Source organism: Oncorhynchus nerka, linkage group LG2, assembly GCF_034236695.1.
Source record: "Oncorhynchus nerka isolate Pitt River linkage group LG2, Oner_Uvic_2.0, whole genome shotgun sequence".
Classification (NCBI taxonomy): Eukaryota; Metazoa; Chordata; class Actinopteri; order Salmoniformes; family Salmonidae; genus Oncorhynchus; species Oncorhynchus nerka.
Window position 1 is genome coordinate 5882075 of NC_088397.1, and position 72089 is coordinate 5954163.

Sequence of the window (72089 nt, forward strand, 5' to 3'; positions counted from 1 at the left end):
CCGGATAAAGCACTAAATAAACTTCAGTTGGTGCTAAATACGGCTGCTAGAATCCTGACTAGAACCAAAAAAATTGATCATATTACTCCAGTGCTAGCCTCTCTACACTGGCTTCCTGTCAAAGCAAGGGCTGATTTCAAGGTTTTACTGCTAACCTACAAAGCATTACATGGGCTTGCTCCTAACAATCTCTCTGATTTGGTCCTGCCGTACATACCTACACGTACGCTACGGTCACAAGACGCAGGCCTCCTAATTGTCCCTAGAATTTCTAAGCAAACAGCTGGAGGCAGGGCTTTCTCCTATAGAGCTCCATTGTTATGGAACGGTCTGCCTACCCATGTCAGAGACGCAAACTCGGTCTCAACCTTTAAGTCTTTACTGAAGACTTATCTCTTCAGTGGTTCATATGATTGAGTGTAGTCTGGCCAGGAGTGGGAAGGTGAACGGAAAGGCTCTGGAGCAACGAACCGCCCTTGCTGTCTCTGCCTGGCCGGTTTCCCTCTTTCCACTGGGATTCTCTGCCTCTAACCCTATTACAGGGGCTGAGTCACTGGCTTTACTGGGGCTCTCTCATGCCGTCCCTGGAAGGGGTGCGTCACCTGAGTGGGTTGATTCACTGTTGTGGTCATCCTGTCTGGGTTGGCGCCCCCCCTTGGGTTGTGCCATGGCGGAGATCTTTGTGGGCTATACTCGGCCATGTCTCAGGATGGTAAGTTGGTGGTTGAAGATATCCCTCTAGTGGTGTGGGGGCTGTACTTTGGCAGATTGGGTGGGGTTATATCCTTCCTGTTTGGCCCTGTCCGGGGGTGTCCTCGGATGGGGCCACAGTGTCTCCTGACCCCTCCTGTCTCAGCCTCCAGTATTTATGCTGCAGTAGTTTATGTGTCGGGGGGCTAGGGTCAGTTTGTTATATCTGGAGTACCTCTCCTGTCCTATTCGGTGTCCTGTGTGAATCTAAGTGTGCGTTCTCTAATTCTCTCTTTCTCTCTCTCGGAGGACCTGAGCCCTAGGACCATGCCCCAGGACTACCTGACATGATGACTCCTTGCTGTCCCCAGTCCACCTGGCCGTGCTGCTGCTCCAGTTTCAACTGTTCTGCCTTATTATTATTTGACCATGCTGGTCATTTATGAACATTTGAACATCTTGGCCATGCTCTGTTATAATCTCCACCCGGCACAGCCAGAAGAGGACTGGCCACCCCACATATGCTCTCTCTAATTCTCTCTTTCTTTCTCTCTCTCGGAGGACCTGAGCCCTAGTAACATGCCCCAGGACTACCTGACATGATGACTCCTTGCTGTCCCCAGTCCACCTGACTGTGCTGCTGCTCCAGTTTCAACTGTTCTGCCTTATTATTATATGACCATGCTGGTCATTTATGAACATTTGAACATCTTGGCCATGTTCTGTTATAATCTCCACCCGGCACAGCCAGAAGAGGACTGGCCACCCCACATAGCCTGGTTCCTCTCTAGGTTTCTTCCTAGGTTTTGGCCTTTCTAGGGAGTTTTTCCTAGCCACCGTGCTTCTACACCTGCATTGCTTGCTGTTTGGGTTTTAGGCTGGGTTTCTGTACAGCACTTTGAGGTATCAGCTGATGTACGAAGGGCTATATAAATACATTTGATTTGATTTGATAGGGTTCGCTCCTGCTGAGGATGTCCTGGATGAAGGAGGGCTTGGAGAACAGCCCCGAGATACCACATTTTGTGATAACATTTTACCTCTCATTCTGGGAGGAGGGAGAGAAGGAGGTAGTTAGAGCGGTAGGGAGGGAGGTAGAGAACACCTCTGTGTTTGGAGACATTGGATCAGCATTCTTGTCGGGTCTCCTGTTAGCACATTTTATGTAGGGAAGCTAATGATCCAAAATGTTTTGACATTTCTGGGAGTGTGTAAAACTTGTATTTTTTTATTAGCTTAGCATTTTTTAATGTTTTATATTCTTGAAAATGTATCAATTTACCAATTCAACCACTTGGAGGCCACTTGGGTACATTTGGGCAAATTGTGAAGGACACCTGGGTGACTTCATAGTACTTTTCATAGGGTTAGCGTGGTATTATAGTTACCACGTACGTGACTTTGAGCGTGGTATGATAGTTACCAGGTACGTAACTTTGAGCGTGGTATGATAGTTACCACGTACGTGACTTTGAGCGTGGTATGATAGTTACCACGTACGTAACTTTGAGCGTGGTATGATAGTTACCAGGTACGTGACTTTGAGCGTGGTATGATAGTTACCAGGTACGTGACTTTGAGCGTGGTATGATAGTTACCAGGTACGTGACTTTTAGCGTGGTATGATAGTTACCAGGTACGTAACTTTGAGCGTGGTATGATAGTTACCAGGTACGTGACTTTTAGCGTGGTATGATAGTTACCAGGTACGTAACTTTGAGCGTGGTATGATAGTTACCAGGTACGTGACTTTGAGCGTGGTATGATAGTTACCACGTACGTGACTTTGAGCGTGGTATGATAGTTACCAGGTACGTGACTTTGAGCGTGGTATGATAGTTACCAGGTACGTGACTTTGAGCGTGGTATGATAGTTACCAGGTACGTGACTTTGAGCGTGGTATGATAGTTACCAGGTACGTGACTTTGAGCGTGGTATGATAGTTACCAGGTACGTGACTTTGAGCGTGGTATGATAGTTACCAGGTACGTGACTTTGAGCGTGGTATGATAGTTACCAGGTACGTGACTTTGAGCGTGGTATGATAGTTACCAGGTATGTGACATTGAGCGTGGTATGATAGTTGCCAGGTACGTGACTTTAAGCGTGGTATGATAGTTACCAGGTACATGACTTTGAGCGTGGTATGATAGTTACCAGGTAAGCTGGATCCAGTATCTCAGAAACAGACACCCTCCTGGCTTTTCTCACAACAGTGTCTAGGGTTTACAGAGAATGGTGCGACCAAACATCCAGTCAGCAGCAGTCCTGTGGGGGTCGAACACAGCTTGTTGATGAAAGACGTTGAAGGAGAATGGCAAGAGTTGTGCACGCTAACAGGCAGGCCACAAACAGACAAATAACCCCACAGCACAACAAGAGTCGTGCACGCTAACAGGCAGGCCACAAACAGACAAATAACCCCACAGCACAACAAGTGTCGTGCAGAATGACATCTCGGAATGCTGCAATTTGTCAATCCTTGTCATGGATGGTTCTATTGCAGCAGACAACCACACCGGGTTCCACTCCTATCAGCTAAAAACAAGGAAGAAGTGGCTCCAGTGGGCACACAATCATCAACCCTGGACAATTGAGTGCAAAAACATTGCCTGGTCTGACAAACCCCAGATCCTGTTGCATCATGCTGATGGCAGAGGCAGGGTTTGGCATAAGCATCATGAGTCTATGGACCCATCCTGCCTGGTGTCAACGGTACAAGCTGGTGGCGGTGGTGTTCCGAGGTCCAATCAGCAGCAACTCTGCTACACAGCTGATGCCTGCTGGACTGTTCATTAACACGGTACTTCATTTTGTTTATCTGTCGGCCCCAGCCTCAAACTCAGGCCCTGTGTGTAGCTAACGGACCCTCTCTGCCCATTCATCACCATTTACCCGTTGTTGTCTGAGCTGTTTACCTGTTGTTGTCTTAGCTCTCCCAATCAACACCTGTGATTGCTTTATGCCTTTCTCTAATGCCAATATTCATTTTATCTTTATTTAACTAGGCTAGTCAGTTAAGAACAAATTCTTATTTTCAATGACGGCCTAGGAACAGTGGGTTAACTGCCTGTTCAGGCTGTTCTGCAGGCAAAATTGGTGTAACTGATAAACAGTCCGGCGAGTGGTAAATGAGCAAGGCATACTGGGATATCAGTTTATCCTTGCTGTTAACCAAAACAGCCACAAAACCCTTGAACAGGCTCTCAACTTAGCATATTTAACAGGCTGCTGATGAGCCACCAACTGCTCCCCATTGTATTTACACTGGTTGGGTGGGTTAGGCCCACAGAACAATCACACTTGCCCCAATAGCCAATCAGCAAGAAGTTGTCTGGACTTCACAAAGCTGTGGAAAGTCCACACAGTCACAATTGTTATTTATTCAAACTGATATATAGACATCAGTTTGACAAATTACAGTTCAACTCATATTGATAAACTGTAGATTTTCCATATCAGTGGCCATTACTAAAACAATGTAGTCTGATGGTTGACTGGATGGCACTGCTTCCCTCTGCAGTTCTCTGTGGGAATGAGTTTGTAGACACAACATGTATCAGATAGAGATGGTGTGATGATCCGTTTTTAATACTAAACAACTATTTGACGATACACAATCTTAGAAATGACTTAATGTATTTATTAAATTGGTATTTTAGTCATTGATGAGAAAAGTGTTTTGGATGAATGCATTGAACTGAATTGATCTGCCAATAAAGTTTGTACATTTTTGCTGGTCAAACTCTTATTTTTTGTATAATTACATCGGGCCATGTCTCTCACCTGAAATCTGCTCCTGCATTTATCCCAGTCATCAGCAACAGAGCATTGGGGTAGGTCCATGTCTGACAATGTGTGCGCAATTACAATAATAATTTAACATGTTCAATTTAAAAAAAAGATGCATAACAAACATACTGTTGACACACAGGCTATGGTGTAATGGAATGTTTTGCCATGTGTGGCTGGTTTTGTGAATTTTGACACTTATGTAGATGTCATAACCAGTCATAAAATAATGCAATATGTCTAAACAGGTCATGACAGTGTTATGACAAGTTATATTAGCTGTTATTGACATGGTTATGACAGTGTCATACAGTGTTATGACGCTGGGTGTAAAGTAGTGTTAGTTAGTACAAATATAATAGTGGGCTCTTTGAATACAGTGTTTGACATGACAAATTAAAATGCCAGGGAGCAGTTATTGTGACAACACGTTGGTTCCTACTCTTTCTCTTAGCTACTTCATGTAGCTAACATTCTTGCTTCACATATTCCTTTTTGATTTTTAAGATACTGTTGCCCAAACATGCTGATTCAGGTCTACAGCATCACTGGTATTATCAGGCTGCATAGCTAATTACGTTTGCTCTGACTCAGTACATTTATTAGATTGCTAGTTAGGGATTAGCGGCTAACAAAATTTAGGCCCAACTTGCTAAGAAAACACGAACTAGTAGTGTAATTTTAGAACGCTAGTGGTTTATATTAAGAAGTAAAGAGAAAACAGCATCGTTGTCATCAACATTGTTGCATGTGCTGCATTGACCCTGCAGACGGAACACAAGTGTCTCATGGTCGAGGAACAACAAATGCCTCCTCGAGTGACAGGGGGCGGGGCTAGGTCTGTGTGGAAAGCGGCATGAAGAGAAGCGAAGTAAAATAGAAAAAAATGGATGTTACACAGGGCGTATCCCATTTAACAAATCAAACATTAGACTACCGTTATAGGAAAAATAAAAACCCAAACGGGTCCGTGCAACAATAACAGTACGTCGTAAAATACGGTATACCGCCCAGCCCTACTTACAAAAATGTATCATCTTTATCCCACTGGAAGGGTGGGTTCAAAGAGGTGAAAGGCACTACAACTAAGAACTGAGGTGTATTCCTTACGCCTTGCAACGGTAACCGTTTACCATTTAAAAAGCAAATGGAGCGAAATTGGGAGGGACCTACCTGAATTTGTCCAATAGAAACTCTCCTTGTCCTTGCAAAAAAAAAAAAAAAAAAATTGGGAGTAAACGGTTTCTGATGCAAAACGTTTTCCAACAGAATCGGCGTAATGAATCCACCCATTAGGAGGTTGAAAAAAAACATATCTGAAAATCCTAAGGTTCATCATGTTACATTATAGGTATGTGGTAGGGTGTTACATTGACAATTACAGGCTCTATTATTCATTCATCGGTTTCTCTCAATAGTTACTATTGGGGAATGGAACCTTGTGTTACCTTCCTCACACCACTACAGTATTCATTTCAACAGATCTTTTCCATGGTCCATTGTTACAGCTCAGTAAATGCCCAAGACTATATTGAGGGTCAAACTGTTGAAATGTCCATTATGTAAATAGTCTTGTAGAACTCTGGTGTGGGGAAGGGGAAATGCATTTAACCAAAATGTGTCTTCCACATTTAAACCAACCCATCTGAATCAGAGAGGTGTGTGTGGGTGGGGCTGTGTGGGTAGGCTGCCTTAATTGAAGTCATCGGCACCCGGGGAGCAGTTGTTAGGGGGTTAACTGCCTTTCTCATACTGTCAGATCTAATATGGAAGATCTGAATACAACCATAAGAACCATTCATACTGTCAGATCTAATATGAAGAACTGAATACAACCATAAGAACCATTCATACTGTCAGATCTAATAGGAAGAACTGAATACAACCATAAGAACCATTCATACTGGCAGGTCTAATATGAAGAACTGAATACAACCATAAGAACCATTCATACTGTCAGATCTAATATGAACAACTGAATACTAAAGAGAAGAAGAGGTTGACCAGTACATATTCATGTAACTTTATTTTCATTGGCAGATCAATAAAGTTTGCTTCAATGCAGTTATCCAAACACATTCATGATCAGTAACTAAAATAACTCATCTAGTTTTAAAGACAATTAATAAACATGTATTCATTTCATAATCTGTGTATTATTAAATTAAGTAGTAAAATAATCCCCCCCAAACTATTGGTGAAAAGTGATCATCACACCATCTCTAGCTGATACATGTTGTCCACTAACTCATTCCCACAGAGAACTGAGGGAGACAATCTGGTCTCAGAGCAAAACGTATTATATGTTACAAAAATTTGTGCTACTCCATTTAGTATATGTTATGTTGGCCTACCAATGTAATAGTGGTCGTACAATATAATATAAATTATAGGACATATGGTATGTTAAATGACAATTCATATGTTATGCATTGCTATTCATACAATATGTTACTAATTTGTAATATATTACAAATTCCAATTTGTTGTTGCTAAAGTTAGCCAGGTTAGGGAAGAGTTAGCTAACATGCTAAATAGTTACATGCTAAGCTAACATGGTAAGAAGTAGTAAGTAGTTGCAAAGTTGCTAAATACTTCAAATGCATACATGGTGTTTTCATGCAATCCTGCCAGTTATTCAATATGGTGACACCATTTACCAGAATACAGCAGCAACTACTCTTAAACCACTGGATGCCGTCTACCATAGCACCCTTTGCTTTATTACAGGTGACAGTTTTAATACTCATCATTGCATCCTGTATCAGAAGGTCAGGAGGTCACTTCCTCATGGAAGTCCCATAGATCCCTTCATTACTCCCTTCTCATTTACAAAGCTTCCATCTCCACAAGCTTCCAACATACCTCACTTCCCTCTTGAAATATAAAAAGATGAGATACCAGACCCGTTCGCAGGGTTGGTCCCCGCTCGTCTTCAAAGTTTGGTATATCCACCTTTAGTTAACGCATCACAGTTATAGAATACCTTACAAAACAAATTCCAGCTGGATTCCCTGGTGCAGATAGGGCAGTTTACAACTCTGTTGTTAAATGAGTTCACTGAAGTGTGCAATTGTTTCAAATGACTATTATAACTTATTGTAATAACCTGATGTTATGTATTTATAGCGGTCTTGTAGCAAAAAAAAAATATATATATTTTTGTTTTGGTTGTATTGATGGAATGTTTGTCTTCAGGGCACCATAGCAACTAAGACCTGAATAAAAACAAGTAAAAACAGTAAAACTATAGAGAAACTCTCCCAACAGACAGAATCAGACCAGGCTGAGAGGGAAGCAGTAACACCCAGTCAACTGGCAGACTATAGCTGTGTTCGAATACCCATACTAACATACTGTATACTAAATGAGTATATACTACATACTATAAGTTCATTTTAGTATACTGTAAACGAACGGTATAGTTTCAGTCGAGCGTACGAGAGCTTTGCCCGTCTTCCGGATGCTGTTGCTATGCAACCTCTTGCTAGCATAACAAATAACTAGCTAAACATTAAGATTTCGGGTGTGTTTGTAAATTCAATCTGGAGTGCCAGAGTGCGCTCTGGGCGTTCATAAATTCAGAGCGTTTCGCTCTCGGAGCGTTCAGAGCGCACACTGGACGCTCTGGCTGAGGAGTAGAGTAGATCCGAGCGTTCAACGGCAGTCAAGCACCGAAGCTACTTCCAGACACAAATGAGAGAACACCTCACTGACCATTTTACATGCCATAGCAGAACTGGTTAGACTGTTTTCATGTAATCCAGAGCGTTGGTGACTGCTAGCAATCATTTATTAGGCTTTCTTTTGCCGATGTTTACTGACACCGGCTATATTCAACGAGTGTTGAGCTTTCGTAAATTCATCAGTCATTCTGCGCAAGAGTGCTCTGAAATCGGAGTAGATAGCCAGAATTAACAATGTCCATTGAAACGCACAATGACTACAGTATAGAATGATGTGAATAATCAAGTCAATAAATGTTGGTTAGTTAGTTAATATACTGCCTGGCAAGTTCCATGTAACAATATTACTATCCAACTCACGTTAGCGAACATACCAGTACATACTGCTGTAATGCTATGCAGTTCCTAAGGATAGCGTAGCTAACATACCAGTACATACTGCTGTAATGCTATGCAGTTCGTAAGGATAGCGTAGCTAACATACCAGTACATACTGCTGTAATGCTATGCCGTTCGTAAGGATAGCGTAGCTAACATACCAGTACATACTGTTGTAATGCGATGCAGTTCCTAAGGATAGCGTAGCTAACATACCAGAACATACTGCTGTAATGCTATGCCGTTCGTAAGGATAGCGTAGCTAACATACCAGTACATACTGCTGTAATGCTATGCCGTTCGTAAGGATAGCGTAGCTAACATACCAGTACATACTGCTGTAATGCTATGCAGTTCCTAAGAACAGTGTATAACATAAAGTGTAACGTAACTTATTAGAAAAGTAATTACTTAATTACATTGCTCAACATTTTCTTAACATTTGTCATAATTAGTTAAAGAAATTATTTGTATTCGCTCTCATCGGACTTTGGCTGCATATTTTCCCCCATTTTCTTCAAATCTGAACACGTGAAGCGACACCCCCTTTTTTTTTAAAGAATTGCATTATGGGCCCTAAAAGTACAGAAAGTGTCCTTTGTGTGTATACTTCGTATTTTGGCAAATTGCATGCTAACTATATCCATACTATGACCAATAAGCATACTATATACTCCACGTCACAAATAGTGTGGTTAGCATGAGTATTCAAACACAGCCTGTGTTTGTTTTTAAAATGAGAAGCCTCACAGAGGGTATTCAACACTATGGGAAAATCCAAGGTCATCTCAATATGTTTACAGTAGAATCTAACAAAGCACACCAAACTAAAGGAGCACACTAATCAGTAAAGTAAAGAGGCTAACATTCTAGAACTCTTCCTTTCCACTGGACAGTTCTCTCACAGTGAGAAACAATAAGATTACAATAGTGTTCTAAGCTTCATTCAACATTACCATTTCCTTTGAGATGAGAATGAAGTGATGGAGTGACTTTAATCATAGCTGGTCTGAGAGAACTGATGTGGTTTTTCTCCTTAATGTATACGTTGGTGAGTTTTTAAGTTGCACTGGTGAGAAAAACTCTTTCCACAGTCAGAGCAGGAATAAGGCTTCTCTCCTGTGTGTGTTCTCTGATGAACTTTTAGATCAGTTGATGTTGTGAAGCATTTTCCACAGTCAGAGCAGACGTAAGGCTTCTCTCCTGTATGTGTTCTTTGATGAACTTTTAGCTCATTTGATGTTTTAAAACGTTTTCCACAGTCAGGGCAGTAATAAGGCTTCTCCCCTGTATGTATACGTTCATGTGTTTTTAAGTGGGAAAGTTGAGAGAAACTAGTTCCACAGTCAGGGCAGAAGAAAGGCCTCTCTCCTGTGTGTGTTCTCTGATGAACCTTTAGCTGAGTTGATGTTTTAAAACGTTTTCCACAGTCAGGGCAGAAGAAAGGCTTCTCTCCTGTGTGTGTTCTCTGATGAAGTTTTAGCACCGTTGATGTTTTGAAGCATTTTCCACAGTCAGAGCAGAAGTAAGGCTTCTCTCCTGTGTGTATTTTTAGGTGTATTTTTAGCTTTGATAGAAATGGGAAAATCTCTTCACAATGTGGGCAGTGGTGAGACCTCGTAGCCCTGTGATCTTCCTGCTGTTGCTCTCTGGATGTAGAGAATGTCTCAACATGGTCTCCTGTGTGAACATCAGAAGAACCAGTCAGTTGGTGTGATATACATGTCAAAAGTATTTTATTTAGATCTTTTTACATCAGTAGTTTTCACAAAGTGCTTAACAGAAACCCAGCCTAAAATCCCCAAAGAGCAAGCAATGCAGATGTAAAAGCACAGTGGCCACAAAAGAAATCCCTAGAAAGCAGGAACCTAGGAAGAAACCTAGTGAGGAACCAGGCTCAGAGTGTTGACCAGTCCTCTTCTGGCTATACCGAGTGACAGGTAGCCTAGTGGTTAGAGCAACCGAAAGGTTGCAAGATCGAATCCCCCAGCAGACAAGGTAAAAATCTGTAGTTCTGCCTCTGAACATGGCAGTTAATGCTATTTCTGACTTTTGTGAGCCCTCTACTTGGCTGGAAAATGGATGTATAGGTTTCTGTGGCTAGGTGCTGACCTAACATAATCGCAAAATGTAAATTTCTGTAATTTGATGTGGCTCTCTTTACTTTCACCGGATGTTTGTTTGAGACAATGCATTTCTGAACAAAACGCGCCAATATAAACTGAGATTTTTGGATATAAATATGAACTTTATCGAACAAAACATACATGTATTGTGTAACATGAAGTCCTACGAGTGCCATCTGATGAAGATCATCAAAGGTTAGCGATTCATTTTAATGCCATTTCTGACTTTTGTGAGCCCTCTCCTTGGCTGGAAAATGGCTGTCTTGTTTTCTGTGACTAGGTGCTGACCGAAAATAATAATTTGGTGTGCTTTCGCCGTAAAGCCTATTTGAAATCAGATACTGTGGCTGGATTTACAATAAGTTTCTTTAAAATGGTGTATAATAGTTCTATGTTTGAGGAATTTTAATTATAGGATTTCTGTTTTGAATTTGGCGCCCTGCAATTTCACTGGCTGTTGTCGAGGTGGGACGCTACAGTCTCACTTGTACCAGAGAGGTTAAGTGACCACAAACTTTTGAATTGAGCTCAGGTGCATCCTGTTTCAGTTGATCATCCTTGAGATGTTTTTACAACTAGATAAATATAAAAATAGTAAATATATATGTATCCGATAGAAATCATCAGGATGTGGTAGTCTACTGGTTATGTTCAACACTTCTCCAATCGTTGTTGAGATCTGATATTCTGTGCAGCGCAAAACGAGACGTAGGCCTAGATCCTATTTCTCAAATCCTTTTCATGCTAAATTCAGCTGAACATGGAGAGGACAGTATTGTCTTACTACACTGAAAAATATATATAACTGCAACATGTAAAGTGTTGATCCTATGTTTCATGAGCTGAAATAAAAAAAGCTCACATTTTCCAATACAAGAAAAGCTTATTTCTCTAAAATTGTGTGCACAAATATGTTTATATCCCTGTTAGTGAGCATTTCCACTCTACCAAGATAATCCATCGACCTGACAGGTGTGGCATATCAAGAAGATGATTAAATGGCATCATTACACAGTTGCACCTTGTGCTGGGGACAATAAAAGGACACTTTAAAATGTACAGTTTTGTCACACTCCATAGTTGTCTCAAGATGAGGGAGCGTGCAAATGGCATGCTGACTGCAGGAATGTCGACCAGAGCTGTTGCCAGAGAATTGAATGTTCATTTCTCTACCATAAGCTGCCTCCAACGTCCTATTAGAGTATTTGGCAGTACGTGCAACCGGCCTCACAATCGTAGACCACGTGTAACAACGTCAGCCCAGGACCTGAGGTGGGTCTGGCTGCCAAGTGGGTGGGTCTATGCCTTCCAAGGCCCACCCATGGCTGCACCCCTGCAGAGTCATGTGAAATCTACAGGTTAGGGCCTAATTCATTTCAATTGACTGATGTCCATATATATATATTTTTTTAATTATTTTTTATTTATTACATTTAACCTTTATTTAATTAAAACTAGGCAAGTCATTTAAGAACCAATTATTATTTACAATGACGGCCTACACCGGCCAAACCCGGACGACACTTGGCCAATTGTGCGCCGCCCTATGGGACTCCCAATCACGGCCTGTTGTGATACAGCCTGGAATCTAACCAGGGTGTCTGTAGTGACGCCTCTAGCACTGAGATGCAGTGCCTTAGACTGCTGCACCACTCGGGAGCTCATAAGTTTGATGAAATTCCATCATCTTTCAGTCTAATAGGGATATTTACTTCATTTTGTAGCTCTTCTCCAGCTTCTTGTATGTTTATTGTACATAAATATAAGGCAACAATTTTTCTGAGTTACAGTTCATATAAGTGGCAGCAGGTAGCCTAGTGGTTAGAGCGTTGGGCCAGTAACCGAAAGGTTGCTGGATCGAATCCCTGAGCTGACAAGGTAAAAATATGTCGTTCTGCCCCTGAACAAGGCAGTTAACCCACTGTTACCCGGAAGGCAGTCATTGTAAATAAGAATTGTTCTTAACTGACTTGCCTAGTTAATCATTAGGTGATCGTCCAAGACATTGATCTAACTTTACTAAACAAACACCATTGTGGCGGCTCTTCGCTCGAGGCACTACACCGCTGCAGTCTGCTGCACCGAACTAGTGATTGATGCTTTCCTAGTCTACTCTTTTGCCCTGCGCAACATTTGGGTGACGCAGAAACGAGAGAACATGTTTGGCTGTTTTTATGAAAATCTGGGAATATTTGGCCAAGGAAACATTTCTGGTTGGTCTCAAGGAATGTCACACAGGGAGACTTTTTAAAACAGGATTGAGTAAAGTAGCAGCTAATGCAATTATTATTATGAACCTTTATTTAATTAGTAGTCCACATAGCCAAATATTATAGCATAACATTATAGTTACAAAAACACCTAATTTCTTAGGAGATTTTAGGATGGTTTGCTGAATCGTCCCAAACTCAACAGCACCATGAGGCAGAATGTGTTTTGATTAAAACAAAATACAGGAAGTCTATTTAATTTAACACCATCTGCTCTAATTGGCTCACCAAACAGTAATTCAAGAAGATTTAAATGCATATTTTCAGGAAATTGATTGAGATCAAACGATTGGCATGCAGACGCAGCTTGGTCATTTCACTGGTAAAACGTGAAGATTTATAATTCAATATTGACAGTGATGATGCCATGGCCTATTTTGAAATGAGGTATGCCTAACTTGGTGATTGAGGGTATTAAACATTTTCAACGTTCTTGAGACAATGTGTGGGCAAAGGCAGGCGTTACAAGTTTTTTAAAACATTGCTTCGCTGTGAAGTCTTGAGTTATTCAGGGATGTGTGATGTCAGAATTACAGAATTCAACCTAGCAATAGACTGGTCATAACTTATGGATAAAACCAGCTCTTACCATGACTAACAGTTGTCCTAAACTTCTCCTCCTCTTTAATGTTGACATTCAGCTCCAGTGTTTGACTGCAGTCTTCCAGTTTCACTGATGCCATCTCTGGATCCTGCAGTGCAAACTGGGCTCCACTGTCACAATCAGGACCCAGTGACTGTAGGTTTTCACTCGGTGTGGACGGAGAGAGGCAGCCTGGGTTTGTCCTCACTGTTGATGTTACCGGCCTCAGACTTAATCTGAGTCGGTCTGTAGTAATAAGGAGAACCGGACATAAAAAAGTAAGTCCTGACAGTTTCGGCACTTTATTCTCTAAAAATCTATAATATTAATGATCTAATTTCAATAGATCAGGTAGCTAAGCATTGACAAAACATTACATAATTTCACATTAGACAAATTGCACACTTTAAATTACACAACGTTAGTGCACTTAACCTATAGATTTCCGGAATTAAAATAAATTAACCATTAAAAAAAACCATTTAGTACAAGGTTGCAGTATGTTTCAGGCAGCACTATGTACTATTTTCCTGAATAACCTTGTCTTCACTGTATTATTTCAATCAGAAACCAATTGTATTTCCCGTCCACACCACAGCAACATTTATAGCTAAAGATAAATACAACTGAATGTGTCTGAATATTAGTACACATGTAGACAACTGATACATTCAGCGCCAAGTCAAGTCTGGGACCAAAAGGCTCCTGAACAGCTTCAACTCCCAAGACATCAGACTGCTGAAGAGTTAATCAAATGGCTACCCAGACAACTTGTATTGACCCCGTTAATTACTTATCTGTTTGAACAGGCTATATGGACACTCACATATTCTACACTGACACTCCAACACACACACACACACACACACACACACACACACACATTTACATTACATTTACATTTAAGTCATTTAGCAGACGCTCTTATCCAGAGCGACTTACAAATTGGTGCGTTCACCTTAAGACATCCAGTGGAACAGCCACTTTACAATAGTGCATCTAAATCTTTTAAGGGGGGGGTGAGAAGGATTACTTTATCCTATCCTAGGTATTCCTTAAAGAGGTGGGGTTTCAGGTGTCTCCGGAAGGTGGTGATTGACTCCGCTGTCCTGGCGTCGTGAGGGAGTTTGTTCCACCATTGGGGGGCCAGAGCAGCGAACAGTTTTGACTGGGCTGCGCGGGAACTGTACTTCCTCAGTGGTAGGGAGGCGAGCAGGCCAGAGGTGGATGAACGCAGTGCCCTTGTTTGGGTGTAGGGCCTGATCAGAGCCTGGAGGTACTGAGGTGCCGTTCCCCTCACAGCTCCGTAGGCAAGCACCATGGTCTTGTAGCGGATGCGAGCTTCAACTGGAAGCCAGTGGAGAGAGCGGAGGAGCGGGGTGACGTGAGAGAACTTGGGAAGGTTGAACACCAGACGGGCTGCGGCGTTCTGGATGAGTTGTAGGGGTTTATTGGCACAGGCAGGGAGCCCAGCCAACAGCGAGTTGCAGTAATCCAGACGGGAGATGACAAGTGCCTGGATTAGGACCTGCGTCGTACTCTGCGGATGTTGTAGAGCATGAACCTACAGGAACGGGCCACCGCCTTGATGTTAGTTGAGAACGACAGGGTGTTGTCCAGGATCACGCCAAGGTTCTTAGCGCTCTGGGAGGAGGACACAATGGAGTTGTCAACCGTGATGGCGAGATCATGGAACGGGCAGTCCTTCCCCGGGAGGAAGAGCAGCTCCGTCTTGCCGAGGTTCAGCTTGAGGTGGTGATCCGTCATCCACACTGATATGTCTGCCAGACATGCAGAGATGCGATTCGCCACCTGGTCATCAGAAGGGGGAAAGGAGAAGATTAATTGTGTGTCGTCTGCATAGCAATGATAGGAGAGACCATGTGAGGTTATGACAGAGCCAAGTGACTTGGTGTATAGCGAGAATAGGAGAGGGCCTAGAACAGAGCCCTGGGGGACGCCAGTGGTGAGAGCGCGTGGTGAGGAGACAGATTCTCGCCACACCACCTGGTAGGAGCGACCTGTCAGGTAGGACGCAATCCAAGCGTGGGCCGCGCCGGAGATGCCCAACTCGGAGAGGGTGGAGAGGAGGATCTGATGGTTCACAGTATCGAAGGCAGCCGATAGGTCTAGAAGGATGAGAGCAGAGGAGAGAGAGTTAGCTTTAGCAGTGCGGAGCGCCTCCGTGATACAGAGAAGAGCAGTCTCAGTTGAATGACTAGTCTTGAAACCCGACTGATTTGGATCAAGAAGGTCATTCTGAGAGAGATAGCGGGAGAGCTGGCCAAGGACGGCACGTTCAAGAGTTTTGGAGAGAAAAGAAAGAAGGGTTACTGGTCTGTAGTTGTTGACATCGGAGGGATCGAGTGTAGGTTTTTTCAGAAGGGGTGCAACTCTCGCTCTCTTGAAGACGGAAGGGACGTAGCCAGCGGTCAGGGATGAGTTGATGAGCGAGGTGAGGTAAGGGAGAAGGTCTCCGGAAATGGTCTGGAGAAGAGAGGAGGGGATAGGGTCAAGCGGGCAGGTTGTTGGGCGGCCGGCCGTCACAAGACGCAAGATTTCATCTGGAGAGAGAGGGGACCTTCTTTTCAAAATGGTTGACGAAGTCATCTGCAGAGAGGGAGGAGGGGGGGGATTCAGGAGGGAGGAGAAGGTGGCAAAGAGCTTCCTAGGGTTAGAGGCAGATGCTTGGAATTTAGAGTGGTAGAAAGTGGCTTTAGCAGCAGAGACAGAAGAGGAAAATGTAGAGACGAGGGAGTGAAAGGATGCCAGGTCCGCAGGGAGGCGAGTTTTCCTCCATTTCCGCTCGGCTGCCCGGAGCCCTGTTCTGTGAGCTCGCAATGAGTCGTCGAGCCACGGAGCGGGAGGGGAGGACCGAGCCGGCCTGGAGGATAGGGGACATAGAGAGTCAAAGGATGCAGAAGGGAGGGAGGAGGGTTGAGGAGGCAGAATCAGGAGATAGGTTGGAGAAGGTTTGAGCAGAGGGAAGAGATGATAGGATGGAAGAGGAGAGAGTAGCGGGGGAGAGAGAGCGAAGGTTGGGACGGCGCGATACCATCCGAGTAGGGGCAGTGTTGGATGAGAGCGAGAGGGAAAAGGATACAAGGTAGTGGTCGGAGACTTGGAGGGGAGTTGCAGTGAGGTTAGTGGAAGAACAGCATCTAGTGGAAGAACACACACACAGTAGCGCAACAGTGAAACTCTCCCTCGCTCATGCACCGCACTGCTTGCACTGAAGTCCGTTGACGCAATGACGTGTATACAAAACCAATAACACGTCAAACGACATGATCTTGACGAGATCTCGTACATTCACTCAGACAACCCCAAAGTATCTAGCTAACTTATGTGACTTGTAAAATAGTTTTAGCACATTCTTCACTCACTCGGTTTGACCATTCCATTCCAGAAAAGCAGGGAAAATAGACAAACTAAAATAGACAAACTACAAAAATAGATACAATAGATATAACTATCCCACTCCTTATGTCACAGTCCAATCCAAATCACATTCCTACACAGTCTCAGGGTCTGGGAGTGGGGAACGTCTTCAGTCAGGATTCCCTGCAATGCTTCGGCTGTTAATTTCAAAAACCTTTCAGCCGCACATACAATTACAACAACAACAAACAAGACGTTTCTTAAACGTATTGTCCGTTTGGGCAGTACAATTAATCACCTGCGCAATAAATGCCACAAAATCCACATTCGTTACAAATCAGTGTATCAGTATCCCTCAACTGGTGAAAGACATTCTGAATCTCTACAGGCTGCGGGGCATCCACTGCCATAGCTTCCACAGCTCCCGTCGCTCCTTCAACTACTTCCCGTCCTGTAGGAGACCTGCTGTACAGCCCAGATCCTTGCTACTTCAAAGTCCTTCACCCTAGCAGGGCACTCTGGGAATTCTACCTCAATTGCTACACCGTACATCATCAGATTCTTCAATTACATATTGATTCAATCGGCACACACTTCGCCATACATGACCATGCTTTTACCAAGGTCTTCACAGCACCGGCTTATTCACACCAGCTTCACATGAGTAGCAGTAGCGAGCGTTACGTGTGGGTCAAATCACTGAAAAGTATATTACAACCTATGTTAGACATAATGATGATAAATCATACCAGATGACAAAATAATGATTCCAATTTGACCAGCACTATACTTTCTAGAGGTATAGTTAGGTAGGCGATTAAATGTATTAGGAGAGAAATGGCGATGTAAACGGCTTTATGCGCAAATATTGCTATAATAACCATCATATGGAAGCAAACTTGGGAGTCACGCGATGATACGGTGTGTGGTCCTCCCACTACCGCTCCGAAAACCACGCAGTTTATTACAGATTAAATAACATGATTCAATTCACAGCTTGATGAAAGTGCAAGGTTATCTTGATACTCCGTTCCAATAAATATCGAGGGTCTTAATCTGGTGATCGATGCTCGACTGTCGTTTGGTTTGACAAATAAAAATGTTATCTTGTCCATAATAAGCAAACAAAAACATAATTACTTTCACGAAACGTGTTTGTGCCGTCATGGGACTTGCGTTACTAACGCACAACTTAAAGTGCATTCGGAAAGTATTCAGACCCCTTTACTTTTTCCACACGTTACAGCCTTATTTTTTAAATAGATTAAATACAAAAAAAATACTCACACAGAATACCCCATAATGTCAAAGCGAAAACAGGTTTAGAAAATGTTTGCAAATTTATTAAATATAAAAAACAGAAATACCTTATGTAAGTATTCAGACCCTTTGCTATGAGACTCAAAATTGGGCTCAGGTGCATTCTGTTTCCATTGATCATCCTTGAGCTGTTTCTACAACTTAATTGGAGTCCACTTATGGTAAATTAAATTGATTGGACATGATTTGGAAAGGCTCACACCAGTCTATATAAAGGTTCAACAGTTGACAGTACATGTGTAGTGGCCAATCAGTTCAAAAACATGACACGACCAGAGAACTTTTGAATTCAATGATAGACTTTTAATACACCCTCGTATCAGAAAGCCGGAGAGCTCCGCAGGACCCAAAGGGACCCACAGAACACACCCTTTTTTCCAGAGCCCTGGCCCCAGTATTTATCCACATATGAGCCCATCCCATATGTAAATTACGTTACATTCCAATCTGTGCGCCCTGCTTGTTCAGCTCAATAATGCTCATACCTGCTTTCCGTCAGATTATAAATGATGACAAGACCTTTGCTTTGTTCCTGCACTTAACTAAATGCATTCTTTTGTTTGTGTATTATCTAAGATCAGCAGACTATGTGTCTCCTCAGTTTCTAGCGTGTCCAGCTATACTAAAAATACTATACATTCCTCTTATTTTACAACCCTATGCTTTGGCTCTGTAATTAACTCTATGTGTCCCTCTGCATGTGTGTCTTTACCTCAGAGCAACAGACTATGTGTCTTCTCTGTCATTCCTTCTGCATCTCTACGTCCTAAAAATATGCAAACTATGTCTATTGGTCATCAGTCCTTTGTTATATCCCTCTGGCCTTGGTATGTCCAGCTATCCTGGCAGCTATGTCACCTTTCCTTCATGTAGTCTGTTTTTAGTGTTCAACTATTCCATATATCTTATGCATTTGTCTATGTGTTACATCTGCAACCACACATGTTAGAGCAAAAACCAAGCCATGAGGTTCAAGGAATTTTCCGTAGAGCCCCGAGACAGGATTGTGTCAAGCCACAGATCTGGGGATGGGTACCAAAACATTTCTGCAACGTTGAAGGTCCCCAAGAACACAGTGGCTTCCATCACTCTTAAATATAATTAGTTTTGAAACACCAAGACTCTTCCTAGAGCTGGCCACCCAGCCAAACTGAGCAACTGGGAGAGAAGGGCCTTGGTCAGGGAGGTGACGAAGAAGCTGATGTTCACTCTGACAGAGCTCCAGAGTTCCTCTGGGGAGTTGGAAGAACCTTCAAAAAGGACAACAATCTCTGCAGCACTCCATCAGTCAGGGCTTTATGGTAGAGTGGCCAGACGGAAGCCACTCCTCAGTAAAAGACACATGACAGCCCGCTTGGAGTTTGCCAAAAGGCACCTAAAAGATGAAGACCATGAGAAAGAAGATTCTCTGGTCTGATTAAACCAAGTTTAAACTCTTTGACCTGAATGCCAAGCATCACATCTGGAGGAAACCAGGCACCGCTCATCACCTGGCCAATACCACCCCTATGGTAAAGCATGGTGGTGGCAGGGACTGGGAGGCTAGTCAGGATTGAGGGCAAGATGATCGGAGCAAAGAACATTGAGATCCTTGATATAAAACCGGTTCCAGAGTGCTTGGGACCTCAGACTGGGGTGAAGTTCCACCTTCCAACAGGACAACGACCCTAAGCACATAGCCAAGACAATGCAGGAGTGGCTTCGGGACAAGTATCTGAATGTCCTTGAGGGGCCCAGCCAGAGGCCGGACTTGAACCCAATCGAACATCTCTGGAGAGACCTTAAAATAGCTGTGCAGTGACACTCCCCATCCAACCTGACAAAGAATGGGAGGAACTCCCCAAATACAGGTGTGCCAAGCTTGTAGCGTCATACCCAAAAAGAGGCTGTAATCTCTGCTAAAGGGGCTTTAACATTACATTTGCAAACATTTCGAAAAACCTGTTTTTGCTTTGGAATTATGGGGCATTGTGTAGATTGATGAAAACTACAATTTAATCAATTTCAGAATAAGACTAACATATCAAATTGTGGAAAAAGTCAAGGGGTCTGAAAATTTCTGAATGCACTGTAGATAGAACTTGCTCTTACCATGACTAACAGATGTACCAATCTCCTCCTCCTCTTCTTCATCTTTAATGTTGACATTCAGCTCCAGTGTTTGACTGCAGTCTTCCAGCTTCACTGATGCCATCTTTGGATCCTGCAGTGCAAACTGGGCTCCACTTTCACAATCAGGACCCAGTGACTGTAGGTTTGTCCTCACTGTTTATGTTAACGGCCTCAGACTTAATCTGAGTCGGTCTGTAGTAATAAAGACAAATGGACACAAAAGTAATTTTCTTGACAGTTCTGGCACTTTATTCTGTAATAATATACTTATCGTTTGTTCTCCTCTTTTTTCTTGTTAAATTATCTAATTTCAGTAGATCAGGTAGCTAATCCTTGACAAAACATTCATTCACATTAGATAAAGTACACATTTTAAATTGCACAACAAATGCATAAATGACTCAAAAACCATTTAGTACAAGATTGCAGTATGATCTAGGCAGTACTATGTACAATTTTTATGAATAACCTTGTCTTTCCTGTATTATTTCACTCACAAAAAAACAATTTTATTTCCCGTTCACACCATAGTAAGAATGATCAGTGTCACTGATAATCAATACACTTTGCTTCAAAACTGTAGAGCAACTGAAATGTTCTCTCTCTGATGAGGCACTACCTGCACTGAAGTCCGTTGATGCAGACCTCCTATGGTATCATGGAGGTCCACAAACAAACGTTTAAGGTCCATGTCTGTCTAATTCAGCACTAAAAAAATAAACCAAGAAATCCCTATTAACTTCTACCACACCCTCCCCTTCCCCCAAAAAACCCTCCCACACCCCCCAATAAACTATATCAATGGATCCCTTTCTGTGGTGCAAACATTGGGGTTTATATCATGCTGAGACAATCCACCCCCAGGTTATCCAGATGATCAAAAACCATGCCAACAGTAACATCTGTTATCCCCAACAACTCTGCAGTTGTTATCCCCAACAACTCTGTTATCCCCAACAACGCTGCAGTTTACAAGACAACTTTAAACCTGGTATTTCTGCTTTACACAATCCAGGTTGTTGATAACCTTACCAATGAAAGCTATGAAGTACATTTTATTCAATATTAAAGTATCCTTTGTCACAGCACATTTATGGGCACAAGATTTCTGAACAGACCACGAAACCATGTCAGGACTATTAGAAAGACCAGTTCTAACAGTAGGTCCTCTTACTACAGGACCAACCATGGAAGCTCCATCAGTCTGACAGTAGGTCCTCTTACTACGGGACCAACCATGGAAGCTCCATCAGTCTGACAGTAGGTCCTCTTACTACGGGACCAGCCATGGAAGCTCCATCAGTCTGCACTGTAGTTCCACCAGTCTGTCTTACAGCCTCTACATATGATACATCATGACGGATTCTGTATCTCTGAGCATCTCTCTGCACCTGGCATCCACCAAATGCTGCTCTGTGTCCTCCACACAATTGCAACACTTCACCGTCACATTGCTCCAACATTCACTGTAATCATGTTCCCCACCACACTTGGCACATCTTTTCACTCAACAGCTACATGTCCCATTCTTTGGCATTTAAAAACACTGATGATTCACCGTTGCTGCTCCAGTTTCAACTGTTCTGCTATGGAACCCTGACCTGTTCACCAGACGTGCTACCTGTCCCAGACCTGCTGTTTCCAACTCTCTAGAGACAGCAGGAGTGGTAGAGATACTCTCAATGATCGGCTATGAAAAGCCAACTGACATGAACTCCTGAGGTGCTGACCTGTTGCAACCTTATGGCCATGTTCTGTTATAATCTCCACCCAGCACAGCCAGAAGAAGATTGGCCACCCCTCATAGCCTGGTTCCTCTCAAGGTTTCTTCCTAGGTTCTGGCCTTTCTAGGGAGTTTTTCCTAGCCACTGTGCTTCTACACCTGCATTGCTTGCTGTTTGGGGTTTTATGCTGGGTTTCTATACAGCACTTTGTGACATCAGCTGATGTAAGAAGGGCTTTATAAATACATTTGATTGGTTGATTGATGAGGCTGGGTCAAAAATCACTGACATTGAAACAAAGGAATCCTATTCTGTACTTTTCAAGACAAAACCTTCTAACACCTCAACAGCACTGATAAACTTTCACTTCTTTAACCCTCTTTCCTACTGATCAACCTTTAGGCTTCAACCACTCTGTCTCCCTTCACATGTTCTTTAACAATATCATCCATGGACATAGATATTGGGACCTCAGAGATTATTAGTCCCTTCAATTTAGATGGCTTCTGAGTTTCGTCCCATTATGATTTTCCAAATAAAGAATCTTCCCTTGCTGAAAATGACTAGCACAAGATACTAACAATCGAACATTTTCCATTTTTATTTAACCAGGTAGGCTAGTTGAGAACACATTCTCATTTACATGGATGCGGCCCAGTTTAACTTCACCTCTCTTTTTATGGCCTTGGTTAATCAGATAGGGTGTAAATGAGGCCCTGTGGTCTCCTCAAACACCATCCCAACTTTCCAGTGACACATTATTACTCTAGCTCCCTACCGTGGGCCTCTTTAGAGTTACTACACTACACGCACCACTGCTTCCCGTATCATTATCTCTGTTCTTCCTATGTCTTTCCACTACAGACCATTCACATACTAGGCCCTCATCCTCCCGCTCCATATCATCAGAACTGTCCCCCACATTGATCGCATTCCAGCACAGCTGTTGGTTCTCGAACTCTCTCATTTTCCATTGTTTCAGGGGTGTCAAACTCATTCCATTGAGGGCCAAGTCTCCGCAAGTTTGAATTTGTTCCTTTCAATTAAAACCTAGATAATCAGTTGAGGGGAGTTCCTCACTAATTAGTGACCTTAATTCATTAGTCAAGTACAAGGGTGGGGGCGAAAACCCGCAAACATTTGATCCCCCATGGAATGAGTTTGACACGTGCTCCCATTCATCCGCATTAATCGAAGCCATTCCATGCAGTCTCTCCAAATTGTGAAGGATGACTTCAGTTAGCTTCCCTCTATTTTGACACTCAATCACGTCGCCATTTCACCACCAGAAAACTCCAAGAAAGACAACCGAAACCGTTGAAGGCGCCATTTGACTCGCCTCGTCCGAACCATCCTGATCTCGCGAGCTTACATTAACGAAACAGTGTTTGTAAACTCGCGAGAGGACGGTTCGGACGAGGCTATTTACCAGCTCATAAACAACATTTTACACAAAACCAAGAACATGTAAAAACGAACTCAAATAAGTGGAATCTTTATGAAATTACTTTGACGAAATTATGTACATACACTCAGACAAACCCAAAGTCTAGCTATGTGACTTGTAAAATCGATTAATCGATTTAATCACGTTCTGCACTCACTCGGTTTGACCCCAAAACAACACATACCATTACAACCTTTACCAAACGTGATACTACCTTGACGGATTTGTTACCTAGCATATGATATATTCTTTCGACATTAGAAAGTTTAAACGTGCTATTACTTACCTGCAACAATACATTTGAAACGGACACAACCCCTATCGCCATAAAAGCACAGTTCGGTCGTTTTCTACCCGGAACTTCCTGTTCCCCACTACAACAGTGCCTCAGCGTCATCTTCTTCTCTGGTATACTGACATGTACACAAATATAACGTGTCTGTCGCCACCTACTGTACGGTTAGTAAACTGTAGAAACAAATACATGGAAAAGGGGGGGTAAAACAACGACATCAAACAAAATACCAAAATAGATAAATAAAAACATCCCACTCCTTCAGTCACAGTCCTATTCAAATCACACCCCTACATAGTCTCATGGGCCTCGTAGGGAGGAACATCTTCAGTCAAAGTCCTATTCAAATCACATCCCTACACAGTCTCGTGGGCCTCGAAGGGAGGAATATCTCCAGTCAAAGTCCTATTCAAATCACATCCCTACACAGTCTCATGGGCCTCGAAGGGAAGAACGTCTTCAGTCAGTATTCCCTGCAATCAGGGGTGTAAAGTACTCAAGTACAAGTCTTTTAAGTGCTACATCAGTAGTTTTTGGGGGTATCTGTACTTTACTTTTGATATTTTTTGACAACTTCTACTTTTACTCCACTACATTCCTAAAGAAAATACATGTACTTTCTACTCCATACATTTTCCCTGACACCCAAAGTACTCGTTACATTTTGAATGATTAGCAGGACAGGAAAATTGTTCAATTCACGCATCCCTACTGTATCTGATCTGGCGGCCTCACTAAACACAAATGCTTTGTTTGTAAATTATGGGTGTGATGTTAAATTCAATCTGGAGTGCCAGAGTGCGCTTGGTCGTTCGTAAATTCCGAGCGTTGTCAGATTGTCAGTTCGTATCGCTCTCGGAGCGTTCAGAGCCACACTGGACGCTCTGGCGGAGGAGGAGGGTTGATTCAAGCGTTCTGACCTCACAACGGCAGTCAAGCATCCAAGCTAACTGGTTAGCATTGGCTATCTTGCTAGCTACTTCCAGTACAAATCAGAGAACCCTGACCATTTTACTCGCCTTAACAGAGCTGGTTATGCTGTGTTCATGTTATCCAGAACATTGGTGCCTTTAAATGTGCTACAGGCAACAATTTAATTACGCTTTTTTTGCCGACGTTTACTGACTGTTTTAATGTGGGTAATACAGAGATAATACTAATACCGAGAGAACCACTGCTTTACCTAGGTGTTTTAATGTGGGTAATACAGAGATGATACTAATACCGAGATAACCACTGCTCTACCTAGGTGTTTTAATGTGGGTAATACAGAGATAATACTAATACCGAGATAACCACTGCTCTACCTAGGTGTTTTAATGTGGATAATACTAATACAGAGATAACCATTGTACATGCATTTTCCATTATGCCATTGTGTTTATCACTTCAGTTACTTAAATGTGTAGTTTGAAGCATATACAGGGCATTATACTTTACAGCCTTTTTCGAAAATTGATTAAATGCATTTTTTTTACCCCTCATCAATATACACACAATAACCCATAATGACAAAGCACATTTTTAAGCAAATGTATTAAAATGAATACCTTATTTGCATAAGTATTCAGACCCTTTGCCCTGAGAAAATTGATGCCAAATCATCCTGTTTCCATTGATCATTCTTGAGATGTTTCTACAACTTGACTGGATTTACCACCTGTGGTAAATTCAAATGATTGGACATGATTGGAAAAGGAACACACCTGTCTATATAAAGTCCCACAGTTGACAGTGCATGTCAGAGCAAAAACCAGGCAATGAGGTCAAAGAAATTGTCCGTCGAGGTCCGAGACAGGTTTGTGGCGAGGCACAGATCTGGGGAAGAATACCAAAACATTTCTCAAATCTCTGTTGGCTGGGCTCCCCGCTTGTGCTGTCAAACTCCTGCCCCACGTTGGACGCAAACCTTTTAAGGGCCCCCGGGTGGCGCAGCTGTCTAAGAAACTGCATCTCAGTGCAAGAGATATCACTACAGTCCCTGGTTCGAATTCAGGCTGAATCACATCAGGCCGTGATTGTGAGTTCCATAGGGAAGTGCACTATTGGCCCAGCATCGTCCGGGTTTAGCTGTCATCGTAAATAAGAATTTGTTCTTAACTGACTTGACTAGTTAAATAATGATTCAATTTAAAACATTAAAGTGGGATGCATGCCAGCAAAGCCACTACACAACACAATACTAAACAATACATTAATTGCACAATAACGGTGCCCACAAACTGTTAGGGCCTACATAAAGCTGACCCAACAGCATAGTCCCAAAAACTTACCACTGCTACACCTGGCTATCAGCGGAGCCTTGTCTTGCAACAAAACAGTTCATTAGGCCTCATTTACTGCCTTTCAAAAAAAAACATGGCTGACTTGCTTAAACAAATGTGGTTTCTACTGACAATTGAGATGGACAAACTATGGCATAAGGGGACGAAAAGCAGGTTAAATAAGAGGCCATCTGTAATTTCGATTAAGACATTAATGGAAGTAGTCAATATAACTATTTGTTCAGCCCTTCTGAAATGCAAAGCGACAGAATTCAGAACATAGACCGTTCTTACAGTGTTCTCCCTGTACACCAAGTCAGAACCGTAGGATAAATAAAGGAGCATATAAGCAGACAATGAAAACTCTTACAATATTCAATGATTACATTTCTCAAAACAGGTTATAGGCTTCATGTCAACCACCAAGTCAGAACAGTAGGCAAAATTAAGAGGTGAAACAAGACCAAAATATTAGAGTGAGACACATGGGCTACTAACATCTTACTACACAACATACACTTAGTATTACTTTCTTAGCTACAGTATACACATCTCCCTGGCATATTACATCATTTATGCAGCAGCATACAAGACATTTTTGGGCTCACCTTGTTGTGCTGTGCTCACTTGAACAGGAAGGTGGCGCTGCAGTCCTTCGTGAGCATATTTTGTCATCAAACTCTGGGATTCTCTGGATTTATGGTGCTTTCAAGACAACTGGGAACTCAGGGAAAAAAGAAGACATCAGTGATCTTTAGGTTGTAGCTGAAGAAAGAGGTCCGAGTTCCCAACTTACAATTCTGAGTTGGATGAAAGTTCAAAACATATTTTCTCAGTCGTAGCTTGTTTTTCCCTGAGTTCCCAGTTGTCTTGAACTCACTCAAGTCAGATTTTGCAGTACCGAGTTAAGTTGTTTTGAGCGCGGCACAAATCAAGCTTCATTGACAGCATGGCCAATGTTGAATGTTTGCAATTTTAAACTAGGAAAAGAGCCCCTTAATCTTAGACTTGAGACCACACAGCCACTCCAATGAATAGCAGGCTAATGATTGCTTTGCAATGCTTCTTGCAGTTAGCCACTGATTCCTTCCAAACCACTCATTGTTGAATTTGCAATTTGTTGTGTTATGTTTATGTCCAACGGCAGATGAGCACCGATATGTTTTATCTATAATTTCTCATTATTTCTCTTCATATGACAAAGATTACAAAGATTTAAAAGGATTTGCCAGTAGATTGTCAACTTGATTCATGATGATGACTGCTAGCTCAGATTTTGAAAGTATGACATTGACATGATAAGTCCAATCAAAGCATCTGTAGATATAACATTATTTTATCTGTGGACAATGACCTTGAGCCTTCTTGGATGGGCACTTCTAATGTAACTCTATGGCAGCACCCAAGGGGCTTGAATTTTCAAGTTCTACTCTTAGACTTGGCAGTGACGTATTGTCCCCATGAATGACAGAACACTGAGCCAATCACGGCACAACGGTCCGTATTTTCTGCTGGCTTGCCCCACCTTCACAGAAGGCAATGAGCTAGGCTGAAAGACCTGCATTTTGGAGCTGCCTTACTCAAGAAAACAAAAAAAGAGACCATGTTTGTATGCAGCTTTATTAATAACTCAATTATAAAAGTTTTTTTTACATTGTTTACAAACATAATCTTTTTCACACTTTTTTATTGCTAAAACTGTGGGGCTCAAAACAGGTGGCTCACCTGCCCTGAATGATGGGTCTCCACTGAACTTATCTAGAACACTGCAGTCCATCTGGGTGTTTAACCTTCCCAAGTTCCCCAATGTCACCCTGCTTCTCCGTACATTCCACTGGCTTCCAGTCGAAGCTCACATCCACTACAAGACAATGGTGTTTACTTACGGTGCAGCAAGAAGAACTGCCCCATCTCTACCTTCAGGCTCAAACCCTGTATCCCAACCAGAGCACTCAGTTCTGCCACATCTGGTCTCATGGCCGTCCCACTGCTACAGGAGGTCAAGCTCCCTCTCAGCCCAGTCAAAGCACTTCTCTGTCCTGGCACCCCAATGGAGGCAACAGCTTCCATCTGATGCTAGGACCCTATGTCTTTAAAGAGTATCCCGACCCCCCAAGAAATATTTAGTTTTTATTTCACCTTTATTTAACCAGGTAGGCAAGTTGAGAACAAGTTCTCATTTCCAATTGCGAACTGGCCAAGATAAAGCAAAGCAGTTCGACACATACAACAACACAGAGTTACGCATGGAGTAAAACAAACATACAGTCAATAATACAGTAGAAAAATAAGTCTATATACAATGTGAGCAAATGAGGTGAGATAAGGGAGGTAAAGGCAAAAAAGGCCATGGTGGCGAAGTAAATACAATATAGCAAGTAAAAATAAATAAACACTGATGGTAGATTTGCAGTGGAAGAATGTGCAAAGTAGAGATAGAAATAATGGGGTGCAAAGGAGCAAAATAAAACAGCTCTGACAGCTGGTGCTTAAAGTTATTGAGGGAGATAAGTGTTTCCAGTTTCAGAGATTTTTGTAGTTCGTTCCAGACATTGGCAGCAGAGAACTGGAAGGAGAGGCGGCTAAAGGAAGAATTGGTTTTGGGGGTGACCAGAGAGATAAACCTGCTGGAGTGCGTGCTACAGGTGGGTGCTGCTATAGTGACCAGCGAGCTGAGATAAGTTGGGACTTTACCTAGCAGGGTCTTTTAGATGACTTGGAGCCAGTGGGATTGGTGATGAGTATGAAGCGAGGGCCAGCCAACGAGAGAGTACAGGTCGCAGTGGTGGGTAGTATATGGGGCTTTGCTGACAAAAAGGATGGCGCTGTGATAGACTGCATCCAATTTATTGAGTAGGAGGCTATTTTGTAAATGACATTGCCGAAGTCGAGGATCGGTAGGATGGTCAGTTTTACAAGGGTATGTTTGGCAGCATGAGTGAAGGATGCTTTGTTGCGAAATAGGAAGCCAATTCTAGATTTAACTTTGGATTGGAGATGTTTGATGTGAGTCTGGAAGGAGAGTTTACAGTCTAACCAGACACCTAGGTATTTGTAGTTGTCCACATATTCTATGTCAGAACCGTCCAGAGTAGTGATTTTGGACTTGCGTGCAGGTGTAGGCAGCGATCGGTTGAAGAGCATGCACTTAGTTTTACTTGTATTTAAGAGCAATTGGAGGCCACGGAAGGAGAGTTGTATGGCATTGAAGCTCGTCTGGAGGGTTGTTAACACAGTGTCCAAAGAAGGGCCAGAAGTATACAGAATGGTGTCGTCTGCGTAGAGGTGGATCAGAGACTCAAAATAAAATGTGCAAAGTAAAAATACAATAATAATAATACAAATAATAATGTTTCACTGACTAATTGAGGAAGATAAATGTATTTACTGTGATATGTGATTGTCTCACCTGTACTTAATGTGCTGGTGACATCACAGGGTCCGAGAGAACTCCTGACTGTCGCCATACAAAAACACTCCAGGCACTCAGCCCATAAGAACCATTCATACTGTCAGATCTAATATGAAGAACTGAATACAACCATAAGAACCATTCATACTGTCAGATCTAATATGAAGAACTGAATAGAACCATAAGAACCATTCATACTGTCAGATCTAATATGAAGAACTGAATACAACCATAAGAACCATTCATACTGTCAGATCTAATATGAAGAACTGAATACAACCATAAGAACCATTCATACTGTCAGATCTAATATGAAGAACTGAATACAACCATAAGAACCATTCATACTGTCAGATCTAATATGAAGAACTGAATACAACCATAAGAACCATTCATACTGTCAGATCTAATATGAAGAACTGAATACTAAAGAGAAGAAGAGGTTGACCAGTACATATTCATGTAACTTTATTTTTCATTGGCAGATTAATAAAGTTTGCATCAATGCAGTTATCCAAACACATTCTTGATCAGTAACTAAAATAACTCATCTAGTTTTAAAGACAATTAATAAACACATGTATCAATTTCATAAACTGTGTATCATTATATAAAGTTTTAAAATAATCCCTCCAAACTAATGGTGAAAAGTGATCATCTCTATCTGATACATGTTAGGGGTGGTGGAAGATAGCCTAGTGGTTAGAGCATTGGGGCAGTAACCAAAAGGTTGCAAGATCGAATCCCCGAGCTGACAAGGTAAATCTGTTGTTCTGCCTCTGAACAAGGCAGTTAACCCACTGTTCCTAGGCCATCATTGTAAATAACAATTTGTTCTTAACTGACTTGCCTAGTTAAATAAAGGTTCAATAAAAAAAGTGGCTCCTTCCCACAGAATACTGCAGAGGGACAACCTGCTCTCAGAGCAAAACGTATTATGTATTACAAAAACAGCCGTGCCACTCCATTTAGTATGTTAGGTTATATTACATTGGACTACCAATAAAAACTGAACTAAAATATAAACTAAACATGTAAAGAGTTGGTTTCATGAGCTGAAATAAAAAATTCCAGCAATGTTCCATATGCACAAAAACATAATTTCTCTCTAATGTTGTGCACAACTTTGTTTATATCTCTGTAAGTGAGCATTTCAGCCTTTGTCAAGATAATCCATCCACCTGACAGGTGTGGCATATCAAGATGCTGATAAAACAGCATGGTCATTACACAGGTGCACCTTGTGCTGGGGGACAATAAATGGCCACACAACATCAATGTCACAGATGTCTCAAGTTTAGGGAATATGCAATTGTCATGATGACTGCAGGAACGTCCACCATAGCCAGATAACTCAATATTTATATCTCTACCATAAGCAACCTCTCACGTCCTTTTGGAGAATTTGGCAGTACATCCAACCGGCCTCACAACTGCAGATCACATGTAACCACAGCAGCCCAGGACCTCTTCACCTGCAAGATTGTCTGAGGAGGAGGAGGGGGGGGGGAGGGGGGGGCTGAGTAGTATTTCAGTCTGTAATAAAAACCTTTTGTGGGGAAAAACTCATGCTGATTGGCTGGGCCTGGCTCCCAAGTGGGTCTATGCCCTCCCAAGTCCCACCCATGGCTGAGCCCCTGCCCAGTCATGTGAAATCCATAGATTAGAGCCTGATTTATTTCAATTGCCTGATTTCCTTACACGAACTGTAAATATTTGAAATTGTTGTATTTAGATTGTTGTTTAGTATAATACGACTTATAGGATGTATCGTATGTTACGATTTACAATTCGTATGTTATCTTACACATTGCTATTCATACAATATGTTACGAACTTGTAATATGTATGATATGTTACGAATTCCAATTTGTTGTTGCAAACATTAGCTAGGTTAGGGTGAGGGGCGTAAGGTAGAGTTAAATGGGTTTAGGGAAAGGTTAGCTAACATGCTAAGTAGTTGCATGCTAAGCTAACATGCTAACATAGATAAAAAGTAGTAAGTAGTTGCAAAGTTGCTGATTAGCTAAAATGCTAAAATCCTCCTTGATGAGATTCAAACACACAGCCTTTGGCTAGACATTTAACTTACACGCCCAACCCTCCACAGAGCAGGAGTAAGGCTTCTCCCCTGTGTGTATACATTGGTGTGTTAAGTTGCTATGGTGAGAGAAACTCACCCAAATGTCAGAGCAGATGTAAGCATGCTTCTCTCATGAGTGTGTTCTCTGATGAACTTTTAGCTCAGTTGCTGTTTTGAAGCACTTTCCACAGTCAGAACAGACGTAAGGCTTCTCTCCATGTATATGTTGATGTTTTTTTAAGGTATCCAGTCGAGAGAAACTTACCCCACAGTCAGAGCAGGAGTAAGGCTTTTCTCCTGTATGTGTTCTCTGATGAACTTTTAGATGAGTTGATGTTTTGAAGCACTTTCCACAGTCAGAACAGACATAAGGCTTCTCTCCTGTGTGTGTTCTCTGATGAACTTTTAGCTCATTTGATGTTTTGAAGCACTTTCCACAGTCAGAACAGACGTAAGGCTTCTCTTCTGTGTGTGTTCTCTGATGAACTTTTAGATGAGTTGATTTTGTGAAGCATTTTCCACAGTCAGAGCAGACGTAAGGCGTCTCTCCTGTGTGTGTTCTCTGATGAACCTTAAGCTCAGTTGATGTTTTGAAGCATTTTACACAGTCAGAACAGACGTAAGGCGTCTCTCCTGTGTGTGTTCTCTGATGAACCTTAAGCTCAGTTGATGTTTTGAAGCATTTTACACAGTCAGAGCAGGAGTATGGCTTCTCCCTTTTATGTATTCGTCCATGTGATTTTAAGTGGGAAAGTTGAGAGAAACTAGTCCCACAGTCAGAGCAGATGTAAGGCTTCTCTCCTGTGTGTGTTCTCTGATGTACTTTTAGCTCCTTTAATGTTTTAAAACATTTTCCACAGTCAGAGCAGGAGTATGGCTTCTCCCCTGTATGTATACGTTCATGTGATTTTAAGTGGTAAAGTTTAGAGAAACTAGTTCCACAGTCAGGGCAGGAATAAGGCTTCTCTCCTGTGTGTGTTCTCTGGTGAACTTTTAGCTCAGTTGATGTTTTAAAACATTTTCCACAGTCAGAGCAGGAGTATGGCTTCTCTCCTGTGTGTGTTCTCTGATGAACTTTTAGCTCAGTTGATGTTTTGAAATATTTTACACAGTCAGAGCAGGAGTAAGGTTTCTCTCCTGTATGTATACGTTCATGTGATTTTAAGTTGGAAAGTTGAGAGAAACTAATTCCACAGTCAGGGCAGAAGAAAGGCTTCTCTCCTGTGTGTGTTCTTTGATGAACTTTTAGATCACTTGATGTTGTGAAGCATTTTCCACAGTCAGAGCAGACGTAAGGCTTCTCTCCTGTGTGTGTTCTCTGATGAACTTTTAGCTCATTTAATGTTTTAAAACATTTTCCACAGTCAGAGCAGGAGTATGGCTTCTCCCCTGTATGTATACGTTCGTGTCTTTTTAAGTGGGAAACTCGAGAGAAACTAGTTCCACAGTCAGGGCAGAAGAAAGGCTTCTCACCTGTGTGTGTTATCTGATGGACTTTTAGCTCATTTAAAGTTTTAAAACATTTTCCACAGTCAGAGCAGAAGTATGGCTTCTCCCCTGTATGTATACGTTTGTGTCTTTTTAAGTGGGAAACTCGAGAGAAACTAGTTCCACAGTCAGGGCAGAAGAAATGCTTCTCTCCTGTGTGAGACTTCTGTTGAACTTTTAGCTGAGTTGATGTTTTAAAACGTTTTCCACAGTCAGGGCAGAAGAAAGGCTTCTCTCCTGTGTGTGTTCTCTGATGAAGTTTTAGCACCGTTGATGTTTTGAAGCATTTTCCACAGCCAGAGCAGGAGTAAGGCTTCTCTCCTGTGTGTATTTTTAGGTGTACTTTTAGCTTTGATAGAAATGGGAAAATCTCTTCACAATGTGGGCAGAGATGAGACCTCTTAGCTCTGTCATCCTCCTGCTGTTGCTCTCTGGATGTAGAGAATGTCTCAACATGGTCTCCTGTGTGAACATCAGAAGAACCAGTTAGTTGGTGTGATATACATGTCAATCAAATGTATTTTATGAAGCCCTTTTTACATCAGAAGATGTCACAAAGTGCTTAACAGAAACCCAGCCTAAAATCCCCAAAGAGCAAGCAATGCAGATGTAGAAGCACAGTGGCCACAAAAAAACTCCCTAGAAAGCAGGAACCTAGGAAGAAACCTAGAGAGGAACCAAGCTCAGAGCGGTGACCAGTCCTCTTCTGGCCATACCGGGTGACAGGTAGCCTAGTAGTTAGAGCAACCGAAAGATTGCAAGATCGAATCCCCGAGCTGAGAAGGTAAAAATCTGTTGTTCTGCCCCTGAACAAGGCAGTTAACCCACTGTTCCTAGGCCGTCATTGAAAATAAGAATTTGTTCTTAACTGACTTGCCATGTTAACCTGTTTGAGCGCATGTCCAAACGCTAGCCGGACATCTACAACAACATCCGGTGAAATTGCAGAGCGCGAAATTCAGAATACAAAAATCGTAATATTAACTTCTTGAGTGTAGGGGGCAGTATTTTCGTTTTAGGCTAAAAAACGTACCCATTTGAAACTGCCTATTTCTCAAGCCCAGAAACTAGAATATGCATATAATCAGATTAGGATAGAAAACACTCTAAAGTTTCCAAAACTGTCAAAATATTGTCTGTGAGTATAACAGAACTGATATTGCAGGTGAAAACCTGAGGAAAATCCAACAAGGAAGTGCTGTTTTTCCTGAAAGCTCTCTGTTCCACTGGATGCCTTGCCTCCATTTAAAGGGATATCAACCAGATTCCTTTTCCTACGGCTTCCTCAAGCTGTGTACAGTCTTTAGACATAATTTCAGGCTATTATTTTGAAAAATTAGCGAGAAAGAACCCATTGCGTCAGTGGATGGCTGGGTGCCAGCAGAGTTTTTCATGCGCAACAGCCATTTTCTCTCTCTCGCCTATGGAAGAAGCAACATTCCGGTTGACATATTATCGATTATATACTGTAAAATCAACCTGAGGATTGATTATAAAAAACATTTGACATCTTTCTACGCACTTTACGGATACTATTTGGAATTTTCGTCTGCGATGTCGTGACCGCTCGAGCCTGTGGATTTCTGAACATAACGAGCCAAACAAATGTTGGTATTTTGGATATAAAAATAATCTTTATGGAACAAAATTAACATTTATTGTGTAACTGGGACTCTCGGGAGTGCAAACATCGGAAGATCATCAAAGGCTTTCGTGACTTTCGGGACCAATCTACTTGGCTGCCTGCTGTTTGTAATATTTTGTCTACTGAGAGAGATGTTCTTACATAAACGCTTGTTATGCTTTGGCCGAAAAGCTTTATTGAAATCTGACATGCCAGGTGGATTAACAACAAGTTAAACTGTGTTTTGCTATATTGCACTTGTGATTTCATGAAAATTAAATATTTTTAGTACTTTAATTTGAATTTGGTGCTGTGCAATTCAGTGGATGTTGATGATAATGATCCCGCTAACGGGATGGGTGCGTCAAGAAGTTAAACATTCATGAAAATACAAATGTCTTACATCATTTAAAAGCTTCTTGTTAATCCAACTGCGTTGTCAGATTTCAAAAAGGCTTTACGGAGAAAACATACCAAGCGATTATCTGAGGACATCGCCCCACATCAAAATACTTTTTCAACCAGCACAGGTGTCACAAAATCACAGACAGCAATTAAATAAATCACTTACCTCTGAAGATCTTCCTCTGTTTGCAATCCCAAGGGTCCCAGCTACACAATGAATGGTCATTTTGTTCGATAAAGTCCTTAATTATATCCCAAAAATGTCAGTTTAGTTGGCGCACTTCATTCAGTAATTCACTCGTTCAACATGCACACAAACAAATCCAAAAAGTTACCGGTAAAGTTCGGCCAAACAAGTCAAACGATGTTTCTAATTAATCCTCAGGTATTCTAATATCTAAATAAACAATAATATTTAAGACGGAGAATAGTGTGTTTAATAGCGAAGATGAATAATGAAGATCGCACTCTTAATGATCGGCGCAACATGACTACTTTTCTAATGGGGAACACCCTGGAAAAACTACAAATACTTGTTCATTTAAAAAAAAAAAACAAGCCTGAAACCCTTTCTAAAGACTGTTGACATCTAGTGGAAGCCATAGGAACTGCAATCTGGGTCCTATCTATTTGTATATCCCATAGGCAAGCATTGAAAAAAACGGTGACCTCAAAAAATAAAAATTCCGGATGGATTTTCCACAGGTTTTCGCCTGCCATATCAGTTCTGTTATACCCAATGGTTATACCCATTATTTTAACAGTTTTAGAAACTTCAGAGTGTTTTCTATCCAATGATATTAAGTATATGCATATCCTAGCTTCTGGGCAGTTTACTTTGGGCACGTCAGTCATCCGAAATTCCGGACAATAACCAGTATGATAAGGACATAAAATAAAGGTTTTTAAAAATCTAAAAAATCAAATAAATACACTACCATTAGTGGTGAAAAAAATGAATCAATTCTAAAGTTTGGGGTCCCTTACAAATGTCCTTGTTTTTGAAAGAAAAGCATTTTTTTTGTCCATACAAATAATGTCAAACTGATCAGAAATACATTGTTAATTTTGTAAATGACTATTGTAGCTGGAAACGGCTGAAGATCTCGTACAATGCAGTGTAATACTCCCTTCACAGAACAGCGCAAACTGTCCCTAAACAGAAAAGTGTCTAGAAGGCCAGCATCCCGGAGTCGCCTCTTCACTGTTGACGTTGAGACTGGTGTTTTGCGGGTACTATTTAATGAAGCTGCCAGTTGAGGACTTGTGAGACGTCTGTTTCTCAAACAAAACACTAAAAATACTTGTCCTCTTGCCCAGTTGTGCACCGGGGCCTCCCACTCCCCTTTCTATTCTAGTTAGAGACAGTGTGCGCTGTTGCTGTTCTGTGAAGGGAGTAGTACATAGTGTTGTACGAGATCTTCAGTTTCTTGGCAATTTCTCACATTGAATAGCCTTCATTTCTCAGAACAAGAATAGACTGATGAGTTTCAGAAGAAAGGTCTTTGTTTCTGGCCATTTTGAGCCTGCAATCTAACCGACAAATGACCCAGATACTAAACTAGTCTAAAGAAGGACCGTTTTATTGCTTCTTTAATCAGCACCACAGTCTTCAGCTGTGCTAACATAATTGCAAAAGGGTTTTGTAATGATCAATTAGCCTTTTAAAATGATAAACTTGGATTAGCTAACATAACATGCCATTGGATCACAGGAGTGATGGTTGCTGATAATGGGCCTCTGTAGATATTCCATTTAAATAAAATAAAACAGTTTCCAGCTACAAAAGTCATTTACAACATTAACAACGTCTACACTGTATTAATGGTCAATTTGATGTTATTTTAATGGACCATAAAAGCATCAATCATCAAGCATCAATCGCTAGTTCGGTGCAGCAGACTGCAGGGGTGTAGTGCTGCAAGAGCGATGAGCCGCCACGTTGGTGTTTGTTTAGTAAAGTTAGATCAATGTCTTGGACGATCACCTAATGATTAACTAGGCCATTAAGAACAAGTCTTATTTACAATAACTGTAGAAAAGACCCATGGAGTTGGTGGAATAATCCTTTAATTCATTGCCATTTACTCAGCTGGGCCAGGGGCGCTTTAATTAGGTCAGGTGGAAATGTCCGACAGATCTCAACTCCATAAAAGGAGGAAATTGCCATCGCCTGATCTCGCTGCTTTCGCTTAACTCCATCTGATCCAGAAGTTCTGTGCGTCCATGAATCCACGTAAGTCCATGAATCCACGTAAGCCCACCCGACTCTGTTACCTTTCATCTGAACTATCTGTTGCGATCCGGAGATGGGCAATCAGTTATTGTTAATAGTTATTACCGCGGAACGCAGCTTGGAGCGCACGCTTCAAACATATTGTGTAATGTGAATTGTCAATGATCACGGCCCTACGGATGTTCATAGGCCAATTATGCAATCGATATGGTTCATGTGTATTGAAATTAATTATATGTACACATGAAGACAATTGAAAGAGTGAAATGAGAAACGTCATTGTTTGCTAACTTATTGACTTTGATAATGGGGATTATAGATTGTATTGTATTGTAGCGACCCGCACAGACAGCTGTGTGTTATGTGTTAGGCTAGGAGGTGGTTGTGTTGTACTGACCAGTACCCGGTGTTCGCGGGGTCCGACATGTCAATCAACCTGCTATCTGCCAATCACGGGAATGCCTGGAATGTTCTGATGCCGGGCATCCTGGTGGTTGGCGGAGTGGCGTGGAGGGGGTTGGGCAGGGGGGTGGAGCATTGGAAGTTAAGACCAGGTTCAGCTTTTGTTCTCTCTCTTACGTCTGGGCTTCACAAGAGAAGGTCACGATTGGCTTGTGGGTTATCTGTCATCTTTTTGGCGTGTGCTACGGCCCAAACAGTAGCCTGTGTAAATTTGGTTTAATAAACCGTCAATTCGCAAACTCAAGCCTCTGTCTGGACAATTGTTCATTTATGATCTAGTCAGGTCATTACATTGGTGTCAGAAGTAAAAACGTTGATACAAGTTAGCCAGCTAGCTAGCTGACTTATGTGGCTAGCTACCGTAGGTGAGAACGGGGATTGAAAATGCTTCGAGGGAATCCGAAAGTGAAGGTGGAGGTAGGGGACGATTATGGCCAAGGAGGTGCGTGTGAATGGACGTCGGGGGTTCTGTCTGAGGAGATCGCCAGGGCGTCGGAGCGCAGAGGCCGCTTGAGGGAGGACGTTAGAGCGATGGCGGATGAAGCGGGCATGAGTGCTTCGTCGACTGTATTTCGCGCGGATTCTGGTGGGCGGACCGAAGTGGTGACGTCGACGCGGCGTGACGAGGAATCTGGGGCTCAGGATGTAAACAAACATGGCGGCGCCCAGTTCCCGGCTGCGTCCGTATCTGTTAAGACCCCGAAGTATTCCGGTAAGGCGGATTGGGAAGCTTTTCATGCTCAGTTTGAACTGTTAGCTCATTTTAGGGGGTGGTCGGATGAAGAAAGGGCACTGCAGTTGGCTTTATGCCTCACGGATGAAGCTCTGGCCTGTTTGATATTGATTAGCCCCGAGGACAGGCATGATTATGGTGCTTTAGTGGGAGCACTGAGGAGGCGCTATGGACAGTGTGTACAGCCCGGGCTACTGCGCTCCGAACTGAGTAATAGACGCAGGCAGCCTGGAGAGCCTCTACGGGTGCTAGCTAATGACATTGAGAGCCTCTCTCGGCGGGCATATGCTCACATGCCCCCCTCCGTGCAGAGCGAGCTAGCACGGGACCAGTTCATACAGGCGCTCTCTCCTACGGAGCTGCGCATACAGACCCAGCTGGCTCATCCTGAGTCATTGCAGACAGCCTTGGAGATGGCTTTGGAGAGGGAGCTGATGTGGGCTGGGGCTTCAGCTGGGGCTTTGGTGGGGGTGCAGGGAGACACACCCTCTGTGCGAGCTGGGGGGCAGAGCAGCCCGGAGCCGGAAAAGCCTGCTTGGGTGGCCGAAATGACAAAACTCATTCGTGCTGTGTCGCTACAGGCGGAACAAAACACACGCCCTGGTCCCAGGGTCTGCTGGGGTTGTGGCCAGCCAGGCCATCTGCGCCGAGATTGCCCCATGTCCCCCAGAGCTCAGGGAAATGGCTCGGGGTCCGCATATACCGGGTAGTGCGGACCCCTGGCTTTCTATCCCAACCACCATCATCTTCAGGAGGAGCCCACCGGCACAGACGGGGAAGCAAGGCTCCACTTCCCCCAGAAGCAGACGAGGGCAAGCGGATGGAGCCTGTTGTTGTGGTGGGCCAGACCTGTGTTGGGGACTTTTGTCATGTCCCTGTCACTGTGGAGGGGGTGCCCTGCTCCGCCCTGGTGGACACTGGGTCCACAGTAACCCTGGTGAGGCCAGATATTGTGCCAGGTTGGACTCAGTGTGAGCCTACAACTGTGCAGCTCCGCACAGTCACAGGTGAGCTGGCACCCATGAAAGGGAAGGGAATAATGACTCTGACAGTAGGGGGCAGGACTGTGCGTCATCCTGTGTGGGTGGCGGCTGTGCAGGACCCTTGTATCCTGGGGTTGGACTTTCTTAGGAGCACAGGCTGCCAGTTAGACCTAAATAGGGGCACACTGAGCTTCCAGGGAGGGACGGAAGTCACCATGGCCCCCCCTAATGTCACATTCACTCAACCCAACAAACCCTTTACTCCAACAGTTAAAGCAGCAGAGACTCATGGCTGCGCCCCCTCCCCCACAGCTGTGTGTGACTTTTCCCCAGTCCCCCTGTCACCTACGGCGGTGTGTTACATTTCCCCAGCTACCTCCATGACACAGCCCTCTGTGAGCCCGGGCCGCACCCCCAGCCCAGCTACCCCAGATGGGAGAGGAGAGGACACTGTCTGCAGTGAGGGAGATATGGGGAGGAACTGTGTTGGTCTTGACCCCGAGCAGCAGGAACGGTTGTGGCAGTTGCTGTTTGAATTCAGAGACAGCTTTGCGTTGAGTGAGGAAGAGGTGGGTCAGACTCATCTGGTGCAGCATGAGATCGACACAGGTGATGCTCGACCCATCAAGATGCGTCCCCGCCGTATCCCGCTGGCACGCCAGGAGGCGGCAGACAAGGCTGTGTTGGAGATGCAGCGGGCAGACTTCATTGAGCCCTCAGACAGCCCCTGGGCGGCGCCAGTCGTCATGGTTCCGAAGAAGGGGGCAAGCTGAGGTTCTGTGCGGACTACAGGCGGCTGAATGAGGTAACCAGGAAGGACTCATACCCCATACCACGTATCGATGAGTCGCTGGACCTGGTTAGGGGGTCCTCCTGGTTCTCCTCACTAGACCTCCGCAGTGGCTACTGGCAGGTGCCCCTCTCCCCAGAGGCCAGAGCCAAAACTGCGTTCTCCACTAACAGAGGACACTGGCAGTTCAAGGTCCTGTGCTTTGGCCTGTGCAATGCTCCAGCTACTTTTGAGCGTTTGATGGACAGGGTGCTGGATGGCATCCCCCGACAGCAGTGTCTGTTATACCTCGATGACATCCTGGCCCATGGCAGCTCCTTCCAGTCAGCCCTGGGGGCGCTACGGTGTGTGCTGGAGAGGGTGGCTGCCGCAGGTCTGAAGCTCCACCCCGAGAAGTGCCACTTCATGAGGAGAGAGGTGTCCTTCTTGGGCCACCGAGTGGGGAAGGAGGGGATCAGCACCATGGAGGACAAGGTCGGGGCTGTCAGAGACTGGCCCACCCCCACCGACCAGCGTCAGCTGAAGAGCTTCCTGGGCCTGGCCTCGTACTACAGGAGGTTTGTACGGGGCTTCTCAAGCGTTGCTGCTCCACTGAACCGCCTGCTGCCGAAGGACAAGGCTTTCACTTGGACAGTGGAGTGTGAGGAGGCGTTCAACACCCTCAAACGTGCACTGATCGAGGCCCCGTGCTCGCCCCCTGACCTCACCTTGCCCTTTATCCTGGACACAGACGCGAGCAATGTGGGCATGGGTGGGGTGCTGGCCCAGGTGGGGCCAGAGGGGGAGAGAGTGGTGGCGTACTTCAGCAAAACATTTGACAAACATGAGCGCCGCTACTGTGTCACCCGGCGGGAGCTCTTGGCTGTTGTGGCTTCCGTCAAACACTTCAAGTACTACCTGGGTGGTCTGCCCTTTACTGTAAGGACTGACCACTCTGCTCTCCAGTGGCTCATGTCTTTCAGAGAGCCAGAGGGGCAGGTGGCACGCTGGTTGGAGGAGCTTCAGCCGTATGACTTCACGGTGGTGCACAGGGCAGGGGCACGCCACTCCAACGCCGACGCCATGTCCCGTCGGCCCTGTACTGCAGACGGCTGCCGCCACTGTGAACGGAGAGAGGGACGGGAGAGAGAGCTGCGGGCAGAGGAGGGTGTCTGTGCCACAGTGTGTCGGGCGAGCGGGCCTGTCTGCTGTGAGCTGCAGACTGTCGACGTGGCTGAATGGCGGCAGCAGCAGGGACGGGACACAGACCTACAGCCAGTGCTACAGTGGGTAGAGGCGCAGGTGAGGCCACCATGGGAAGAGGTGACAGCGCTCTCACTCGCGACCAAAGGGTTGTGGTCGAAGTTTGAGAGACTGCGGCTGGCTGATGGCGTGCTACAGCGGGCATGGAAGGAGTCAGCTACGGGAGAGGAGAGGTGGCAGGTGGTGGTCCCAAAAGCATTGCGGGAGGCTGTGCTCCAGAGTACTCATGGGGGTGGGGACTGGACACTTTGGGGTCACAAAAACACTGCGCCGTCTCCGTCAGGGCTTCTACTGGGGGCAGCACAAGAGGGATGTGGAGGACTTTTGTCGCCGCTGTGACAACTGCACAGCGAGAAAGGGCCCCCAGGCCGCTCTCATGCTCAGCTCCAACAGTTCCCAGTGGGGGCTCCCATGGAGAGGGTGGGAGTGGATGTAGTTGGGCCGTTCCCACCACAGACAGTGGAAACTGCTGGGTGCTCACGGCCATGGACTATTTCACAAAATGGCCCGAGGCCTATGCTCTGCCTGACCAGGAGGCAGAGACCATCGTCGACGCCCTGACAGCGGGGATGTTCAGCAGGTTTGGAGCTGCAGAGTCCATCCACAGCGACCAAGGCAGAAACTTTGAGTCCCGTGTGTTCGCCACCATGTGTGAGAGGCTGGGTATGCACAAGACCCGCACTACTCCTCTCCATCCTCAAAGTGATGGCCTTGTGGAGCGCTTCAACAAAACGCTTGGACAGCAGCTGGCCATCGTCTCTTCCAAACACCAGCGTGACTGGGACAAGCACCTGCCTATGGTCCTCATGGCATGCCGCTCCGCCGTCCAAGACTCCACCTCCTGCACGCCTGCCCTCCTCATGCTGGGGAGAGAGATCCGCACCCCTGCGGAGATGGCGTTGGTCGGCCCCTGGATAGCCCTCATGTTCCTCCGGGGCCGGAGTATGCCCGGAGACTCCAGGACCGCCTGGAGACAGCCCACACCTTCGCCAGAGAGCAGCTGGTGAATGCAGGTGTGAGGCAGAAAAGGAACTATGACGTGCACACCCGGGAAGGCACTTTGTGGCTGGGGAGCTGGTCTGGGTCTACAGCCCCCTAAGGAAAAAAGGCAGATGCCCCAAGTTGGACAGTCACTGGGTGGGACCCTGCAGTGTCCTGGAGAGGGTAGGGGAGGTTGTGTACCGGGTGCAGCTTCCTCCCAGGGGGAGAAAGGTGGCACTGCACCGGGACAGGTTAGCCCCATACAGAGGGGCCTCTTCTCCCCAAACCCCAGGAACCCCCACAATTCCCCTCTCGGGCAATGACATTCTCCAGGCACCCACCCTCAGGTGCCGCAGAAAAGGCTCCAGACAGCCCACTCCCCCTGTCTCCCCCCCTGTGTCACCGCGTGGTTCCCCAGAGCCACGGACTGTATTACCCGTTCCCGCTTCCTTGTCCCCCATATCCTTGCCTTCATCCCCTGGTTCCCAGAGGGGCACTCTGCGACCATCACGGCCACGCAGGCAAAGGAGACCTCCGGGTCGCTTCAGAGACTTTGTTTGTTCCCTCGGGGACGAGGGACTTTGTGGTGGGGGGGCTGTGTAGCGACCCGCACAGACAGCTGTGTGTTATGTGTTAGGCTAGGAGGTGGTTGTGTTGTACTGACCAGTACCCGGTGTTCGCGGGGTCCGACATGTCAATCAACCTGCTATCTGCCAATCACGGGAATGCCTGGAATGTTCTGATGCCGGGCATCCTGGTGGTTGGCGGAGTGGCGTGGAGGGGGGTTGGGCAGGGGGGTGGAGCATTGGAAGTTAAGACCAGGTTCAGCTTTTGTTCTCTCTCTTACGTCTGGGCTTCACAAGAGAAGGTCACGATTGGCTTGTGGGTTATCTGTCATCTTTTTGGCGTGTGCTACGGCCCAAACAGTGGCCTGTGTAAAGTTGGTTTAATAAACCGTCAATTCGCAAACTCAAGCCTCTGTCTGGACAATTGTTCATTTATGATCTAGTCAGGTCATTACAGTATTCACTGTTTGTATTCTTTCATGATTTATGATAAATAGTTACGAGCCTAAATGACTCGCGGATGATTACTATTGACTTCTTACTGAACTGGACTGTTGAATTCCCTAAATTATGTTAATAATGAATGATTTGATCTTTGATTATGAATTTGATTGGATACATGTTATTTGTTTCCTTTGTGATGCAGCACAGACTACTCAGTAAATATACCACTTTATGGTTAAAGGAATTCCTGCCTCAGTCTCATCCATTCCTCTGTCACCACCTGTTCACCTTCACTGTCAGTCATCCTACCTGTCCAGCTACCCACACAGATTCCACTAATCTTTCAATAACAGCCTTCCGGGTAACAGTGGGTTAACTGCCTTGTTCAGGGGCAGAACGACCTTGTCAGCTCAGGGGTTTGAACTTGCAACCTTCTGGTTACTAGTCCAACGCTCTAACCACTAGGCTACCCTGCTGCCCCAGCTATACCATCCTCCACTCAACATCACAAGGGGGATAGAAGAATTTGTATGTTTAAAGTAATGACTAAGATATTTCACCCTGAAACTGTATCACTGTGTGTGAAATCCATTAGACACATAAGACTATAAGTTGATAATGTGTGCACCGTTGGCAGGATAGAATTACAACATTGTGTTCCTTACAGGACATTCTGTCCCCACCCGGAGTGGAGAAACTGTTAGTCTTGCAGAAAATGATGAAACATGTTGCAGAATATGATAAACAATGTAAGTGTACAGTGGAACAATACAGCCATCCTAAAGCGGGGTGGGGTTCTCGACTGATGTGTGTATAAAAGATGGGCTCTGAACTTGAGAGGGCAGAACTCTCTGAATAAAGAATTGATCATTTGTATGCTGGGACTTAGAGCCTTACAACCTCTAGGATACAGGTGGAGTTATACAATAGTTCAGTTAGAACATTGGGATAGAAATTCTCGTGACAAAGGGGGTTAGTAACTACAGACTCATTTCATAGAACTTTAAAACACTGGCAGTTTGTCTACTCAACTTCTTTAGTCTACTCTCTGATCACTCCAGATAGCCCAGTGAATAAAACAAATGCTGACAATACTGTTGTCATCCATACAAGTCTTAGCAGCATGAAATAACATCTACAATGCATTCAAAAGGTATTCAGACCCCTTGACTTTTTCCACATTTTGTTACATTAGTCTTATTCTAAAATTGATTCAATTGTTTTTTTCCCCTCATCAATCTACACACAATACCCCATTATGACAAAGCAAAAATAGGTTTTTAGAAATAACTGAAATATTACATTTACATAAGTATTCAGACCCTTAAGACAATAGTTAGTTGAAGCACCTTTGGCAGCGATTACAGCCTTGAGTCTTGTTGCGTATTTAAGCTACAAGCTTGGCACACTTGTATTTGGGGAGTTTCTCCCATTCTTCTCTGCAGATCCTCTCAAGCTCTGCCAGGTTGGATGGGGAGCATCTCTGCAAAGCTATTTTCAGGTCTCTCCAGAGATGTTTGATCGGGTTCCGGTCTGCGCTCTGGCTGGGCCACTCAATGACATTCAGAAACTTGTACCGAAGCCACTCCCACATTGTCTTGGCTGTGTGCTTAGGGTCATTGTCCTGTTGGAAGGTGAACCTTCACCCCAGTCTGAGGTCCCGAGTGCTTTCAAGTAGGTTTTCATCAAGGATCTCTCTATACATTTACATTTACATTTAAGTCATTTAGCAGACGCTCTTATCCAGAGCGACTTACAAATTGGTGCTTTCACCTTATGACATCCAGTGGAGCAGCCACTTTACAATAGTGCATCTAAATCTTTTAAGGGGGGTGAGAAGGATTACTTTATCCTATCCTAGGTATTCCTTAAAGACCTCTATACTTTGCTACGTTCATCTGTCCCTTGATCCTGACTAGTCACCCAGTCCCTGCCGCTGAAAAACATCCCCACAGCATGCTGCTGCCACCAACATGCTTCACCGTAGGGATGGTGCCAAGTTTGCTCCAGACATGCTGCAGAGATGGTTGTCCTTCTGGAAGGTTCTCATCTCCACAGAGGAACTCTGGAGCTCTGTCAGAGTGACCATCGGGCTCTTGGCCACCTGCTGGAACAAGGCCCTTCTCCCCCGATTGCTCAGTTTGGCCAGGTGGACAGCTCTAGGAAGAGTCTTGGTGGTTCCAAACTTCTTCCATTGAAGAATGATGGAGGCCTCTGTGTTCTTGGGGACCTTTAATGCAGCAGAAATGTTTTGGTACCGGTCCCCAGATCTGTGCCGACACAATCCTGTCTCGGAGCTCTACAGACAAATCCTTCGACCTCATGGCTTGGTTTTTACTCTGACATGCACTGTCAACTGTTGGACCTTACATAGACAGGTGTGTGCCTGTCCAAATCATGTCCAATCAATTGAATTTACCACAGGTGGACTCCAATCAAGTTGTAGAAATATCTCAAGGATCATCTCATAGCAAAGGGTCTGAAAACTTAAACGTAGATAAGCAATTATAATTTTCTTTGACATTTGCAAGAATTTCTAAAAATCCTGTTTTGGCTTTGTCATTATGGGATATTGTGATGTCATTATGGGATATTGTGTGTAGATTGACGAGGAAAAACATGTCATCAATTTTAGAAGAAGGCTGTAACCTACCAAAATGGGAGAAATGGGAAGGGGTCTGACAATGCCTTGACTTTTTCCACATTTTGTTATGTTACAGCCTTATTCTAAAATGTAAATAAAAAATTATTCAGCAATCTACACACCCCCATAATGACAAAGCTAAAACAGGTTTAGACATTTTTGCAAATTTATACAAAATAATTTAAAAAGCAAAGAAAAACAAGACACTCAAAATTGAGTTCAGATGCATCCTGTTTCATTGATCATTCTTGAGATGTTTCTAAAACTTGATATATAAAACATTAAATATACACTACTGTTCAAAAAATGTGGGGTCACTTAAAAATGTCCTTGTCTTGAAAGAACAGCACATTTTGTGTCCATTAAAATAACATCAAATTGATCAGAAATACAGTGAAGACATTGTTATTGTTGTAAATTACTATTGTAGCTGGAAATGGCAGATATTTTATGGAATATCTACATAGGAGTACAGAGGCCCATTATCAGCAACCATCACTCCTGTGATCCAATGGCATGTTGTGTTAGCTAATCCAAGTTTATCATTAGAAAACCCTTCTGACTTTATGTTAGCACAGCTGAAAACTGTGGTGCTCATTAAAGAAGCAATAAAATTGGCCTTTGCAACTCTGCCTAGAAGGCCAGCATCCCGGAGTCGCCTCTTCACTGTTGACGTTGAGACTGGTGTTAAGTGACACCAAACTTTAGAATTGAGCTCAGGTACATCCTGTTTCCATTGATCATCATTGAGATGTTTCTACAACTTTATACAAACAATGGTGTTTGTTTAGTAAAGTTAGATCAATGTCTTGGACGATCACCTAATGATTAATTAGCAGTCCACATAACCAAATATTAGAGCATAACATTACTGTTACAACAAATAGAACACCTAATTTCTTACGAGATTTTAGGATGTTTTGCTGAATCGTCCCAAACTCAACAGCGCCATTAGGCAGAATGTGCTTTGATTAAAACAAAATACAGGAATTCTATATCATTTAACACCATCTGCTCTAATTTTCTAACTAAACAGTAATTCAAGAAGATTTAAATGCATATTCCCATGAAATTGATTGAGATCAAACGATTGGCATGCAGACGCAGCTTGGTCATTTCACTGGTAAAACGTGAAGAATTATAATTCAATATTGACAGTGATGATGCCATGGCCTATTTTGAAATGAGGTATGCCTAACTTGGTGATTGAGGGTATTAAACATTTTCAATGTTCTTGAGACAATGTGTGGGCAAAGGCAGGCGTTACAAGTTTTCTTTAAATTTGCTTCGCTGTGGAGTCTTGAGTTGTTCAGGGATGTGTGATGTCAGAATTACAGAATTCAACCTAGCAATAGACTGGTCATAACTTATGGAGGTCTAATTTAATAAGATCATTTATAGATAGTACCAGCTCTTACCATGACTAACAGTTGTCCTAATCTTCTCCTCCTCTTCTTCATCTTTAATGTTGACATTCAGCTCCAGTGTTTGACTGCAGTCTTCCAGCTTCACTGATGCCATCTCTGGATCCTGCAGTGCAAACTGGGCTCCACTGTCACAATCAGGACCCAGTGTCTGTAGGTTTGTACTCCGTGTGGAAGGAGAGAGGCAGGCTGGGTTTGTCCTCACTGTTGAAGTTACCGGCCTCAGACTTAATCTGAGTCGGTCTGTAGTAATAAAGACAAACAGACACAAAAGTTATTTTCTTGACAGTTCTGGCACTTTATTCTGTAAAAATATTTATCTTTTTTATTGTTCAATTATCTAATTTCAGTAGATCAGGTAGATAATCCTTGACAAAATATTCATTCACATTAGACAACGTACACATTTTAAATTGCACAACATAAATGCACTTAATCTATAGTAGATTTCTAAATTCACATAAATGCATAAATGACTCAAAAACCATTGAGTACAAGATCACAGTATGTTTCAGGCAGAACTATGTACTATTTTATGAATAACCTTGTATTCACTGTATTATTTCACTCACAAAAAAAATCCCGTCTACACCATATTAAGAATGATCAGGGGTCGTACAGTAGCAAGTCAAATTCAAGGACTTTTCAGGCACTAATATTGATTTACTTTAAGCCCCTTGTGAAAACCCTGAATTATAGATACATATAGAAACTGTATGTGTCTGAATATTAGTACACATGTAAAAAACAGATAATATTTACATTCAGCTTCAAAACTGTAGTGCAATGTTCTCTCTCTGATGAGGAACTACCTGCACTGAAGTCCGTTGATGCAGACCTCCTATGGTATCATGGAGGTCCACAAACAAATGTTTAAGGTGCAGGTCTGTCTAATTCTGCACTAAGAAAATAAAACAAGAAATCCCTATTAACTTCTACCACACCCTCCCCTTCCCCAAAACCCTCCAACACCCCCCAATAAACTATATCAATAGATCCCTTTCTGTGTTTGCAAACATTGGGGTCGATATCATGCTGAGACAATCCACCCTTAGGTTATCCAGCTTATCAAAAACCATACCGACAGTAACATCTGTTACCCCCAACAACTCTGCTGCAGTTTACAAGATAACTTTAAACCTGGTATTTCTGCTTTACACAATCCAAGTTGTTGATAACCTCACCAATGAAAGCTATGAAGTACATATTATTCAATATTAAAGTATCCTTTGTCACAGTGCATTTATGGTTGAAAGATTTCTGAACAGGCCTCGAAACCATGTCAGGAATAGTAGAAAGACCAGTTCTGACAGTAGGTCCTCTTACTACAGGACCAACCATGGAAGCTCCATCAGTCTGACAGTAGGTCCTCTTACTATGGGACCAGCCATGGAAGCTCCATCAGTCTGACAGTAGGTCCTCTTACTACAGGACCAGCCATGGAAGCTCCATCTGTCTGACAGTAGGTCCTCTTACTACAGGACCAGCCATGGAAGCTCCATTAGTCTGCACTGTAGTTCCACCAGTCTGTCTTACAGCCTCTGCATATGATACATCATGACAGATTCTATATCTCTGAGCATCTCTCTGCACCTGGAATCCACCAAATGCTGCTCTGTGTGTCCTCCGCACAATTGCAACACTTAACCGTGACATTGCTCCAACATTCACTGTAATCATGTTCCCCACCACACTTGGCACATCTTTTCACTCAACAGCTACATGTCCCATTCTTTGGCATTTAAAAACACTGTGATGATTCACCGTTGCTGCTCCAGTTTCAACTGTTCTGCTATGGAACCCTGACCTGTTCACCAGACGTGCTACCTGTCCCAGACCTGCTGTTTTCAACTCTCTAGAGACAGCAGGAGCGGTAGAGATACTCTCAATGATCGGCTATGAAAAGCCAACTGACATTTACTCCTGAGGGGCTGACCTGTTGCACCCTCAACAACCACTGTGATTATTATTTGACCCTGCTGGTCATCTATAAACATTTGAACATCTTGGCCATGTTCTGTTATAATCTCCACCCGGCACAGCCAGAAGAGGACTGGCCACCCCACATAGCCTGGTTCCTCTCAAGGTTTCTTCCTAGGTTCTGGCCTTTCTAGGGAGTTTTTCCTGGCCACTGTGCTTCTACACCTGCATTGCTTGCTGTATGGGGTTTTATGCAGGGTTTCTGTACAGCACTTTGTGACATCAGCTGATGTAAGAAGGGCTTTATAAATACATGTGATTGGTTGATTGATGAGGCTGGGTCAAATTCTCTGACATTGAAGCTAAGGAATCCTTTTCTGTACTTTTCCAGACAAAACCTTCTAACACCTCAACAGCACTGATAAGCTTTCACTTCTTTAACCCTCTTTCCTACTGATCAACCTTTAGGCTTCAACCACTCTGTCTCCCTTCACATGTTCTTTAACAATATCATCCATGGACATAGATATTGGGACCTCAGAGATTATTAGTCCCTTCAATGTAGCATCAGCTCCAGGGTCATGGCTTCTGAGCTTTGTCCCATTATGATTTTCCAATTGAAGAATCTTCCCTTGCTGAACCTGACTAGTACAAGATATTAACAATCTACCATTGTCAATTTTTTACTTCACCTTTATTTAACCAGGTTGGCTAGTTGAGAACAAGTTCTAATTTACACAGATGAGGCCCAGGTTATCTTCACCTCTCTTTTTATAGCCTTGGTTAATCAGGGTGTAAACGAGGCCCTGTGGTCTCCTCAAACACCATCCCAACTTTCCACTGTGACACATTATTACTCTAGCTCCCTACCGTGGGCCTCTAGAGTTACTATACTACACGCACCATTGCTTCCAGTATCACCAGTATCTGTTCTTCTTATGTCTTTGCACTACAGACCATTCACATACTAGGCCCTCATCCTCCAGCTCCATATCATCAGAACTGTCCCCCACATTGATCGCATTCCAGCACAGCTGTTGCTTCTCAAACTCTCCATTTCCATTGTTTCAGGAGTATCAAACTCATTCCATTGATGGCTGAGCCTTCCAGGTTTTCATTTTTTCATTTAAATTAAAACCTAGACAATCAGATGAGGGGAGTTCCTCACTAATTAGTTAGTGACCTTAATTCATTAGTCAAGTAGAAGGGTGGAGCTAAAACACGCAGACACTTGGTCCTCCATGGAATGGGTTTGATACGTGCTCCCATTCATCCGCATTAATCGACGCCATTCCATGCAGTTGGCCTCTCTCTCCAAATGGTGAAGGATAACTTCAGTTAGATTCCCTCTATTTTGACACTATCACACAGCCTCATTTCACCACGAGCAAACTCCTAGAAAGACAACCAAAACCGTTGAAGCCGCCATTTGACGAGCCTCTTCCGAACCATCCCGATCTCGCGAGTTTACATGAAAGAAACAGTGTATGTAAACTCGTGAGATTAGGATGGTTCGGACGTGGCTATTTACCAGCTCATAAAGAACATTTTACACAAAACCAAGAACATGTAAAAACGAACTCGAATAAGTGGAATCTTTATGAAATGACTTTGAGGAAATTGTGTACATACACTCAGATAAACCCAAAGTCTAGCTATGTGACTTGTAAAATCGTTCTTAATCACGTTCTTCACTCACTCGTTTTGACCCCAAAACAACACATACAATTACAACCTTTACCAAACGTGATAATACCTTGACGGATTTGTTACCTAATATATTATTTCGACATTAGAAAGTTTAAACGTGCTATTACATACCTGTAATAATACATTTGAAACGGACACAACCACTATAGACATAACAGCACAGTTCTGTCGTTTTCTACCCGGAACTTCCTGTTCCCAACTACGACAGTGTACAGCGTAATCTTCTTTGGTATACTGACATTTACACAAATATAACGTGTCTGCCGCTATCTACTGTACGGTTAGTAAACTGTAAAAGAAATACATGTCCATTGCGGAAACAACGACATCAACACAAAATACAATAATAGATCAAATAAAAAACATCGCAATGGAAGGTATCCTAGTGGTTAGAGCGTTTTGCCCGTAACCAAAAGGTTGCTAGATCGAATCCCTGAGGTGATAAGGTAAAAATATGTTGTTCTGCCTCTGACCAAGGCAGTTAATCCACTATTCCTAGGCCATCATTGTAAATAAGAATTTGTTCTTAATTGACTTCCCTAGTTCAATAGAGGTTCAATAAAAAAGCCATTTAAAAAAAGTGTATACTAGCTCCTTCCCACAGAATACTGAAGATGGATAACCTGGTCTCAGAGCAAAACGTATTATATGTTACAAAAACAACCATGCCACTCCATTTAGTATGTAACATTACATTGGCCTACCAATATAAACTGAACTAAAATATAAACGAAATATGTGAAGTGTTGGTTTCATGAGCTGAAATAAAAAAAATCCAGAAATGTTCCATGTGCACAAAAAGCTAATGTCTCTCAAATGTTGTGCACAACTTTGTTTATATCCCTGTTAGTGAGCATTTCAGCCTTTGTCAAGATAATCCATCCACCTGACAGGTGTGGCATATCAAGATGCTGATAAAACAGCATTATCATTACACAGGTGCACCTTGTGCTGGGGGACAATAAAAGGCAATGGTGGCACCAGCTTCCATCTGATGCTAACGTCCTCCTGGTGAGATTCAAACACGCAACCTTTGGCTAGACGTTTGAGTTACACTCCCACCCTTCCACAGAGCAGGAGTAAGACTTCTCTCCTGTGTGAAAACATTGGTGTGTTTTTCAGTTGCTCTGGTGAGAGAAACTCACCCCACAGTCAGAACAGACGTAAGGCATCTCTCCTGTGTGTGTTCTCTGATGAACATTTAGCTCAGTTGATGTTTTAAAACATTTTACACAATCAGAGCAGGAGTATGGCTTCTCTCCTGTATGTATATGTTGGTGTGTTTTTAAGGTATACAATTGGAAGAAACTCTTCCCACAGTCAGGGCAGACGTAAGGCTTCTCTCCTGTATGTATACGTTCATGGGATTTCAAGTGGGAAAGTTGAGAGAAACTAGTTCCACAGTCAGGGCAGAAGAAAGGCTTCTCTCCTGTGTGTGTTCTCTGATGAACTTTTAGCTCATTTGATGTTTTGAAGCATTTTCCACATTCAAAGCAGGAGTAAGGCTTCTCTCCTGTGTGTATTTTTAGGTAAATTTTAGCTTTGATAGAAATGAGAAAATCTCCTCACAATGTGGGCAGTGATGAGACCTCTTAGCTCTGTGATCTTCCTGCTTTGCTCTCTGGATGTAGATAATGTCTCAACATGGTCTCCTGTGTGAACATCAGAAGAACCAGTCAGTTGGTGTGATATACATGTCAATCAAATGTATTTTATGAAGCCATTTTTACATCAGTAGTTGTCACAAAGTGCTGAACAGAAACCCAGCCTAAAATCCACAAAGAGCAAGCAATGCAGGTGTAGAAGCACAGTGGCCACATAGAAAGCAGGAACCTAGGAAGAAACCTAGAGATTAACCAGGCACAGAGCGGTGACCAGTCCTCTTCTGGCCATACCGGGTGACAGGTAGCCTAGTGGTTAGAGCAACCGGAAGGTTGCAAGATAGAATCCCCGAGCTGACAAGGTAACAATCTGTCATTCTGCCCCTGAACAAGGCAGCTAACCCACTGTTCCTAGGCCGGCTGTTGTCAAATCGATCCGGTTAACAGGATTTCAGCCGGAAGAACAGTCTAAAATGACATTACATCATTTCACAAATAGTTCCATCTTTACTCATTCATTCTATACAACAACTAGATGTAAGCCTCATAACTGAGACTTTTGTATAAACAGTATTATGGTAATGTGGCTGTATTGTCGCTCATGAGTTTACCAAAATTGTACCAAACGGACCAGTTCGTAGCTCATTACTTCACCGATCTTTTATACATTCTCCAGAACATGAATGTCGTTCGGTTCTCCAGTTCTGTGAGGTGGAAGAAATTCCTTTGTTCTCTCTATGAAACTCACTCTCTCTCTATACTTTCTGATCATGAGGCAGGATTCTCCTCCAGGAATTTACGACCTGAGGTCGCAGCAGCCTGGGAGTAGGAGCGACAGAGAGAGGGGGATGGTGCATATGGAGAGGGTGGTGCTCACTGTTCCCAAAGAGGGCAACGTCATGACAGCAGGTAGTTTGCCCCTGGTGTTGCGTTGTGCAAACCTCACCATTCTCTGGAGAGCCTTGCGGTTGATGGCGGCGCAGTTGGCATACCAGGCTGTGATACAGCACGACAGGATGCTCGATTGTGCATCTGTAAAAGTTTGTCAGGGTTTTGGGTGACAAGCCTATTTCTTCAGCCTCCTGAGGTTGAAGAGGCGCTGTTGCGCCTTCTTCACCACACTGTCTGTGTGGGTGGACTATTTCAGTTTGTCTGTGATGTGTCGGCCCAGGAACGTAACTTTAATTTCAACTTGCTGTCTTGTTCAGCTTCAGAAAAACTGTAAATATGTCACTTGAAACATAGTTTTTTGTAATTCATTAGACAAAAGAGAAGAGTTTTACCAGTACAAATTCATATACAAACTTTGTTTCATTGGCAGATCAATTTAGTCGGCTTGAATGTGGTTTTCCAAACACATTTATTATCAATGACTAAAATAACAATTCTAGTTTTGAAAATACAATTTAATAAACACATGTAGTCAGTAATTTCATAGCCTGTTTATAATTAAAGAAATGGTAATTTAGTGGTAAATTTTTTTCCCAAACTAGTGGTGAAAACTGATCATCACACCATCTCTATCTGATACATGTTGTCTTCGACATCATTCCCACAGAAAACTGCAGAGGGAAGCACTACCACCCAGTCAACCATCAGACTACATTGTTTTAAGTGATGGGCACCAATATGGAAAGTATATATCAATAACAGTAGGATTTTTTCAAACTGATATCGATACCAAACTCAGGAGGTTGGTGGCACCTTAATTGGGGAGGCCAGGCTGTGGTAATGGTTGGAATGGTATCAAATACATCAAACACATGGTTTCCATGGTTTCCAGGTGTTTGATGCCGTTCCAGCCATTATTATGAACCGTCCTCCTCTCAGCAGCCTCCACTGAGATCATATCTATTTCAATGAATAACAATGCAACTGTCTACACTTCACTTCCATGGCTTTGTGAAGTCCAGGAAACTGATGCTGAATGCTGGTTGGGCCAAGTGTGATTGTTCTGGGTGTCTAACATACCTCAACAGTTTGAATAAAATAGGAATCAATTGAATGCCTGTGGTCAAGCAGTTAACTATGCTACATTGAGAAGGTTTTGAGCGAAGGCTGTTCTACTATACATAAAAGTGTAGGTTAACAGCAAGGATAAACCGATATCACAATATGCCTTGCTCATATCTATTTCAAACTAAATCAATATCATATCATATCTAATTATCTGGGGTGGCAGGGTAGCCTAGTGGTTAGAGCATTGGACTAGTAACCAAAAGGTTGCAAGTTCAAATCCCTGAGCTGACAAGGTACAACATCTGTCGTTCTTCCCCTGAACAGACAGTTAACCCACTGTTCCTAGGCCGTCATTGAAAATAAGAATTTGTTCTTAACTGACTTGCCTAGTAAAATAAAGGTAAAAAAAAAAATCTATATTGGTTCTCACCACAAATTGTTTCATTGTGAGTTCAACCCAAAGGGCAAATCCAAGTTAATATATTTTCAATAGAAGCTAGCACATCTGACAAGGTGCCAACTGGGCACAAAATGGTTGAATCAACGGTGTTTCAACATAATTTATCAACGTATTGTGACGTGGAATGTATGTGCAGAACACTGTACATTGGATTTGCAAAAGCTGTTGTTTTGAGGTTCAACCACGGGATTATGGCATCATGTTAACCAATTTTCAACATAGTGAAACCTTGTATAAATAGATTGAATATATGTTGAATTTGTACCTTTGAAACAACGTTAGGACTTCAACCTTATATCCACTATCAGAAAAGACAATAGGCTGGCCAGCACCTCCTAGTGGAGAGTTGATTAATCTACAGCTATCCTTTTGGTCTGTCATCCAGGGTGGACATATTTTAATGAGTAGGTGAGATGATGTCACCTCACCTGAGGCAAAGCAAAACATGTGATTGGCTGTTCAGATTTAGCTCAACAGACAGTAATATTGATTGATTTCATTAGTGATTTTTCAGACTTTGGTGATTACATCTGCCAATAACTCACCCTCAGACTGTTTTTCTAGTCACTCAATGACATTCAAGATTGGTGCCTCAAACTCCTCCCCCTCTCGACTTGACAACAGCTGTTCAACTCCCGCCTTGCCTGCTATGAATGCGGGACTTGGGGTTCACTATGAGCAGATGAATACACAGGAAGTAGAAACTTCTCAATTCTACCAGTGAAATGAAAATGTGCTAGTTCTATGTGCTAGTTCTATGTGCTAGTTCTAGCTTGTGGTTAGGATAATTTTTATGTTGTTTTTTTTCACAAAAAATGTAATGATGGTAATATACTAATGACTATATGCCACGGTAGAGCCAGGGTGAAATTCCCCTATAAAACCTCTCTGAGATATGTGGCCAAAAGCCAGGGAAAATGCAGAGCGCCAAATTCAAATAAATTACTATAAAAATCAAACTTTCATTAAATCACACATGCAAGATAGCAAATTAAAGCTACACTTGTTGTGAATCCAGTCAACATGTCAGATTTCAAAAAGGCTTTTCGGCGAAAGCAAAAGATGCTATTATCTGAGGATAGCAACCCAGTAAAGAAAGAGAGAGAAGCATATTTCAACCCTGCAGGCACGACACAAAATGCAGAAATAAAATATAATTAATGCCTTACCTTTGACGAGCTTCTTTTGTTGGCACTCCAATATGTCCCATAAACATCACAAATTGTCATTTTGTTTGATTAATTCTGTCGATATATATCCAAAATGTGAATTTATTTGGCGCGTTTGATCCAGAAAATACCGGTTCCAACTTGCGCAACGTGACTACAAAATATCTCAAAGTTACCTGTAAACTTCAAACTACTTTTGTAATACAACTTTAGGTATTTTTTAACGTAAATAATCGATCAAATTGAAGACGGGATGATCTGTGTTCAATACAGGAGGAAAACAAACTGTAGCTAGCTTTCTGGTCACGCGCCTCTATCTAACAGTACACTACAAAGTGACCCTCGTTCTGAACAGGGCTACTTCTTCATTACACAAAGGAAAAACCTCAACCAATTTCTAAAGACTGACCAGTAGTGGTTTCGATTTGATTTCATGTGTCTCAGAAGAGCAGAATGAGAGAACATTGTTTTTTGGAGCAAGGTACCAATAAAAGGGTGTTATATCTGGAGTTTTGTTGGAAGAGTGAAGAGTGTCTGCCTATGTTGTGGAAATATTCAGTCAATAAAATTTCTCACATACACATTTCTCGCCTGTGAGTTCAAATAGACTTTTATTACAGAGTAATATCAGCCTTGCTGGTTCATGAAAACAACTAACTTTCCAGCCTTGGCACACACTCTTTATACAGGTTTCATCTTTACGTCACACACATAGAAACTCCTCTTTATGTTAATGATTATCCCCTCTGGCATTTAGCCACCATTATCTTTTTGCCTTGCACTAATTTTAGTTTGGTTTCATATTAGGGATGGAAACATTAGAGCCATAGCAATGGTTAATAAATAAACAGTCATGGTCACTCCCCAGACAGGTGCATGTCTAATGGTGTCTAATGACCTAGACACACATATATATATATATAGTGCACTCATCCAGCTGACGACTACAAAATGTGTAATGGACACATATGTACTGGAAGATTTCCAATATCTACTGATGTGATGCTGGGATATGTATGATACGCATTGAGAGCTATTGTGAATAAACCACTGCAGTTATGACATTGATAAAATAATGGCCATGTATCAAGTGTGTGCCAACGGAATATTTTTGGTATTTATTAGGATCCCCATTAATAAACGCTGCAAAAGAATCAGAATTGTTCACTTCTCACTGACTTCTCAAACCCGGGCGTGGTCTGCTTCGCAAGCGTTCTCTGAAGTCTCGCATTTTTATGTCTCTGGGTTGAGAAACTGGTTGTGGGGGAACAGGAAGTTCCGCGCAGGCGCGCATCATTCTTCAGAATAAAGGATACGCCAGAATTGTGCAGTCGAGACGACAACATTTAAGTCATTTAGCAGACGCTCTTATCCAGAGCGACTTACAAATTGGTGCTTTCACCTTATGACATCCAGTGGAGCAGCCACTTTACAATAGTGCATCTAAATCTTTTAAGGGAGGGGGGGGGTGAGAAGGATTACTTTATCCTATCCTAGGTATTCCTTAAAGACCTCTATACTTTGCTACGTTCATCTGTCCCTTGATCCTGACTAGTCACCCAGTCCCTGCCGCTGAAAAACATCCCCACAGCATGCTGCTGCCACCAACATGCTTCACCGTAGGGATGGTGCCAAGTTTGCTCCAGACATGCTGCAGAGATGGTTGTCCTTCTGGAAGGTTCTCATCTCCACAGAGGAACTCTGGAGCTCTGTCAGAGTGACCATCGGGCTCTTGGCCACCTGCCGGAACAAGGCCCTTCTCCCCCGATTGCTCAGTTTGGCCAGCAGAGTTGTTACCCCCAACAACTCTGCTGCAGTTTACAAGATACTTTAAACCTGGTATTTCTGCTTTACACAATCCAAGTTGTTGATAACCTTACCAATGAAAGCTATGAAGTACATATTATTCAATATTAAAGTATCCTTTGTCACAGTGCATTTATGGTTGCAAGATTTCTGAACAGGCCTCGAAACCATGTCAGGAATAGTAGAAAGACCAGTTCTGACAGTAGGTCCTCTTACTACAGGACCAACCATGGAAGCTCCATCAGTCTGACAGTAGGTCCTCTTACTACAGGACCAGCCATGGAAGCTCCATCAGTCTGACAGTAGGTCCTCTTACTACGGGACCAGCCATGGAAGCTCCATTAGTCTGCACTGTAGTTCCACCAGTCTGTCTTACAGCCTCTGCATATGATACATCATGACAGATTCTATATCTCTGAGCATCTCTCTGCACCTGGAATCCACCAAATGCTGCTCTGTGTGTCCTCCGCACAATTGCAACACTTAACCGTGACATTGCTCCAACATTCACTGTAATCATGTTCCCCACCACACTTGGCACATCTTTTCACTCAACAGCTACATGTCCCATTCTTTGGCATTTAAAAACACTGTGATGATTCACCGTTGCTGCTCCAGTTTCAACTGTTCTGCTATGGAACCCTGACCTGTTCACCAGACGTGCTACCTGTCCCAGACCTGCTGTTTCCAACTCTCTAGAGACAGCAGGAGCGGTAGAGATACTCTCAATGATCGGCTATGAAAAGCCAACTGACATTTACTCCTGAGGGGCTGACCTGTTGCACCCTCAACAACCACTGTGATTATTATTTGACCCTGCTGGTCATCTATAAACATTTGAACATCTTGGCCATGTTCTGTTATAATCTCCACCCGGCACAGCCAGAAGAGGACTGGCCACCCCACATAGCCTGGTTCCTCTCAAGGTTTCTTCCTAGGTTCTGGCCTTTCTAGGGAGTTTTTCCTGGCCACTGTGCTTCTACACCTGCATTGCTTGCTGTATGGGGTTTTATGCAGGGTTTCTGCACTTTGTGACATCAGCTGATGTAAGAAGGGCTTTATAAATACATGTGATTGGTTGATTGATGAGGCTGGGTCAAATTCTCTGACATTGAAGCTAAGGAATCCTTTTCTGTACTTTTCCAGACAAAACCTTCTAACACCTCAACAGCACTGATAAGCTTTCACTTCTTTAACCCTCTTTCCTACTGATCAACCTTTAGGCTTCAACCACTCTGTCTCCCTTCACATGTTCTTTAACAATATCATCCATGGACATAGATATTGGGACCTCAGAGATTATTAGTCCCTTCAATGTAGCATCAGCTCCAGGGTCATGGCTTCTGAGCTTTGTCCCATTATGATTTTCCAATTGAAGAATCTTCCTTGCTGAACCTGACTAGTACAAGATATTAACAATCTACCATTGTCAATTTTTTACTTCACCTTTATTTAACCAGGTTGGCTAGTTGAGAACAAGTTCTAATTTACACAGATGAGGCCCAGGTTATCTTCACCTCTCTTTTTATAGCCTTGGTTAATCAGGGTGTAAACGAGGCCCTGTGGTCTCCTCAAACACCATCCCAACTTTCCACTGTGACACATTATTACTCTAGCTCCCTACCGTGGGCCTCTAGAGTTACTATACTACACGCACCATTGCTTCCAGTATCACCAGTATCTGTTCTTCTTATGTCTTTGCACTACAGACCATTCACATACTAGGCCCTCATCCTCCAGCTCCATATCATCAGAACTGTCCCCACATTGATCGCATTCCAGCACAGCTGTTGCTTCTCAAACTCTCCATTTCCATTGTTTCAGGAGTATCAAACTCATTCCATTGATGGCTGAGCCTTCCAGGTTTTCATTTTTTCATTTAAATTAAAACCTAGACAATCAGATGAGGGGAGTTCCTCACTAATTAGTTAGTGACCTTAATTCATTAGTCAAGTAGAAGGGTGGAGCTAAAACACGCAGACACTTGGTCCTCCATGGAATGGGTTTGATACGTGCTCCCATTCATCCGCATTAATCGACGCCATTCCATGCAGTTGGCCCTCTCTCCAAATGGTGAAGGATAACTTCAGTTAGCTTCCCTCTATTTTGACACTATCACACAGCCTCATTTCACCACGAGCAAACTCCTAGAAAGACAACCAAAACCGTTGAAGCCGCCATTTGACGAGCCTCTTCCGAACCATCCCGATCTCGCGAGTTTACATGAAAGAAACAGTGTATGTAAACTCGTGAGATTAGGATGGTTCGGACGTGGCTATTTACCAGCTCATAAAGAACATTTTACACAAAACCAAGAACATGTAAAAACGAACTCGAATAAGTGGAATCTTTATGAAATGACTTTGAGGAAATTGTGTACATACACTCAGATAAACCCAAAGTCTAGCTATGTGACTTGTAAAATCGTTCTTAATCACGTTCTTCACTCACTCGTTTTGACCCCAAAACAACACATACAATTACAACCTTTACCAAACGTGATAATACCTTGACGGATTTGTTACCTAATATATTATTTCGACATTAGAAAGTTTAAACGTGCTATTACATACCTGTAATAATACATTTGAAACGGACACAACCACTATAGACATAACAGCACAGTTCTGTCGTTTTCTACTCGGAACTTCCTGTTCCCAACTACGACAGTGTACAGCGTAATCTTCTTTGGTATACTGACATTTACACAAATATAACGTGTCTGCCGCTATCTACTGTACGGTTAGTAAACTGTAAAAAGAAATACATGTCCATTGCGGAAACAACGACATCAACACAAAATACAATAATAGATCAAATAAAAAACATCGCAATGGAAGGTATCCTAGTGGTTAGAGCGTTTTGCCCGTAACCAAAAGGTTGCTAGATCGAATCCCTGAGGTGATAAGGTAAAAATATGTTGTTCTGCCTCTGACCAAGGCAGTTAATCCACTATTCCTAGGCCATCATTGTAAATAAGAATTTGTTCTTAATTGACTTCCCTAGTTCAATAGAGGTTCAATAAAAAAGCAATTTAAAAAAAGTGTATACTAGCTCCTTCCCACAGAATACTGAAGATGGATAACCTGGTCTCAGAGCAAAACGTATTATATGTTACAAAAACAACCATGCCACTCCATTTAGTATGTAACATTACATTGGCCTACCAATATAAACTGAACTAAAATATAAACGAAATATGTGAAGTGTTGGTTTCATGAGCTGAAATAAAAAAAATCCAGAAATGTTCCATGTGCACAAAAAGCTAATGTCTCTCAAATGTTGTGCACAACTTTGTTTATATCCCTGTTAGTGAGCATTTCAGCCTTTGTCAAGATAATCCATCCACCTGACAGGTGTGGCATATCAAGATGCTGATAAAACAGCATTATCATTACACAGGTGCACCTTGTGCTGGGGGACAATAAAAGGCAATGGTGGCACCAGCTTCCATCTGATGCTAACGTCCTCCTGGTGAGATTCAAACACGCAACCTTTGGCTAGACGTTTGAGTTACACTCCCACCCTTCCACAGAGCAGGAGTAAGACTTCTCTACTGTGTGAAAACATTGGTGTGTTTTTCAGTTGCTCTGGTGAGAGAAACTCACCCCACAGTCAGAACAGACGTAAGGCATCTCTCCTGTGTGTGTTCTCTGATGAACTTTTAGCTCATTTGATGTTTTGAAGCATTTTCCACATTCAAAGCAGGAGTAAGGCTTCTCTCCTGTGTGTATTTTTAGGTAAATTTTAGCTTTGATAGAAATGAGAAAATCTCCTCACAATGTGGGCAGTGATGAGACCTCTTAGCTCTGTGATCTTCCTGCTTTGCTCTCTGGATGTAGATAATGTCTCAACATGGTCTCCTGTGTGAACATCAGAAGAACCAGTCAGTTGGTGTGATATACATGTCAATCAAATGTATTTTATGAAGCCATTTTTACATCAGTAGTTGTCACAAAGTGCTGAACAGAAACCCAGCCTAAAATCCACAAAGAGCAAGCAATGCAGGTGTAGAAGCACAGTGGCCACAAAAAAACTCCCTAGAAAGCAGGAACCTAGGAAGAAACCTAGAGATTAACCAGGCACAGAGCGGTGACCAGTCCTCTTCTGGCCATACCGGGTGACAGGTAGCCTAGTGGTTAGAGCAACCGGAAGGTTGCAAGATAGAATCCCCGAGCTGACAAGGTAACAATCTGTCATTCTGCCCCTGAACAAGGCAGCTAACCCACTGTTCCTAGGCCGGCTGTTGTCAAATCGATCCGGTTAACAGGATTTCAGCCGGAAGAACAGTCTAAAATCACATTACATCATTTCACAAATAGTTCCATCCTTACTCATTCATTCTATACAACAACTAGATGTAAGCCTCATAACTGAGACTTTTGTATAAACAGTATTATGGTAATGTGGCTGTATTGTCGCTCATGAGTTTACCAAAATTGTACCAAACGGACCAGTTCGTAGCTCATTACTTCACCGATCTTTTATACATTCTCCAGAACATGAATGTCGTTCGGTTCTCCAGTTCTGTGAGGTGGAAGAAATTCCTTTGTTCTCTCTATGAAACTCACTCTCTCTCTATACTTTCTGATCATGAGGCAGGATTCTCCTCCAGGAATTTACGACCTGAGGTCGCAGCAGCCTGGGAGTAGGAGCGACAGAGAGAGGGGGATGGTGCATATGGAGGGGGTGGTGCTCACTGTTCCCAAAGAGGGCAACGTCATGACAGCAGGTAGTTTGCCCCTGGTGTTGCGTTGTGCAAACCTCACCATTCTCTGGAGAGCCTTGCGGTTGATGGCGGCGCAGTTGGCATACCAGGCTGTGATACAGCACGACAGGATGCTCGATTGTGCATCTGTAAAAGTTTGTCAGGGTTTTGGGTGACAAGCCTATTTCTTCAGCCTCCTGAGGTTGAAGAGGCGCTGTTGCGCCTTCTTCACCACACTGTCTGTGTGGGTGGACTATTTCAGTTTGTCTGTGATGTGTCGGCCCAGGAACGTAACTTTAATTTCAACTTGCTGTCTTGTTCAGCTTCAGAAAAACAGTAAATATGTCACTTGAAACATATTTTTTTGCAATTCATTAGACAAAAGAGAAGAGTTTGACCAGTACAAATTCATATACAAACTTTGTTTCATTGGCAGATCAATTTAGTCGGCTTGAATGTGGTTTTCCAAACACATTTATTATCAATGACTAAAATAACAATTCTAGTTTTGAAAATACAATTTAATAAACACATGTAGTCAGTAATTTCATAGCCTGTTTATAATTAAAGAAATGGTAATTTAGTGGTAAATTTTTTTCCCAAACTAGTGGTGAAAACTGATCATCACACCATCTCTATCTGATACATGTTGTCTTCGACATCATTCCCACAGAAAACTGCAGAGGGAAGCACTACCACCCAGTCAACCATCAGACTACATTGTTTTAAGTGATGGGCACCAATATGGAAAGTATATATCAATAACAGTAGGATTTTTTCAAACTGATATCGATACCAAACTCAGGAGGTTGGTGGCACCTTAATTGGGGAGGCCAGGCTGTGGTAATGGTTGAATGGTATCAAATACATCAAACACATGGTTTCCATGGTTTCCAGGTGTTTGATGCCGTTCCAGCCATTATTATGAACCGTCCTCCTCTCAGCAGCCTCCACTGAGATCATATCTATTTCAATGAATAACAATGCAACTGTCTACACTTCACTTCCATGGCTTTGTGAAGTCCAGGAAACTGATGCTGAATGCTGGTTGGGCCAAGTGTGATTGTTCTGGGTGTCTAACATACCTCAACAGTTTGAATAAAATAGGAATCAATTGAATGCCTGTGGTCAAGCAGTTAACTATGCTACATTGAGAAGGTTTTGAGCGAAGGCTGTTCTACTATACATAAAAGTGTAGGTTAACAGCAAGGATAAACCGATATCACAATATGCCTTGCTCATATCTATTTCAAACAAAATCAATATCATATCTAATTATCTGGGGTGGCAGGGTAGCCTAGTGGTTAGAGCATTGGACTAGTAACCAAAAGGTTGCAAGTTCAAATCCCTGAGCTGACAAGGTACAACATCTGTCGTTCTGCCCCTGAACAGACAGTTAACCCACTGTTCCTAGGCCATCATTGAAAATAAGAATTTGTTCTTAACTGACTTGCCTAGTAAAATAAAGGTTAAAAAAAAATAATCTATATTGGTTCTCACCACAAATTGTTTCATTGTGAGTTCAACCCAAAGGGCAAATCCAAGTTAATATCTTTTCAATAGAAGCTAACAAAACACAGCACATCTGACAAGGTGCCAACTGGGCACAAAATGGTTGAATCAACGGTGTTTCAACATAATTTATCAACGTATTGTGACGTGGAATGTATGTGCAGAACACTGTACATTGGATTTGCAAAAGCTGTTGTTTTGAGGTTCAACCACGGGATTATGGCATCGTGTTAACCAATTTTCAACATAGTGAAACCTTGTATAAATAGATTGAATATATGTTGAATTTGTACCTTTGAAACAACGTTAGATCTTCAACCTTATATCCACTATCAGAAAAGACAATAGGCTGGCCAGCACCTCCTAGTGGAGAGTTGATTAATCTACAGCTATCCTTTTGGTCTGTCATCCAGGGTGGACATATTTTAATGAGTAGGTGAGATGATGTCACCTCACCTGAGGCAAAGCAAAACATGTGATTGGCTGTTCAGATTTAGCTCAACAGACAGTAATATTGATTGATTTCATTAGTGATTTTTCAGACTTTGGTGATTACATCTGCCAATAACTCACCCTCAGACTGTTTTTCTAGTCACTCAATGACATTCAAGATTGGTGCCTCAAACTCCCTCCCCCTCTCTCGACTTGACAACAGCTGTTCAACTCCCGCCTTGCCTGCTATGAATGCGGGACTTGGGGGTTCACTATGAGCAGATGAATACACAGGAAGTAGAAACTTCTCGATTCTACCAGTGAAATGAAAATGTGCTAGTTCTATGTGCTAGTTCTATGTGCTAGTTCTAGCTTGTGGTTAGGATAATTTTTATGTTGTTTTTTTTCACAAAAAATGTAATGATGGTAATATACTAATGACTATATGCCACGGTAGAGCCAGGGTGAAATTCCCCTATAAAACCTCTCTGAGATATGTGGCCAAAAGCCAGGGAAAATGCAGAGCGCCAAATTCAAATAAATTACTATAAAAATCAAACTTTCATTAAATCACACATGCAAGATAGCAAATTAAAGCTACACTTGTTGTGAATCCAGTCAACATGTCAGATTTCAAAAAGGCTTTTCGGCGAAAGCAAAAGATGCTATTATCTGAGGATAGCAACCCAGTAAAGAAAGAGAGAGAAGCATATTTCAACCCTGCAGGCGCGACACAAAATGCAGAAATAAAAATATAATTAATGCCTTACCTTTGACGAGCTTCTTTTGTTGGCACTCCAATATGTCCCATAAACATCACAAATTGTCATTTTGTTTGATTAATTCTGTCGATATATATCCAAAATGTGAATTTATTTGGCGCGTTTGATCCAGAAAAATACCGGTTCCAACTTGCGCAACGTGACTACAAAATATCTCAAAAGTTACCTGTAAACTTCAAACTACTTTTGTAATACAACTTTAGGTATTTTTTAACGTAAATAATCGATCAAATTGAAGACGGGATGATCTGTGTTCAATACAGGAGGAAAACAAACTGTAGCTAGCTTTCTGGTCACGCGCCTCTATCTAACAGTACACTACAAAGTGACCCTCGTTCTGAACAGGGCTACTTCTTCATTACACAAAGGAAAAACCTCAACCAATTTCTAAAGACTGACCAGTAGTGGTTTCGGTTTGATTTCATGTGTCTCAGAAGAGCAGAAGGAGAGAACATTGTTTTTTGGAGCAGGGTACCAATAAAAGGGTGTTATATCTGGAGTTTTGTTGGAAGAGTGAAGAGTGTCTGCCTATGTTGTGGAAATATTCAGTCAATAAAATTTCTCACATACACATTTCTCACCTGTGAGTTCAAATAGACTTTTATTGCAGAGTAATATCAGCCTTGCTGGTTCATGAAAACAACTAACTTTCCAGCCTTGGCACACACTCTTTATACAGGTTTCATCTTTACGTCACACACATAGAAACTCCTCTTTATGTTAATGATTATCCCCTCTGGCATTTAGCCACCATTATCTTTTTGCCTTGCACTAATTTTAGTTTGGTTTCATATTAGGGATGGAAACATTAGAGCCATAGCAATGGTTAATAAATAAACAGTCATGGTCACTCCCCAGACAGGTGCATGTCTAATGGTGTCTAATGACCTAGACACATATATATATATATATATATAGTGCACTCATCCAGCTGAGGACTACAAAATGTGTAATGGACACATATGTACTGGAAGATTTCCAATATCTACTGATGTGATGCTGGGATATGTATTGTAATGACCTGACTTGAGGCTTGAGTTTGCGAATTGACGGTTTATTGAACCAACTTTACACAGGCTACTGTTTGGGCCGTAGCACACGCCAAATAGATGACAGATAACCCACAAGCCAATCGTGACCTCTTGTGAAGCCCAGACGTAAGAGAGAGAGAACAAAGGCTGAACCTGGTCTTAACTTCCAATGCCCAACCCCCCTCCACGCCACTCCGCCAACCACCAGGATGCCCGGCATCAGAACATTCCAGGCATTCCCGTGATTGGCAGATAGCAGGTTGATTGACATGTCGGACCCCGCGAACACCGGGTACTGGTCAGTACAACACAACCACCTCCTAGCCTAGCACATAACACACAGCTGTCTGTGCGGGTCGCTACAGTATGATACGCATTGAGAGCTATTGTGAATAAACCACTGCAGTTATGACATTGATAAAATAATGGCCATGTATCAAGTGTGTGTGTTACGCCCCTGAAAACAGGGGAGAAATAATCACGAGAGTGATACGGTGTTGTATTCTCAAGTCAACATTTAGTTCAATCATTTCACAAAAGTAACACATTACATAACAGAAAACCCATTATACAAATAACACAGCAAAATATCTTATTAACAACACGCACGTTCATTCACAATCGACATAAAATGGCAGCTACTCTCAGTACGATGCTATCCTTCACTTCAACCGAGCAGGGCTAATATTACTCTCTTCAAACTTAACTCTAACTTCCTCAAGACGTTACTAAAACACACCTTAAACACTCTTGACATGTTCGCTAGTTATAACATTTAAATTACTATTTTTATCATCAATAAAGTACCTGAAAACAGGGGAGAAATAATCACGAGAGTGATACGGTGTTGTATTCTCAAGTCAACATTTAGTTCAATGAGAAAAAGACCGCGAATTTCCCCAGGAATATGGGTGGAGACCAGAGCAATCGATCTCCGGCTCATAGATTAAAAGCATTTCGTAGATCACAGATTAACACTTTTAGGCACCACAAAATAAAGTAATCAATATAACGTTTACACATTACTCTCACAATTCGTACCCTTTGACAGATTTGAACTTTAACACAATTATATGAATGTTATCAATCTCTATCAACTAATACTGAATGCATATTTTAACCTTAGATGTTTTAAGATCCTCACATACTATGAACTTACTAATACTTTTCAATGTATAACAGGCTATGAATATGTCCTTTAACCTGTCACACTCTCCCCGACAAAATAAATGTTGTCCCAACATTACCAACATTGTCTTCTTCAACAGTTCGTATGCACTGGACCTAGAAAATCCTCTTCTGTAAGGTAGTACTTGAGCAGAAGTCACGGGTCACAGTTCAAATATAACTAACAAGTTATATTCACAGTCCATATCTGTTGACCAGCTATATAACATAAGCAGTATTTTCTCATACTATTGATCAACAGTCCATCAATTTTAATGATCTATATGCATAGTCTGTAAATTGTCTCTTTTGACAGTCTGTGAAATCTGACAGTAGTCCATGGTCAAACATGTCAACTCTGTAGCCTCATGTTTGCTGAAGCCCATACATGTAAGGTGGCTGAAAGTAACATTGCTGTAGTGATGGCAGCCATGGAACCAGTCCTGGTGCAGAGTAGACAGGGAACAACTGTGGCTGTGGCTGTATACTGTAGCAGGAAGGGATACCAAGCTGATCATAGGTGATACGTCTTGGAGGGTGTCTCTCTCTTTGTGGCAGCTGGTAGGCTGGTTCCTCAGGTTCAGCAGCATCAGTATATGAAGGAAAGGCACTTGGTGGACGATCATCAGGCAAATTTTCAGCAGGCAAGTTAATCTCCTCAGCAGGTAGGTCTTTAACTGTTGTCTCCTCCAGCCGCTTTTCAACAAGAGGCTGTGCTGGTAGTGTATAAGGGACTGGCACTGCAACTGTCTGTTTCACTGTTGGGGGTCTGTGTTCCCACTCTCTCGCTGGTTCAGCATTCCTCTCCTCAGGTACTGTAGGAGATGTGGGAACCTGTAGCGGATCATGATGAAGGTCATATTCATCCCCACTGTCTTCATCAGAATCTAGAGTCTGTGATGCAGGCTGGTGTCTCCACGTTTTCTGACTTTTGTCCACTTTGGTCATTTCTGGTTGTGTCTCAAAAGGTAAGTGGTCACAGGACATGAGCAGATTTCTGTGCAGGACCCTGGAGCGTCCCCTAACCTTTTCTGGTCTCAATTCATAAATCGGCAGGTCTGAACCCATTTGTCTCACCACTGTGTGAATTGTATCTTCCCAATAGTTACGGAGTTTTCCTGGTCCTCCTCTTGGTGTCAGGTTTTTAATCAGAACTCGCTCGCCAGGCTGTAGCACTGAACTCCTAACTTTAGTGTCATAGTACTTCTTACTTCTTTCAGCGGCTTTCTGAGCATTTTCATTTGCAATGGCGTATGCTTCTTCCATCCCTCGTTTCCAGTTCTCCACGTATTCTCGCTGGTTACTGGAACCTGCCTCTGTGCACAATCCAAAGAGCATATCAACTGGAAGCCTGGGTGATCTCCCAAACAGAAGATAAAATGGTGAATAGCCAGTCACTTCGCAACGGGTGCAGTTATAGGCATAAACCAGTTTGTTCAGAGACTCCTTCCAATTTGACTTTTGTGTCTCAGTTAGTGTCTTTAACATTTGCAACAATGTTCTGTTCATGCGTTCCGCTTGACCGTTTCCCATCGGGTGATAGGGTGTTGTCCTGGACCCCGCCATGCCACTGAGTTTCTTTAACTGATGGAACAACTGATTTTCAAATTCTCCCCCTTGGTCATGGTGGATGCGGGACGGGAACCCAAACTTCAGGGCAAAATCATTGAAGATGAGATTTGCAGCAGTTTTACCTGACTTTGATGTGGTGGCGTAGGCTTGAGTGAAACGTGTAAAATGATCAACAATCACGAGGATGTACTCATATCCTCCTTTGCATCTGTCGAGATGAAGGAAGTCTATACATACCAGTTCAAATGGCTGTGTTGTCACAATGTTTGTCAGAGGAGCTCTTGTTGCATGGGCTGGCCTTTTCTGCTTGACACAGCTACAAGTTTTAGTCACATAGTGCTCGATGTCAGATTGCATATATGGCCAGAAGAAGCGGTCACGTACTAGTGATACAGTGCGGTCAGTACCTTGGTGTCCCATGTTATTGTGCAACTCTTCCATCACTTTACCTTTGTACTGCTCTGGTAGAACTAACTGCTTGCGGGCTGTAGTGATTCTGTACAAAATGCCATCACTGTCTATTGTCAATTTGTCCCATTCTCTGAATAGGCATTTTGTCTTTGGACTGAATTTCTTTTGCTCTTTAACTGGCGGTTTGGAACCCGACAGTTTGAAATTGAGCACAGGACGGATGACTGGATCAGATTCTTGTGCTTCTCTAATCCCATCGTTTGGGATCGAGCTGGTTGTTGCAGTGGTTGTCTCACCTTCAGCTGATACTGACATAGATGCAGCTGAAAATGACCAAGGTACAACAGCCTCTTTCTGTACCTCAACTGCTTGTATCGTGGCGGCGATGGTGTCTGGTGTAAGCTCCTCAGAACATTCTCTCATCAGTGACTCTACATCCAGTGGCATCCTTGACAAAGCATCTGCATCACCGTTCTCTCTGCCTGGCCTGTACTTTATTGTAAAGTGGAAATCAGCCAAGTCTGCAACCCACCTGGAAGTGGTTGCGTTCAGTTTTGCAGTAGACAGAATGTAGCAGAGCGGGTTGTTATCGCTGTATACAGTGAAGGTGGGAGCATAGTACAAATAGTCATGGAACTTATCAGTGATTGCCCATTTTAGAGCTAGAAATTCTAGCTTGCTCGAGTGGTAGTGATAGTTCTTCTCAGCTGCTGTTAAGGTTCGAGAGCCATAAGCAATGACCCTAAGCTTCCCCTCTTGCTTTTGATAAAGAACTGCTCCCAAGCCTTGGTGTGACGCATCAGTGTGTACAACAAATGGCTGAGTGAAATCAGGGAAACCTAAAACTGGTGGGTGAAGCAAACACTCAATCAGCTGTTCAAGTGCCTGTTGATGCTGGTCAGTCCACAGGATTGGCTTGTTTGAGGGCACCACATGACTTACTTTCTTTGTTTTTGTTTTCCGTGGGTGGTCAGGTAATTTCTCTGAATCTGCTTTCAGGAGGTCATACAGGCAGCTGGCACTCCTAGAAAAGTCTTTGATGTACTGTCTGTAGTAAGTGAGTAAACCAAGCATTTTTCTGAGCTGGCCCACAGTCTCTGGTCTGATTTCTTTCAATGCTCTTACTGCTTCAAAATCGGCTGGGTCAACTCGGCTGCCCTCTGCAGACACTATTCTGCCCAAATAACGGACCTGGGGTTTAAAGAGATCACACTTACTTGGTTTGAGTTTAATGCCATACTCTCTGAGACGCTGTAAAACTTTTCGCACATCATTCACATGGCTGTTGAATGTTTTACTGAAAACTAGCGTGTCGTCCAGATAAGGAATGCAGATGTTATCCCGGAGCCCTTCCAAACACTCCTCCATACACCGCTGAAAAGCTGCAGGAGCGTTCATGAGGCCGAATGGCATACGTATCCACTCATAGAGTCCCCACGGTGTCACAAATGCTGTCAGTGGTCTGCTTTCTTCAGAGATGAACCCCTGGTGATACGCTTTCCCCTGATCTAAGAGGGAGAACCAGGAATTACCACCTAAACTGTCCATGATGTCTTGGACCCGAGGGATGGGCTGGCGGTCGGGATGTGTCTTTCTGTTCAGATCTCTGTAATCTATACACAACCGGAGGGTCCCGTCCTTCTTACGAACGCACACGACAGGTGAGGAATATGAAGAGTTTGACTTCCTAACCCAGCCCTGGACTATGAGGTCATAAATGTAACCCTTCATCTCCTGATACAGTGGCCTGGGCACTGACATGTATGTGCGCTTTACTGGTTCAGAGTCCTTTAGAGAAATAGTCATTTTCAATCGTTCAATGCAGCCAATGTCATTGTCTGATCTGGAGAAGGAGTGACACTCTTCTCTAAGCATTTGCCTAACAACCTCTCTCTGTTCTTCGGTTAGGTGAGTTAAATCTACTGGTGGATCCCACTGTTCAGTAGCAGTACATGGGGTTCGAACGCTGGTGTGATTCACTGTGGCTGAGGTGACAGTTTTTTCAAAGACTTGGGCAGGTAACACAGTCATAATGGTTTGTACTGTACCGATGATTGTGCGTCCTAGCAGGGCAATGTCGTGGTCAGTGGGGTTAGAGACATCAAGCAGGATAACTGGAAAACCACCTTTACTGACTCTGACTAGTGTGTCAAAGAACTCAAGGTCATCTGGCCACTGCGGGTTCAGGTCTGGCTGGAAAAGCATTGTCATGTCATCTTTGAAAGGCTGGGAAGCTACACGGCACTCAATCTGAATGCTACTG

At 43.0% G+C, this 72089-nt stretch overlaps 1 protein-coding gene across 1 annotated transcript; it reads right to left on the reverse strand.

Moving 5' to 3' along the window:
- Window positions 1-29920: 29920 nt before the first annotated feature.
- On the reverse strand, window positions 29921-51416 carry LOC135573319 (oocyte zinc finger protein XlCOF6-like). The gene is made up of 3 exons (XM_065022248.1): window positions 51328-51416; window positions 47581-47829; window positions 29921-33514 (listed from the first exon to the last, which is right to left on the reverse strand). The coding sequence occupies exons 2-3, from the start codon at window positions 47681-47683 to the stop codon at window positions 31695-31697; spliced, it is 1923 nt and encodes a 640-aa protein (XP_064878320.1). The 5' UTR covers window positions 47684-47829; window positions 51328-51416; the 3' UTR covers window positions 29921-31694.
- Between the last annotated feature and the right edge of the window lie 20673 nt (window positions 51417-72089).

Excerpts from the sequence above, each read along its gene's own strand:
- LOC135573319 (XM_065022248.1), bottom strand. The coding sequence starts at position 47,683 with ATGGCATCAGTGAAGCTGGAAGACTGCAGTCAAACACTGGAGCTGAAT. Across the intron at positions 33,515-47,580 it reads TAGGACAACTGTTAGTCATG|GAGACCATGTTGAGACATTC; the intron begins GTAAGAGCTGGT and ends ATGTTCACACAG.